Source organism: Triticum aestivum, chromosome 5B (assembly GCF_018294505.1).
Source record: "Triticum aestivum cultivar Chinese Spring chromosome 5B, IWGSC CS RefSeq v2.1, whole genome shotgun sequence".
NCBI lineage: Eukaryota > Viridiplantae > Streptophyta > Magnoliopsida > Poales > Poaceae > Triticum > Triticum aestivum.
In genome coordinates, this window is record NC_057807.1 from 358,711,954 (window position 1) to 358,784,042 (window position 72,089).

At 47.2% G+C, this 72,089-nt stretch overlaps 2 protein-coding genes and 1 pseudogene across 9 annotated transcripts; 1 reads left to right on the plus strand and 2 right to left on the minus strand.

Annotated features, from left to right (window-relative positions):
• Positions 1–883: 883 nt before the first annotated feature.
• Positions 884–13,617, plus strand: LOC123111847 (tyrosine--tRNA ligase 1, cytoplasmic-like). The gene is made up of 9 exons (XM_044532724.1): positions 884–1,227; positions 1,310–1,403; positions 2,148–2,253; positions 2,364–2,446; positions 3,463–3,608; positions 3,851–3,956; positions 4,757–4,816; positions 13,049–13,114; positions 13,254–13,617. Exons 1-9 carry the CDS (start codon positions 908–910, stop codon positions 13,335–13,337), a joined length of 1,065 nt encoding a protein of 354 aa, XP_044388659.1. The 5' UTR covers positions 884–907; the 3' UTR covers positions 13,338–13,617.
• Positions 13,618–21,795: 8,178 nt separating this feature from the next.
• On the minus strand, positions 21,796–43,764 carry LOC123111849 (uncharacterized). Of its 8 annotated transcripts, none has more exons than XM_044532730.1 (16): positions 43,285–43,764; positions 42,615–42,693; positions 42,445–42,499; positions 42,205–42,350; positions 39,838–39,950; positions 39,653–39,748; positions 39,068–39,165; positions 33,368–33,550; positions 33,166–33,295; positions 32,944–33,075; positions 32,830–32,856; positions 32,623–32,779; positions 32,431–32,537; positions 22,989–23,236; positions 22,684–22,872; positions 21,796–22,165 (listed from the first exon to the last, which is right to left on the minus strand). In XM_044532730.1, exons 4-12 carry the CDS (start codon positions 42,283–42,285, stop codon positions 32,665–32,667), a joined length of 975 nt encoding a protein of 324 aa, XP_044388665.1. In that variant the 5' UTR covers positions 42,286–42,350; positions 42,445–42,499; positions 42,615–42,693; positions 43,285–43,764; the 3' UTR covers positions 21,796–22,165; positions 22,684–22,872; positions 22,989–23,236; positions 32,431–32,537; positions 32,623–32,664. The 8 variants fall into 8 exon arrangements, with proteins under 8 accessions (XP_044388665.1, XP_044388664.1, XP_044388662.1 ...); XM_044532729.1 differs by having other exon boundaries at positions 42,445–42,526; XM_044532727.1 differs by having other exon boundaries at positions 42,615–42,858.
• A 15,790-nt stretch (positions 43,765–59,554) lies between these two features.
• LOC123118163 (uncharacterized) lies at positions 59,555–59,693 on the minus strand (annotated as a pseudogene).
• Positions 59,694–72,089: the final 12,396 nt, after the last annotated feature.

Below are 72,089 nucleotides of genomic sequence, written 5' to 3' on the forward strand. Positions count from 1 at the left end.
TGGATTTAGATGAGCGGTATTACATATATACTATCAAGTATCAATGGTGTCTGGGGAAGGAACCCGGTTTTAACGGCGTCGAATTTCGCAAAAATCATGAGAAGAAATACAGGAACATTATGACCATAATGGAGAGATTGCACAAACAATATATATATATATGCCCTGTGTGCTACAAAGCGCTCATAGTGACATAAATTCTGTGATACGGGTACGGGGACATGGGATACTGCAGTTTATAGACATCGATACGATGAATATTTATAAATAATCAATAAAATGCCATGTAATAAAGAAAATAAATAATTGGATGCGCGAAATGAGATCAAAATACTCTGCTCCATTTGTTGCCTCTTTAACTCCTCAATGACTGAATGATCACCAATTTCCTCAATCCTCGTGGTACTTGCAAATTATCATACATGACAATTAGAAAACAATAAAAAAGCTGGCTTGTAGCTTGCTTATGTAATGAATATATGCTTCCTGTGTCCCTGCCGTGTCAATGATGTCCCCACACGCGTATCGGCAATTTTTTTCTTATTTTAATCGCTTCCGTATCGTAGGCTAATTGTATGCGGCCACATTGGACATGCACCTATCGGTGCTTCGCAGCCTGGGTGAGCTGAAATGTTCATTCTTTTTACTAGGGCACGCAAATTCATGTTTTGCGGTTGCTCCATTGGATCTTGTTATATTATTGTAGTGATGTTTGAGTTTTTTTTTTCATAATTTTTGGAAAATTTTAAACCGTTGAGACCTTAACGGGTTATCCAGACACTAGCGATAGCTACAATTTGATGCACCTATCATCTTTTGCATTGCTCAGGATATCATTTTTCTGATGTTTTAGCTTATTACTTATTGCTCAGGTCCAGTTTGTTCTAACTTGTTACATTGTCCACAAATGTATTGGGTGGATGGACGTGTTCTCGTCTTGCAAGGGATTATGAAGACGATCTATGTAAACAAGATAGTCCAAGCTGGTTGCACAGTTAAAATATTGATGGCAGATTGGTTTCTGCAGCGACATTTCAAGATTGGCACTGACCTGAATAAAATACGGAACATTGGCAACTACAATATTGAGATGTGGAAAGCAACTGGTATGAACCTTGACAAAGTAGAGGTTGTATGGTTGTCAGATGAATTGAATTGCCACGCGGTTAATTACTGGCCACTTGCGGTTGATGTCTCCAGAAAATACAGCATGGAAAAAATGGCAAGGTATCTCTTATTTTAACTTGTTCAATTGCAAATCATTTGTTGTTCTTATAACAATCAAGTTAATTTACTGTTTGCCGAGCAGTTATTGTCGGAACAGGACATATGGGCCACAAGGACTACCTGCTGCTGAGATTTTCTACCCTTGCATGCAGGTTGCTGCTATATTATGCCAGAAGGTTGGTTTATCTAATACAGGATTGAAAAGAACATTATAATTTTTGTTTTGTTTGTGCTCTTAGCAATATGAATTCATGGCTTGTACAACCACACCAGATTTTGACCAAATCAGTCAGTGGAGGGTACATCTTAGACATGTGAAAGAGAAGTCTTCATGGATTTCTCTATTACCTCTGTGGCTACTTCAGCAGTAGGGAACCAGAGATGTTGAGTGTAGATCAGTAGGCTTCTCTGTTTCTTTAGATAGTGATTACTGCATAAACACCATCCTTTGAGGGAAAATGCTCTGCCGCTCTTAGGAGCCACACTCGCGTGTATCAGTAGCGCTGGTTGGACTGGGGATCTCCATGGACCAATGGTCGGCTCTGATTCACATAGGTGTAGCTCCTATGAGCCTAAAGTCTGTGTCCATCCTTCCATACCTTATTCAGTTCCCAGTATAATTTATCTTGTACATATATAGAAGCTTGGAAACAAAGGATGTAGATTTTTTTAATAATCGGAACATAGTTGCTAGGAAATCATGCAAGGCTGATGCTTCCTGGGAGACTTGAATGAGCGATAGTGGCTTGCAAGTTCTAGTTAAACCATTTATTTTTCTTTTTGCACCTTTGCGGCCAGTTTTGCGATCATTGTATCCCATATGTTGGAATTGTTTGTACTGGAAACATAATTTCAAAACTTATGTTATTAGCTGTTCACAGCACATGTTAACTCAGTACATTTTGTTTTGGTTGTTTCAGGCTGACATATGGCTCTTCAGCATGGATCAGCGAGACATTGTCATGCTAGCTAAGGATTACTCCGAAGAAATAAATAGGGAAACCAAACCAGCTATCATACTGCATAGTATCCTAATTCAGATCTGTCATGTTTTTGTTCTTTGTGTGTTGTCCAGTTTAGTGTTTGGAGCTTTGATGGTGATATTGGATGCAATGTATCCTTAACTTGAAATACAGATACGTTACCTCTTTTACCAGAAGACCCTGACTTGAACTCGCTGAGATATCCAGCGCGGACTCTGTTCATGGACGATGCACAGGTATCTAATTATAATCATTTTGCGGTGGCAGTTGTAGTGGCAGATGGTTGAACTTTAGTACTATGGTTTTACCATACGGGTGTACCTTCTGCATATCCATGATAAATTTACACAAGTGTTTCAATTCAATTCTAGCACTCCCCTCCTTGCAATTGGTTGGTTATATAGCTGAAATGTAATCATGAACTAAAGTTATACCACTTTTACTTGACTTCCTACCTTCTCAATCAAACTTCTTAGCCATTTTTTCAGAAAAAATTCTGTCAAAACTTAATTGAACAAGTCAACAATTCCATTTGCTCACAAGAAATTTGTCCCCGGCCATATTTCCGCCCCCTCTGTTTGTCCACCACATCGCCTGAAGCTGTTGATGTAAACCATCTAGATCGCTAATGTAAAAATTATGGCATTCAATATATTAAAATCGAAGGGAATATAATCCTAGAAGTACGAAGAGCAATACAATTTAATCCTTGTAACACTGAGCCCTATAGACTTAACATCCCAGTTGTACTGGTACTAGTATAAATCCTGGAAATACAAAGAGCAACACAATTTAATCCTCGTAACGCTGAGCCTTATAGACATAACTTCCCGTTTGTGCTGGCACTGTATAAATCCTGGAAATACAAAGAGCAATACAATTTAATCCTAACAACGCTGAGCCCTGTAGACTTCACTTCCCGGAGAGAAGGTTATTGCCTTTACAGAAAATTTTCTTTTATACAAAGTTCCAGCTGTCGGGAGGTTGAGTCGTGGGATTGCCTGTGCAGTAAAGCAGTTTTATCTCAAAACGCTGTATTGGCTCCATTTGTTGGGTTCTTCTGAATGTTGATCAAGTAGTTAAAAATATAACATTTCTTTCATGGTTTTTTGGTTCATTCTGCCAGTGTGACCATCGATATGCGTATCTAATATATTACAGTTTTTAGCGGACAGTCAGATTTCTAATCTTTAACTCACGTGTTACATAATATTGGAACCGTTTGTATGAAATGCTCGTCTGTTTATTTCAGGAGGCTTCAAATAGGAAAATAGAGTTGGCTTTCTGCCCACCAAAAGTAACAGTGTCTAACCCATTTCTGGAGTACATCAGATATGTTATATTCCCTTGGTTTGGAAAATTGGAGGTAGCTGACAAGAAAGGGAATGGCAGTAGCAAGTAATATTCTTTCCCTTATCTACCAAATGTATTCCTTTCTGTTTCTTGTGAAAGGCTGGTTTTTAATTCAGCAGTAGGATGCACAAAATTATATATATCTCATCCATAACATCGTAATATGCGTGCACTCGTTAATCACATCAGCACCAAAGAAATGTGTGCCCACAAATGTAATATTCTACAAAATGAATAAGTTGATAATATTATGCTCCAGTATTTGTGATAATTGTTGTCTTATGCAGGACATATGCAAGCATGGAAGATTTTGTTGTTGACTATGGAAGTGGCAATCTTGATTCTGCTGATGTTAAGCTGGCTTTTGAAAAAGGAATAAACAGCATATTAAAGGTAACATTTGCATTCTTAATTGTTTGTATCCAAATCGTACCCAAAGTCATGTTGAATTGTTGATTACCTCTGCCAGTACAACTGTTTAGATTCTCTTCAAAAGGGAAGTTAGTATAGTTACTAACAAGGTGAGTCTAAACCACATGTCAACCAGACAACCTGTGGCGAGTACAAATTTCAGGCTACTACCTTTTTTAGATATAGTCAGACAACTTTGACAAAAAAAAGAGACAGTCAGACAACCAAATAGCCATGTGTTTATGGCATGTGAGTGTTCTAGTTTATATCAACATGAGGATTAATGATAAATAAATGGGCAAGGTAACCAGCAAAACTGAGGGCTGATTTGATGGATCTTGCCAATATTAAGACCTGTTTTTTATCAAATATTCACTCGACAATTACATCTTCCATGTTTCAATAATATAGAAGTTCAATATATAATCCTCATTTTCTCGGAAGTAAAATATAGTGACATTGTAGAGCTATAAACTTTGGAGAAGGAGAAATTTTCGCTCTGTAGCGTAGGCCCAATCACTTTAATGCTGATGAATTGTGGCACATTTTCCTTTGCAACTCTTATCTTTTGTGGGGTGACAAGGAGATGTCAAAATAGGACCCCTGTAGCTCTTTCAAAACCGAATTAACTGATGCAACTTTTTCCTAGCCTGTAAAGTTGGGCCGAATTGTTAGTGTTCACTCAAAATTATTTCTGTTTTTCCTGACTTACAGAAGTGTGTGTTCTTACTTCAAAGCAATATTTTACCCTGACAATTTGTATGCACCTTTTGTCCTTCAAGCCTGTTCAGGATCACTTCATTAGCAACATTGAAGCCCAAAATCTATATTTCTCCTGTAAGGTACAATTATTGCTTACTGTTTGTATTTGTTTTGGTACAACACCTGAAAATGACATGTTTGAAGTTGGTAGAACTCCTGAAAATGACTTTAAATGTTTGAAATTGAGTGTGATGTTAATGTACTATCTTAACAGTTAACACCAAACAAAACTATGTGTAACAGCATTACGTATTGGATTAATCTGGTACTCCCTCTGTAAACTAATATAAGACGTTTTAGGTCACTACTTAACGTCTTATATTAGTTTACAGAGGGAGTACCATTTTGACTCGAGGCTTGCAATTCCAACAGCACAATAGTCATGTTAGCCCAAATTGCATGATCATCCGACGATGATATATCGATTGCCTATGTGTAAATGTAATGAGTATCTTAATATGTTCACCTGGTGTCCATGAACCTAGTTTTGTTGGTTCTGAACGGGGCCTGATGGGGCACTTAAGTAGGTGCTGGTAGTTTCGCTTACTAATCTACCAACATCTTCAGTAGGAGTATGTGTTAACTTCTGCAGGACCCATGCTTTCGCATATTGTAGACTAACTGTCAAAAAAAGGTAACATATGTCATCAGAAATAATTTGAACGAATAAAATTTACATGCAGTTATTTTGATCAGAGAACAGATAAATGAGATGTCTTGTTTGGGAAATACTAAACTTACAATGCGCCATCTGATAGAAAATGAAGAATGGGGCATATTGCAAGGGTTGTCTCATTCTTCCAACCATATTAAGCCAGAAAACATGGTGATGAGAAGCTTCTCTATCGCTTTCCCTTGTATTTGCCGGCCTGAAAGCTTGGGCGATGGGCGACTCCGCTGGCGCCTTCGCGGGCCCTTCCGCCGCCTCTGCCTCCGCGCCGCCGGCGCCCCTCCCCGCCCCTCCCCGCCGGCCTCTCCGGCCGCGGCCCCGCCGCCGCCCTCCGCGCCGGTCGCCCCGGCGGCTCCCTTCCGGTGGGCTGACTGCGCGGAGGACGCGCCGTTCCCCCCTCCCCCTCTCCCCCGGCTCCCTCCACCCCCCGCTCCTCCCGCCGGCCCGTCCTGCCCCGCCGGCTGGCTAGCTCAGCCCCCCACGTGAGGGGCTCTGCTCCCGGCAGGCGGGCGCCGCCGCCGGCCCCCTCGGCGCCCCGGAGCCCGGCTCGGGTGCCGCCCCCCCCCAAGGTGTGGCCTTGGCCGGTAGGGCTCTCCGCCGCCGCCGCGTGCTGGCCTGGGGCGTGGCCGGGCGCGCCGATCGGGGCCCCGCCCGCTCCTCCTGGCGCCGGCCGGCGGTGGGGCCCGGCCGCCGGCTCCTCCTCCCCCCCCCGCTGTCCCTCTCCCTCCCTCCCCTCCTCCCGGTCCCGTCGCCACGCCCGGCGCCGTACCGGCCGTTCATAGCGCATTTCGGCTCCTCCGGGCTCCATGTGCAGACGGCCCGGGTCGCCCGGCCCCCTCCCGCTGCCCTCGCCGGTCCGGCGCCGGCGGCGGCGCCGCTGGCCGCTTCCGGTAGGGTTTTCCCCTCCACCCCCGCTCTCCCCCGCGACACAGGCCACCCGGCGGGGCTTGCTGGGCTGCTGGGCCCCGGCCCATCGCGCCCGGTGGCCCCTGCGCGGCCCACCGCGGGTCGCCCCCCCTCCCCTCGCAGGCCGGCCCAATCTGGGTGGACCAACCCCGTGCCCTAGGCCCAGCGGAGGGGGCATCTGCTCGATTTGGCCTCCCCGTGGTCTCCCTCTGCCCCCGTCCCTGTGCGCCGCCGCCTCCTCTCCCCTTCCCCGTCCCGCTCCCCTGCCCACCTCCACCCCTCGCCTCGCTCCTCCGGCGCCCCCTGCCGCTCCCCCTCCATCGTCCGGCCGGCCAGCTCCCCCTCCCCGCCCGCTCCCCTCGCCCCGTCCCTCCCGGCCCCCGCCGCGCCGCGGTCGGCCATGCCGCGGGAGTGGAATGACCCGGCTCCCCGGGCGAAGCGGAAGGCGGGAGACCCCCCCCCCCCCGCGACTCGTCCCGCCCCTCCCCCGACTCCCTCCGGCGGGAGGAGGAGCTCCGGCGCGAGCTCCGGGAGCTTCGGGACGGCCGCCGCTCCCCCTCCCGCCGTGATGACCGGGCGCGGTCCCGGTCGCCGCGGGCGTCGTCGGGGGACTGGCGCGCCCGCCGGCGCTCCCCGTCGCCGTCCCGTCATCGGGAACGCTCTCCGTCCCCCTCCCGTCCGGCCCGGGTCGGCTCGCCTCGCCCGCGGGACGGTATCCTCCCCACCCCGGACACTTGCCGCTACGTCCCTCCGCACGCGGCCTCCACTGGGGCTGCGGCCCCGGCTCCGGCTCATGGTGGTGGCACCTCCCGCGGCCGTCCTGGGCCTGCCAAGAAGAAGAAGCGCCGGGGTGTCCGCCTCACTCCGACCGTGCCACCCCCCCGCGGGTCCGGGAGCCTCCTCCGCTCCGGGCCCCGTCTCCGATCTCCCTCGCCCCCATGCTTCAACTGTGGGGTGAGGGGGCATTCTTAGGTTGCTTGCGTCAACCCCCAGTGCTGCTACCTCTGCAAGGATCCCGGCCACCCCGCCATTCTGTGCCCGGATAGACCGGTGGTTTCGGAGCTCATGATGTATGGGCATGGGATCGAGGGGTTGGGCTTCTTCCACCTCGAGGTCCCGGACGCCCCTCCTCCGTCGCCCTCCCTTCAGGCGATTATCACGGTCGTTGATGGGGTGGCGTCCCCAGAGATGATCGAGGCTGAGCTCAACCACCTCTACCGCCACCAGTGGGACTGGGTGGTCACCCCCACAGCCGGCCACATCTTCTCCGTCGTCTTCCCCGACTCCGTCAGCTTCGGCTACGCGACGCGTAGTGGCCGGATCACTCTCGCGCTCAACCAGCTGGTTGTCGAGATATCCGAGCCAGTACTCGACGCTCAGGCCGTGGCTGTCCTCGACACCGCCTGGATCCTCATCTCCGGTCTCCCCGATATTGCACGGTCCGAGCTCGTCATCCGCCAGATGTCTCGCCTCTTGGGCAAGGTGGTGGTGGTCAACGAGCTCTCATTGCAAAAGGAGGAGGTGCGGGTCAAGGTCAAGTGCCTCGACTCCTCCAAGCTGCGCACTTCGGTCCGGGTCTTCTTCAACGACCAGGGCTTCGACCTCAGGATCGCCCCCGAGCCTCCCAACCACGTTGGGCGTCCCCGCTTCCTCGACGTCGGCCCCCCTGGTGACAACCCGGGGGCCGGCGGAGACTACCACGGCCGCCACCGCTCTCGTTCTCACCGCTCGGATGAGGAGGGGGCGTCCGAGGACTCCCGCTCCCCATCCCCCTCGCCCCCCCTCCGTCTGCGGGGGGCAAGGGCCGCCAGGCCGCCTCTCGCCCCCCGGTGGATGGCCCGCCGATCTCTGACGTGTCGCCATCCGAGGGGAGCGACATCTCCAGTGTGGGCCTGGTGGTCTGCCCGGCCTCCTCCCGCGCTCCCCCACCTCGTCCCCGCCACCTGTGCTGGCCCCGGTCGGCCTGCTCGGCGGCCTGCTCTCCGACTCTTCGGCGGCGCCCGCGGGTGGGGGGACGCCTCCTGTGGTTGTCCCCCCCACTCCGGCTTCGCCTCCCCCCGTCGCCGTCTCCTCCCCGCAGCCTGACGCTCCTCCGGCCCCGTCGTCTCCATGGGCTCCCTCGGAGGCCTGCTCTCCGGCCCCCAGTGCGCCTCCTCCCCCTCTGGCCGCACCATCACCCCCGGCCCAGATCTTCCTCGGCTGTGCTGGGTCGGGACTGCTGCCCTCCCCTCCGTCGTCTCCTGGGGCGGGGGCGGCCCGGATCATCACGCCTCTGGTGGCCCAGCCCCCCCTCCCCGGTCTGCCGCCTACTCCCGTCGCAGTCGGTCGGCCTCCTCCCCGGTGGTGGCCTCCCGCCGGAGTGCTCGGCTAGACGCTGCCCACCCTGAGGGCAGCCCGGCGCTGCCCATCCCCGAGCGGGCGGTGCTCCGCGCTACCGCCCGTAACCTGGAGCCAGGTACGCCCTCCATTCCCCCCTCTGCTTCGTCTTGTTCTTTCTCTGCGCTTGAGTCTGTTCCGCTGGGTCATCTCGCCAAAGTGGCCTCCGACTCCGCGATCATTTTCCGAGGGGAAGTTGGCCCCCCTCTCGCCCAGATCGCGGCCATCAGAGCCCGTGAGGTTCTCGATGGGAAACTTGCGGAGGCCCGGGCGGCCCTCCTCGTTCCCCCAGCCGCCTCTACGTCTGGGGGATCTTCCTCTCCGCCTCGGCCGCAGCCGACGGCCCCTCCTCCCTCGGTGGCCGTGCCGGAGATTCGGGGACGCACCCGCTCCCGCACGGCGGCCCTTCGTGCGCTTAGCGCTTCCTGTGTTCTGGGGTCAAGCAGCCCCCCAATGGCTCCTTAATGCGGGCCCTCTTCTGGAACATCCGCGGCTTCGGCCATGATGGCCGCCGCCGCCAGTTAGTGGAATACATGCGAGATGAGCACATCGACATCGTGGTTGTGCAAGAGACCATGCGTCGCGATTTTGCGCTCCCTGAGCTTGACCGGCTGAGCTCTCACCTCTTTGCGTGGCACTGGCTCCCTTCTAGTGGGAGCGCGGGCCACTCGGGTGGCATCCTTTTAGGTGTGAAGGATGCCACCTTTGAGGTGGGCAGCATGGATAGGGGCGAATTCTTCGTCAGCATGGAGCTTTTCGAGAGGTCGCTCAACTTCAAGTGGGAGATCATCATTGTCTATGGACCGGCCGATCATAGTAGGTCGGCCTCCTTCTTGGAGGAGCTCCACCGGAAAATCTCGGCCGCCTCCCTCCCCGTGGTTGTCGGGGGCGACTTCAACCTGCTGCGCGTTGCGGAGGACAAGAACAATGGCAATGTTTGCTTTGCCCGGATGGACATGTTTAACGACTTCATTGCCGACCTCGCCCTCCAGGAGATTGATCGGGTTGGGGCCCGTTTTACTTGGACCAACCGACAAGCCTCCCCGACCCTGTCCGTCTTGGACAGGGTCCTAGTTTCCCCGGAATGGGACCTCCGATGCCCCCTAGCCTCTCTTCGCGCCATCACCCGGATTGGTTCCGACCACGTCCCCTTGCTCCTCTCCTCCGCGGACGAGCGTCCGCCGATCCCCCCTCGGTTTCGGTTTGAGACCTGCTGGCTTTCCCAGGCCGGGTTTACCGACGCCGTCTGTGCTCGGTGGATCGAGGCTCGGGCCCACCCCCACCCTCGCCCCCCTTCTGCTATTGACGCGTGGCACTTCTGTGTGAAGCGTGGCCGGCAATTTATGAAGGGCTGGGGGGCCAACCTGGGCCGTGACGCCAGGGAGCGTAAGAAGGCGTTGCTCACCGCGATCCAGGCCCTCGACTTTCGGGCTGACGCGGTGGGTCTCTCCCCGGACGAGTGGCTCTCCCGCTATGACCTCGAAGACCAGCTCTCCGTGATTTACACCGATGAGGAAGCCTATTGGCGCCTTCGGGGCGCTCAGCGTTGGGTCCTGAAGGGTGACGCGAATACGGCTTACTTCCAGGCGATTGCCAACGGGCGCCGTAGACGCAACACCATTCCCTGCCTTTGGGATGGGGTAACCCTCCTCCAGGACCCCCGGGACATCCGCTCCCATGTCGACGGCTTCTATCGTTCCCTCTTCTCTCCCGCTCCTCGGAGCGGCATCTCCCTCGCCCCTGATTGTTGGGCCGGCGCCCAACTTGTCTCTGACGCAGAGAACGCGTCCCTGACGGCCCCCTTCTCTGAGCAGGAGGTCTGGGAGGCCATCAAGGGTATGAACTCCTCCTCTGCTCCGGGCCCGGACGGTCTTCCGGTCATTTTCTTCCAGACCTTCTGGAACGTGATTAAACCAGAGGTCATGGCCATCTTTGATGAATTCTTCGTGGGATCTATTGACCTAGGCCGCCTCAACTTCGGGACCATCTCCCTCATCCCCAAGGTCCCTGGGGCGACTGACATCCGCCAGTTCCGCCCGATTACGGTCATTAACGTGATCTTCCGGATCCTGGCCAAGGGGTACGCCAATAGGGTGACCCTGCTTGCAGATCGGATTACCCACCCTAACCAATCAGCCTTCACTAAGGGTCGGTACATCCTGGATGGTGTCCTGGTGCTTCATGAGGTTCTTCATGAGGTCCGGGTCAAGCGCCTGAAGGCGGTCTTTCTGAAGATCGATTTTCACAAAGCCTATGATACGGTTAGCTGGTCCTTCCTTAGGGAAGTCCTTCTTCGGAAGGGCTTTGACGACCGGTGGATCACGAGAGTCATGCAAATGGTCTCTTGCGGTCGCACGGCGGTCAGCATCAACGGCGAGATCGGTCCCTTCTTCCCTACCCTATGTGGGGTGCGCCAAGGCGACCCCTTCTCCCCGTTCCTCTTCAATATGGTCGTGGACGCTTTGGCCTCCATTCTCGATAAGGCTAAAGCCGCGGGCCACATCCGAGGTATTACCCCCCACCTCTCTGGGGGCTCGGGAATCTCCATCCTCCAGTATCCTGACGACACGATCATCATGGTCGAAGGCTCGGAGATGGACATCACCAACCTCAAGTTCCTCCTTCTTTGCTTCCAACAGATGTTGGGCCTCAAGATCAACTTCGATGAGAGCGATGTTATGGTGATGGGATATTCCCCCGCTGAGTCTGTGGCCATTGCCAACAGACTTAATTGCCGCCTGGGCTCTTTCCCCACTACCTACCTTGGGACGCCCATTAGTGACTCGCGCCTCTCTGTCGCAGACCTACGCCCCTCCGTGACCAAGCTCCAGACCAGATGCGAGCCCTGGCAGGGGAGGTGGCTTTCCAAGGCGGCCCGGACTATCCTTATCAACTCCTCCCTCTCCAGCCTCCTCTTGTTTCTTATGAGTTTCTACAGCCTCCATGAATCTCTCCATAAGGAGATCGCCAAAATCCAGTCCCGATTCTTCTGGGCTGGCGAGCATGGCAAGCAGAAGTATCACATGGTCAGCTGGCCTGACATCTGCAAGCCCAGGGAGCAGGGTGGATTGGGCATCATGTGCTCTAAACGGATGAATATTGCCCTTCTATCCCGGTGGCTGTGGCGTATCACGCAGGGTCATGGTGGCCTCTGGCTGGACATTATCCAGAACAAGTACCTGCGTGGTCAACCCCTTGCCTTCTGCCAGAAATCGGGAGGTTCTCAGTTCTGGCAGTCCCTCGTCCAGCTTCTTCCGGTGCTCCACATTGGTACCTCTATCTCGGTGGGGTCCGGCCTCTCGACGCTCTTCTGGTTTGATCGCTGGGCCGGCGACTCTCCCTTTGCGGCCCGCTTCCCCACCCTCTTCTCTATCGCTGTCGTCCCCATGATCTCTGTTGATAGGGCCCTTCTTGACTTAGGGCGCCTCGCTTTCCGTCGGCCATTTGGGCCGGCGGAATCCGCCGCCTGGCGTGAGTTGCTTGACTGCGTTGCTCTGCATGAGCCGGTGGTGGATGGGGATCAGGATCTTGTGCGCTGGCACCTGGAGCCGCCGGGCCAGTTCTCTACCAAATTGCTATACTTGGCCATTTCCCCCTCCTCCGCTCCCCTCCCCCTATAGATGGTGTGGTCCGTCCGCGTCCCCCTGAAGATTCGCATCTTCATGTGGCAGTGGATCCGTGGACGGATCCCGTCCGGTGTGGAGGTCCGCAAGCGTAATGGCCCGGGCACTGGTATCTGCCCCCTCTGTGCTGTTCCCGAGGACTCCAACCACATCTTCTTCGCCTGCGTCTCCGCCCGGTTCCTCTGGAGCTGCTTTCGCGAGATTGTCGGTGGGAGTTGGTGCCACACCAATTTCCCGGACTTATTTGCTGAACTCCAATTGTCCCCTTCGTCCTCTCGCCACATTAGGTGGTTCGAGGTTGGGGTCCTTGCCTGGACGCTTTGGACCATTCGCAATAAGCTAGTGATCCAGCGTACTCCTCTTCGTCGCGCTACTGATGCTCTCTACAAATTCTCGGGTTTCTTGCAGCTTTGGCGGCCGCTTAGCCGCCCCCTGGATTGGGACGCCATCTCTGCCTTCATCGCCGATCTCCGCTCGATGGCCGTCCGCCTGTCGCCTCCGCCGGAGCCTGACTAGATCGCCTGCACTGGGCAGGCTTTGTTTTTTCTCTTTCTTCTGGGCTTGTTGAGATGTGCCCTCAGCAGAACCTTAATACTTTGTTGTGGTACTTGGGTGGTGTGTGTGTGTGGACCTGTTGTGGTTGTATGTCTTGTGGCGGTTTGCTTTATTTATAAAGCGGGGCGAAAGCCTTTTTCGGTAAACATGGTGATGTTTAATTTTGCCTTCTTCTACTTCAGTTGCAGGATCAAATTACTGCAGATACACGGAAGATTATACTACAGAATGAGGATATTGTCTGGGGTGTAAGTTTTCTCATTCCGAACTGATAGATCTGCTCGGGGTCTTGTTAGCGTTAATCTTGAAATATATTATTCTAAGACAGCATTGAACTGTTGATGGCATCGTATGTTTTAGCTTTCTACCTTTTTATTCCTGTGGTAGAGGTCGAAGAGCAGCAGGGGTGGAGCTGCCACTATGATGTTGGGGTCAGCTGACCCCAACGAACTTAGGCAAAACGTGGAGTGAATTGCTGCCAAAGTGCAATGAGTCTTCTTCGCAAAGAAAGTGCAGTTAGTCTTGATGGAATAGATGAGCCCATTGAAATCTTTGGCTGACTGAAGATGATATGTTAGATTGCCGGAGGGAGAAATAAAGGCCTCATAGTAACTTATTGTTCCGAAATATGCAAGGAATTGTTGGATAGGCTGCTTAACTTATTGTCCCGGTGGGTGGCTTTACTTTCCGTGTGTGTATATATCACAACATTGTTTTTATATACTCCCTCTGTCTCAAAATAAATGTACTCTTGTACTATCTCCGTCCGGGTTTATTGGACCTCTTCGTGCTTTGGTCCAGATTTTGAGCATGTATAGACTAATAAAATATAAAGTATATGCTATAAAAAATTATACTGTTAGATTTGTATTTGAAAGAGCTTTCCGATAATATAACTTTTGTAACATATAGTTTACATTTTGTTAGTTAAATTTTTAAGTCAAACTTTAGCCCAAAATAAGAGGGGGCCTAATAAACCCGGACGGAGGTAGTACAACATTGGTACTACTCATTTTAGGTTGTGCATCGTGACCAAGGTGAAGGAAAAACATGTTCAAAAAAAAAGGTGAAGGAAAAACGAGATGACTTAACGAAAGTACCATTCTACACCCACGAGCAAATGCTCCTGGTGTGAACAGTAAAATCAAAAAAATAGAAAAAAAATTCAAAAAATTCTGAATTTTTTTATGACATACTTTCGCAAGTGTTTCTTGTGCATGGAAAAATTCATCACGAAATCACATTCGTGGAAGTCGTGCCGAAAAAAACAAAATCAAAGCTCCAAAATGCTTTTGTAGTAACACTTTCAGAGCATCGATTTTGTTTTTTTTACCACACCTTTCACCAATGTGATTTCACGATGAAATTTTACGTGCACAATAAACATTTGTATAAGTATGCCACAAAAAAATCAGATTTTTTTTACTTCTTTTTGACTTTTTTTTATTTCACTGTTCACACCAGGAGCATTTGCTCCTGGGTATAGAAACTCCACTTCCATGACTTAATTGCTAATTAATAGCATTGCATGCATAGTGTGTTTGGTAGCCTCAAGTCACTAAAAGCATATACACCCACATCTTTTATTGGTTGATTTCTTTATTTATGTCAACGAGGTGAAAGTTAATGCACCGCGTCTAAGTGTTTTGGAATTGTTTGGTTTTCATAAGATGACTTGTACACTTAGACGGAGGGAGTATAAAGTTGTATAGTACCACTCCCTCCAATCCCTAAAGGCTGGTCATAGTGGGGAGTAACTTAGACTAGTTACTATCTCTATAGTGCATAATATTATAGATTAGTATCATAGATGGTCTCATTTATTGCCATGCATGACACATAGTAGCATCACATTTATTATGTTATAGTATTTACCTATGTTACTATAACCATCTTTCTCTTCTTTAATTGCCTGCCACATAAGCATGTTTGCGAGTCCCAAGTGCATGATACTACTTATGTTACCCCACTATGGCCAGCCTTATACAAGGTCACTTTGTTTCTCGTGTCGAATTTTGATTTAATTTTGGTCAATACAATATGGGTTACATGTCATAAAAAATATATGAGATGGATGTATGGCCACAAGGAATGATCGAGTCCGGAATGATGATATACGAGATAGAGTTGGGGTAGCACCAATTGAAGAGAAGCTTGTCTAACATAGCGGACGGTTAAAGTGTGCGGAGAATGTCAAGAGAGGACGGGGTAGACCAAATTTGACATGAGAGAAGTCCGTTAAGAGATACCCGAATGATTGGAGTATCACCAAAGAGCTAGCTATGGACATGGGTGCGTGAAAGCTTGCTATCCATGTGCCAGAGCCATAAGTTGGTTGTGAGACCTTATGGGTTTCACCTCTAGCCTACCTCAACTTATTTGGGACTAAAGGTTTTGTTGTTGCTGTTGTAGAAAGTTTTTTGATAACATATTTTTTATAGCATATAACTCACCTTTTATTGTTAAAATTAATGGTCGAAGTCAGATATAAACATATGAAGTGGCTTGCACAGTACTCCCTCCGTTCGGATTTAGCAACGTTTTTTTTGCGAAAACCCCCTCCATCTATTTCCGACCGAACCCACGGTCCTCGACCTCACTCTCTTCTCCGGCTGGCCGCCGCGGTCCGTACGGTGCTCTTCTCCGGCTCGCCGCCGCGCTGCCGCCGCGCTCTCCCCCCTCCCCTCCCCTCCCCACCTTCTATCGCGTCGCCGCGCTCTCCTCCCCCACCTTCGGTGGCCTAGCCACGCTCCTCTCCTCCTTCCCGCGGCGACGGATTGGGTTCAAGCTTCGACCTTTGAGTTCAAGTCGGCGACGGATTCCGTCGATGCGAGGCCTTCACCGCCGCCAAGCTCCTGGCGCCGGTGGCCGCGAGCTTCAGGGGAGACCCCATCCTCTCTCCCTCCCAGATCCACCACGCAAAGCTCGCCTCGCTCGCGCCTGCTCCGCTCCGTGCCCCCGAGGCTCCGTGCCCTCGCGCCTGCGCCTGCTCCGCTCCGTGCCCCCGACACCCCTGCTCTGCTCCGCCATGGAGGATGCGCTCCGCCATGGAGGATGCTGCTCCACCCCGCCATGAAGGATGCTGCTCCACCCCTGCGCCGCTCCGTGCCCCCGACGCTATGGAGGACGCCGCTCCACCCCTGCTCCAGCCTCAAGGTACTCCACCCCTGCTCAAGCCTGAAGGAACAACCATGGAGCTGCTTGTGAATGTTGCGCTGCTGTTCATCTCTGAATGTTGGGCTCCATATCTGAATATTGAGTGCTCCTGCATATTCTGAATTACTAGTGCATCCAGGAATCATTTAAGTTATGAACCATTGCATATTCTGAATTTTGTTCTACTCGTTATGGTAGTGTTGCTGCTAGATGATGATGCCATGCTCTATGTTGTACTCGATGTTTCAAACTGCATAAAAGTTCTGCATTGCCACTGAACTGGAGCATTTTCTGGTCGCCGCCTTGCTTGCGGGTTTCGCCGGCATAGGGAGGCCACGAGGACCATGTTGGCGACGTCGATCGGTTGGTCGCCCTGCATCTCAAGTAAGCAAGGAGGGAGCTTGCTGCCATCAAGATCACCTGGTACTCCTCCCAATCCTGAATCCAATCTTATTACCTTACCTACAGTAGCAATCTCAAAACTACGTAGTCCTGAATTTTGGCAACTCATCATCTGAAACAATACATACATTCTGTTTTCTTTCTTGACATTACATAACATCCCTTCCTTTAATACCAAGGCCATCAAATACCAACTGAACAGTCACTGCCCAGTTTTTGATGATCAAAAACCAGTCCTCGACCTGCAAGTTTGTTTCATAAACTGGGCAGTGGCTGATGCATTTGGAAGTTTTGACCTATAAATAGACCCCATTTTCATTTGGAACCAGCATTCTTCATAGACATAGGATTCTTGTTACATGAAGACCATCAAATGCCAAATGAACTGTCAATTTTATATCATCGATGATTAATTAAAAACTAGTCCTGAACCTGCAAGTTTGTTTTTTAATTCCCTAAATAATCTCTTCCAACTTGCAAGTTTTGACACATACAGTACTCCAAATTTAGGAGTACATCTCAAGTAAGCAAGGAGGGAGCATCTCAAGATTCAGTGTAACAAAGATTAGATTCTACAGTACATCAATGTAACAAAGATTAGATTAACTATAATTAGTCAGATATAATTAGTCAAGCTCTCTGTTTGGAGTAGATATAATTAGTCAGATGTGATCCAGTAAGTTGAGATACTTGACTATATCCGGTAAGTTGAGAAACTTGAGTAGATTTTAAAAACACTTTGCTGAATCTACTCCAGGAGTATATGCACCATGTAATCCAGTAATCATCTGACTACCCTTGCTTAATTCCCCAATCGAGTCCTGAGCATCTCAAATGGGGATAATGCTGGTGATTTGAGTGACAACATGGGGAGTACCTTCAGAATACACAATATAACCAACAGTAGAGAATAGATGAATCGATTGTCAGTTGATTGTAGCACTAGCTGACCCCAAGTAAAGAAGAGTTGCTCTTTTCCTGCTGCTTGGAGGCTGCTGGTGCTCTTTTATTGCTACTTGAAGGCTCCTGGTTCTCTTTTCCTGCTGCTTGGAGGCTACTGGTACTCGAAGGGTGTTTCTGCCGCTTGAAGGAGGTGGCTGCTCTTTTCCTGCTGCTCGGAGGCTGCTCGTGCTCTTTTCCTGCTGCTTGAAGGTTGTTGCTGCTCTTTTCCTGCTTCTTGGAGACTGTTGGTACTCGAAGGGTGTTTCTGCTGCTTGAAGGCTCCAGGTTCTCTTTTCCTGCTGCTTGGAGGCTGCTGGTACTCGAAGGGTGTTTCTGCTTCTTCAAGGCTGCTGCGGCTCTTTTCTTGCTGCTCTTTTCCTGCTGCTTCTGCTCTTTTTCTGCTGCTAAGATTGCTTCTGCCTCTTTTATAAAGGCTATGGTCTGTTCAACTAGCTCACGGTCGATAGATAGAGCTATAGGAAGTCGTCCTTCTGCCTGCCGGCGTTCCTTGTTCATGTGAGGGATCGAGTAGTTTATCGCTCCCTTATTTCTCATTACTTCTCGGATGCATGACTGCAGCGTCACGAAGCTTCTAGCTAGCTTATCAACCGGGTAGTTTCGATATTCCTCCTCCACACCTTCTATCAGTTCCCTGATGCTTTGAGGTGCTCTGCTATCAGTGTGGGACTGAAGAGACCTGAATATGCAGAGATCAAGAATGTTCATGTCGGGACTGTTTGGAGGCTGTTGAAGCAACTTAATATCCAAATCAGTCTGTTCTATGACTTGTCGGAAAACCGGGTCATCGGGAAGAATATGTGGCGTGGCATTATCTTGTTGGATATAGATTGTCCGTCCTTCATCTTCGTCCGGCCAGCGCTCTTGGATCGCAGGAATAAGTTTCTCACACATGTAATACCTCATTACATCTCGTGTGACTTTCAATGATTTGAGCTCGAGCGTCCCTTTATCTCTGTTTTCACTGGTTCTTTGAGCAGGAGACTCTGTGACAAAAGCCCAAATGCCGAGCTTTCCATCAAAAGTGACCTCACCACCTTTGCCGTATCTTGGTTTAGCCACGGCTGCGAGAAACATCACCTTGGCGATGCTATCCTTATGATGCAAGGTGCGCAAGGGGTTGGGTTCTTCGGGAAGCAAATAGTAGTTGTTCACCTCCCCAGTCATGTTGAACCACTTTTCATCCATGTAGGCTATGTTGTCTAATTCCCGTGTCGCAGACCAATAATCTTCACACATAGCCAAGCACCATTGCAATCTCTTTACAATGTTGGACAGGTTTAAGTGGGGCCTCAACTTATTACTGTGACGCTTCAAATGACCCCACTCGAACCTTGAGTGTAAGGTCGTGCAGCTTACACCCAATGCCTTTGACAGACCTCGCAATGTTCTCCTTCTGTTCAATGGGATTGTCACCACCCTCGACAGATCCAAATCTTTCCGCTTGCGGCCAACTCTACCTGGCTTTTGATTTGAGACATCAACTTTCTCCCCTTTTTCAATCTGTTTAAGAGCTCTTTGCCATATTCTCTCAACAGTTCTTATGGTTGTATCGAGTAGGCTAGCAATGACCTGCTTGTCTTTTTTCACAACTTGTCCATTTTGGGTGTTGATCACCATGAGTGCAAAAAAAATACCATATCTCTCCTCATTTGTGAGTTCCTCATGAATTGGTTTCTGTACAGCACTTCCTCATGAATTGCTTCCTCTACACCACTTGCTTCTTCATGAATTGGTTCCTCTACACCACTTGCTTCTTCCCCTGTCAAATAAGGAGCAAAAGATAAGTCATGTAGCTATTGCAAATAATAGGAGTAGATCATGAAAATGAAATGCAAATGCAAAAGTTTTGGAGGTAGTACTGTACATGTTGCTTCATTATTGACTGGTTCCTCATTGTTGTATTGTTGTTGACTGTTCTGTTCTTCCTGTTGATCTGCAGGTTCTGAGGCATCATCTTGTGGAGGACTCATGTTAAGATCAATCCCAAACATCATTGCGGCAGTGGAGCACTTGCTCAGGTAACTGTTCATGTTCCAATAAGAAAGAACATTCTGGTCAAGTTAAATCAGCTAAATCAAAGAGGCACCTGAAAATAGTTCTCTCCACAAGAATTGTTTGCTAGACTGATGGTTATTGCTTCATTGGTTATTTGCTTCATTGGTTATTGCAGAACAAGTAGGTAGTGATGGGCTGCTTGCTTGAGCCTACACCATGCTGTCTTTTGTTCAGACTTCAGAGTAAACAAAGAGCAGCTGTTAAAAGCTTTGTTTCTTTTACAATTCCTAGATAAGTGGAACAGTGGAATGACATTTGGCATTCAGGACATGTACCACTTATTTTGCATTCAGGACATGTTTGCAAAATGCATAATGCAAATGTTCAAGCTCTATTCAAGTTCTGTTTAATCCAGCTTCATTTGGTATTCAAGTTCTGTTTAATACCAGCAGCAATTAAGTTCTCTTTAATTCAGTATTCAGTACAGAACATCAAGTATTCAGTATTCATAAACATCAAGGTGGACCCGGCCGAGCTCTGCCGGTGGCTCAAGAGGAAGATGAGGAAGGATGTCAAGATCGTCTGCCCTCATCCGCCGGCTGCGAATCCTAAGCATGTGTGTATCTATCTTGTTTCTCTCTAGTGCTACCTTCAGATTGAAGGATCATGTGTACCATCAGTATTCCGTGTAATATTAATACCCAAAGGAATGCACTTCTGAATTTGTATCGTACTTTGGTTGGTATCCTCTGCAAATAGCAAAAAGGAACATACGTACTGTGTGCTTGCCAGAATGATGATACAGAGACCAAATTGCAACAAAAAGTAGAAACAAGGGAACCTATTGGTCTAAGGCCGTTGTAAAAGAAGAGATCAATCTGCAGCTCCAAACAGTGAATTTGATTGACAGATTTTACAACTTCAGAGAGTGATATTTTTTTCCCTGTTTCCACAATTACCTCCACAACTCAGACTAAACCCCGCTTCTTGTTTGCAGAAAATGATACTGGTTCTGGGAAGCAGCTCAAGAACCGGGAACCGGGGACAATCAAGGGAGGTGATCAGCAACAGTAAGAAGGCTCTGCTAGACAATGCCCTGAGCTAGCCCGACGCGTTCAAGAAACTAGAATCACTCACTCAGTGCCCTGATCTTTCAAGTATTAAGCAATCCAGCAATTAAGAACTCATGATCTGAGTAATTCAGTATTCAGCTTTACAATCAAGTTCTTTTTAATTCAGCAGCAACAGCAACAGAGGCGGGGGCGGGGAATACCAGCAGCAACAGAGGCGAGGGCGGGCACGACCTTCGGAGGAGGGCCAGCACGGAGAGGAAGACCCTGGGCTTAGAGGAGAGGTTGAGCAGGGCCAACGCGGCGATGAAGACCCTGGGCCAGAGCGGCGACGAAGACCCAGCGCCGCGACGGCGTCCAAAATTGTCCGCGGCGACGGCGGCCAAGGCGGACCAAATCGAGGACCTAGTCGTCGATTTACTGCTTCTTGGCACGATTCAGAGGGAGGTGACAAAGAGGAAGAACTTTAGGAGCAATCCCGCTGCTCAGGTAGGCCAGCTGGGCGGCGGCGCAAGGCGCCTCCGTGGAGGTCCTGCACGTCTCCTCCGCGACGATGCAGGTCGTCTCCTGCACAGGCGGCTTGGGTCCTGCGACGCGCGGAGACTCTCTCTGGGTGCTGAGGAGAACGGGGGAGGAAGACGGGGGATGGTGGTCGGAGCCGGCGACGCGCGAGCGACGGTGGAGAAGTGAGGAAGGAGACGGGGGCGTTTTTCAAATGATTCAAAAGTATAAGGACATGTTTGCAAAATGCATAATGTACAGCAGCCGCAACATCTAAATCTGAACGGAGGGAGTACAAGAGAATGGAAAGAACTAAAGTGGAGTCACTTATTTTAGGATGTAACGAGTATTTATTAAGGCAGTGGGGCCAGGCTTCATCTTTTATACGTTCCCTTGAGTTGTCTTTTTTAATCCATTTTAATGCTGTCAGACATCTCGGCTGGTGTAACTGTACCCGGCGTTGGAACGAGTTGACATTGTTCAGAGCTGGAAGCAAATTCTGAATGCCTTGCAAAGGGGGGTGAACACCCGAGGCACCACTTAACAAAGCAGATCCAACCGACGTTGGCACCACTCAACAAATACCCGACGCAGCCCATATCCCTATGGGAACGAGCGCCTGGTGATTCCAAGACCATGCGAGCTCGTCCGCTCCTATCAATTTTTGAATATATATTCACTTTCTTCATGCCAACTATGTAAACAAACCCTGCTGTTCACCCGTATGCTTGTACAGTACTCCCTCCGTAAACTAATATAAGAGCATTTAGAATACTAAAGCAGTGATCTAAACACTCTTATATTAGTTTACAGAGGGAGTATATAACAAGAAAAAAGGCAGAAAACCACAAGTTGCAGAATGGAAAGCATCTGCAAAGTTCCCACTTGTGCGGATAGTAGAAAACTTGTGAAGTACTCCCTCTGTTCCTAAATGTAAGTCTTTTTAGACATTTCAAATGGACTACAACATATAGATGTATGTAGACATATTTTAGAATGTAGATTCATTCATTTTACTCTGTATATAGTCATTTGTTGGAATCTCTAAAAAGACTTATATTTGGGAACGGAGGGAGTGGATGCTTCGTTTCATCGGACACTAACTGACATTTCCTTGCAGGTTTGTCTGCACCAAATTTGTTCTAAAACTCTTGCCATGTCTGTAGTTGTCATCCCGTGCATTGTGAAACTCCTGCTGCTATCTAGACTGCCCTGGAAGTAAGGAGGAAGAATAATTAGCATGTGCTCGACATATTCAGAAGATGCAAGGAATATTTTGTATGCATGAACGATTAATCAGGAAAGAGACCAACACATGATTTGATTGAACTAACTTATAACGGGGTGGATGGAATTTACAGCGAATGGTAAGATCCAACGACGATTAAATTTTACACTATGTTATGGTACTATAGCAGAGTTACTACATGGAACATTATGTTCATCTTAGCAGAGTGCATCTGCCTTTTCCATTTCAAATCCAAGTAATCATGCTAACGGCTATTCCTATCATAATCACAAGAAAAATCAAAATAGCAAAGCAACAGTAACACACTTTGATCTAGCCATTACATGGTCCAACAACAATTGACCCATATTCCTTGTAGGCTACTGCCAACGCACACTAAAGGCAAATGAATTGTGGGATATCAACTACAAAGGCAGGAGTGGTCCCAAACATGTGGGGAAACTGAATTGTGGACAACTAAAAATGCTGGACAGAAAATTACCTAAAAACAGAGACGAATCAATTCCTTTCCAAAGACTCTGCTGTATTAGTACTCCCTCCGTCCGGAAATACTTGTCATCAAGATGAACAAAAGGTGATGTATCTAGACGCATTTTAGTTCTAGATACAACCCTTTTATCCATTTTGATGACAACTATTTTCGGACGGAGGGAGTACCTGACAATACATCCTGCAAAAAGTGAACAAACAGTTACAAAACAAAATGCTACAATATCGCACGAGTAAATAATACAAGGACTCATTCGAAAAAAATAACTTTAATAGATTTAGCTCAAGATAACGCACCAATATCTGTGTAGCAGAAGGTCTCTTTGCATCATCAGGGTGGAGCATCATCTTCAAGAGAACAAAATCCCCAATAAATCCATCTAGAAGTTCAGTTTTTCAAGGGCAGCATCAAGATCAAACTTAAGCCACGGCGCCCATGACGCTATCACTCTTCTGACACACCTACTGAACTCCTCCGCTTTTCTTTTCCGTGGATACAAGGTGCACATCTCAAAATATATGATCCCACAAGAAAAAATATCGGCCTATTCAAAGAAGACAATATGTAAAGAGAATACAATGGTCAGATTTTGGTGAAGAAGCTGTTAGGATTGAGCAACTAAGCTTTACTGAGGGCCAAAGGCCAGTACATATACAGATGTGGTAAAGTGCAGAAAAGCCCCTTATACAATGGGGATGTACACAATAAACTATACACATCTAACACCCCCCCTCAAACTCATGGTGGATCAACAACACTGAGTTTGGAGAGGAAAAAGCCATGCTGCGCTCGAGTCTGTGCCTTCATGGAGAAGTCAGCCAACTGTAACTCAGAGGGCACATAGTGAAGAGCGAGAGTCTGATCCTGCACAGCAGCACGCACAAAGTGGGCATCCACACCGATGTGCTTGGTGAGCTCATGCTTCACTGGGTCACGCGCAATACTGATAGCACCGGTACTGTTGGACAGGAGGGGAGTTGAGGTAGTAGCAGACACACCAAAATCCTCAAGTAACCACCGTAACCAGATCACCTCAGCCGTCAACATAGTCATGGCTCACAACTCAGCCTCTGTACTCGAGCGAGAAACTGCAGTCTGTTTCTTTGTCTTCCAGGCAATAAGAGAGCCTCCAAGAAAAACACAGTAAGCAGACAGCGAGCGTCGATCAGAGGGATCACTAGCCCAGGTAGCATTAGAGTAGGCCTGGAGCTCAAGAGCGCTGGAGCGGGGAAAGAAAAGGCGCTGAGAGATCGTGCCACGAAGATATCGTAGAACACGAAGGAGGTGACTATAGTGGACAAAGGTGGGGGCTCAAACGAACTGACTCAGGATGTGGACAGGATAGGAGATGTCAGGACGCGTGACAGCAAGATAGACAAGGCTGCCAACAAGGTGACGATAGCGAGTGGGATTAGGAAGAGGGTCACCATCAAAGGCACGAAGCTGAACGTTGAGCTCCATAGGAGTCACAACGGTGCGCTCATCACCAAGAGCAGCGCGAGCAAGATCCTGAATATATTTTTCTTGGGAGATGTAGAAGCCATCAGAGGTCGAGGAGATCTCAATCCCAAGAAAATATGGAAGAGGACCAAGGTCAATCATGAGGAATTGGTCTCGAAGGCGAGCCTTAACAAAGGCAATGTACTCAGAGTCGTCACCAGTGATGATCATGTCATCAACATAGAGAAGGAGAAGAGTCCGACCACAAGGAGACGTGTGGACAAACAACGCGGGATCATGATCACTGGACAAGAAACCAGCGGCAGTCACCACAGAGGCAAAGCGCTCAAACCAGGCACGAGGGGCCTGTTTGAGACCATAGAGAGAGCGACAAAGTCTACAGACCATGCCATCAGGAGCATAGTACCCCGGTGGTGGCTGCATATAAACCTCCTCACGTAACTCGCCATTGAGAAAAGCGTTCTGAACATCAAGTTGAGAGATAGACCAATGACGAACAGAAGCTACAGCAAGGAGAGTGCGGACAGTGGTCATGTGGGCCACAGGAGTGAATGTCTCATCATAATCATGTCCCTGCTCCTGCAGGAAACCACGAGCCACAAGACGCACTTTGTAACGCTCAAGTGAACCATCGAAGCGAGTCTTGACCTTGTAGACCCACTTGCAGGTGATGGGACGAACGCCAGAAGGGAGGGAAACCAGATCCCAAGTGCCAGAGCGCTCAAGAGCCACAAGCTCTTCGGCCATCGCAAGTTGCCATTCAGCCTGAGTCATGTCAGTCCGATAGGAGGTGGGCTCAGCAAGAACGGAGAGACCGTACCGATCAGGAGAGTAGCGATCAGGCGGAGGGCGAGGCCAAGCACGGAGGTTGTGAACCGGGGTAGGCGTGAACAGAGGTGCACCAGAGGTGGAAGGTGTTGGATAAGTGAGCAACTACTTTCACAAGAGGGCCAAAGGCCAATACATATACATGTGTAGGGTAAAGTGCAAGAGACCCCTTATACAATGGGGATAAACCGAAAAGGGCTATACACATCTAACACCCCCTCTCAAACTCATGGTGGATCAACAACACTGAGTTTGGAGAGAAGAAAACTATGCTGCACGCGAGTCTGAGCCTTCGTGAAGAAGTCCGCCAACTGTAACTCAGAGGGCACATAGTGAAGAGCAAGAGTCTGATCTTGCACAGCAGCACGCACAAAGTGGGCATCCACACCAATGTGCTTGGTGAGCTCATGCTTCACCGGGTCACGCGCAATACTGATAGCGCCAGTACTGTCTGACAATAAGGGAGTCGAGGTAGTAGCAGACACATCAAAATCCTCAAGTAGCCACCGTAACCAGATCACCTCAGCCGTCAGCATAGCCATGGCTCGCAACTCAGCCTCTGTACTCGAGCGAGAAACTGCAGTCTGTTTCTTGGTCTTCCAGGCAATAAGAGAGCCACCAAGAAAGACACAATAAGCAGACAGCGAGCGTCGATTAGAGGGATCACTAGCCCAGGTAGCATCAGAGTAGGCCTGGAGCTCAAGAGAGCTGGAGCGGGGAAAGAAAAGGCGCTGAGAGATCGTGCCACGAAGATATCGTAGAACACGGAGGAGATGACTATAGTGGACAGAGGTGGGGGTTGAAACGAACTGACTCAGAATGTGGACGGGATAGGAGATGTCAGGACGCGTAACAGCAAGATAGACAAGACTGCCAACAAGGTGACGATAGCAAGTAGGATTAGGGAGAGGGTCACCATCAGAGGCACGAAGCTGAACGTTGAGCTCCATAGGAGTCACAACGGTGCGCTCATCACCGAGAGCAGCGCGAGCAAGGAGATCCTGAATATATTTTTCTTGGGATGTAGAAGCCATCAGAGGTCGAGGAGATCTCAATCCCAAGAAAATAGCGAAGTGGACCAAGATCAGTCATGAGAAACTGGTCGCGAAGGCGAGCCTTAACAAAGGCAATATAATCAGAGTCATCACCAGTGATGATCATGTCATCAACGTAGAGAAGAAGAAGAGTCCGACCACGAGGAGACGTGTTAACAAACAACGCGGGATCATGATCACCGGGCAAGAAACCAGCGGCGATCACCACAGAGGCGAAGCGCTCAAACCAGGCGCGAGGGGCCTGTTTGAGACCATATAGGGAGCGGCGAAGTCTACAGACCATACCATCAGGAGCATGGTACCCCGGTGGTGGCTGCATATAAACCTCCTCACGCAACTCACCATTGAGAAAAGCGTTCTGAACATCAAGTTGAGAGATAGACCACTGACGGACAGAAGCCACAGCAAGAAGAGTGCGGACAATGGTCATGTGGGCCACAGGAGCAAATGTCTCATCATAATCGCGCCCCTGCTCCTGCTGAAAACCACGGGCCACAAGACGAGCTTTGTAGCGCTCAAGAGAACCATCGAAGCGAGTCTTAAGCTTGTAGACCCACTTGCAGGTGATGGGACGGACACCGGAAGGGAGGGGAACCAGATCCCATGTGCCAGAGCGCTCAAGGGCAGCAAGCTCTTCGGCCATCGCAAGTTGCCATTCAGGCTGAGTCATGGCAGTGCGATAGGAAGTGGGCTCAGTCATAACAGAGAGACCGTACCGATCAGGGGAGTAGCAATCAGGCGGGGGGCGAGGCCGAGCACGAAGGTTGTGAACCGGGGGAGGCGTGAGAGGAGGTGCACCAGAGGTGGAAGGCTCATCAGAGGAGACATCCTCAGTACGAGATCGACGAGTATAGTGGAGAGGAAACAGGGAGAGAGGCCGACGGACTGGAGAGGATGGGGGAGAGGTGGAGGAGGATGGAGAAGACGGGGTCGGTGGTGAATGAGAAGGAATGAGAGGTGCCGGAGGAAGGTGACACATGAGGCACATAACAGGGTGTATCGGGAAGGAGAAGGAAAGAAAGGTCGTCCACAGAGAAACTCAAGGAAGAAGAACGGGGATAGTAAGAACGAGACTCATCAAAAGTCACATCACGCGAGATGCGCAAGCGACGACCCACTGGATCCCAACATCGATAGCCATTGTGCTCATCACGGTAGCCAAGGAAAACACACTCAACCGACTGAGCAGTCAGTTTGGTGCGTTTCCGGGGGGCAAGAAGAACATAGCAGACGCATCCAAACATACGAAGAGCTGAGTAGTCAGGAGAGCGACCAGTGAAACTCCATAGGAATGCCACCCTGCAGAGCAGTCGATGGCTGAATGTTGATGAGATAGGTGGATGCGGAAACAGTCTCAGCCCAAAAATGGGGTGGAAGGGAAGCAGCAATCATCAGCGCACGAGCCGTCTCAAGCAAATGACGATGCTTTCGCTCGGCAACGCCATTCTGAGCATGAGCACCAGGACAAGAGAACTGGGCAAGAGTACCCTGTTCCGCGAGGAAACCACGCAACAGCTGAGAGATATACTCTCCAGCGGAGTCAGCACGAAAAGTATGAATGGGCGTGGCAAACTGGGTGTGAACCATGGCAGCAAAACGTTTGTATATAGGGAGAACCTCGCTACGAGATTTCATGAGGTAGAGCCAAGTGTAGCGAGAGAAATCATCAATAAACAAAAAATAGTAGCGATGTCCACCTTTCGAATCAAAGGGAGCAGGATCCCAGACATCAGAATGAACTAAGTCAAAAGGACGCTGAGATACAGACTCACTAGTAGGATAAGGTAACTGAGTCTGTTTGCCAAGTCTGCAACCATTACAATGTAAGGAGACATCTCCAGATACAGACCCTAAGAGACCCTGACGAACTAAGGAAGACAAGCGAGAGCCAAAGATGTGACCAAGTCGATGATGCCACTTCTGGAAGGACGCAGACGAAGAGGCAGCAAGAGCATGAGAGCTGGCAGAAGTGGTGGCAGCGGAAGGAACACAAAGCCAGTCAACCTCCCAAAGGCCCTCTGACTCACGGCGCCGGGGGCCAGCACCAACCAAAGCCTTGGTGCGACGATCCTGAATGGAGCAAGAGTCGGTATCAAGAATGACACGACAACCAGAATCAGTAAGTTGGGCAGCGGAAAAAAGATTCATGGTAAGGCGAGGAACATGTGAAACACTCGGAACAGAAAAAGAAGGAGTGGAAAGAATACCACGACTAGCAACAGGAAGAGATGTGCCATCGGCAGTAAGAACATTAACAGGCGAATCAAGAGGCCGAAGAGAAGACAAGACGGAAGAATCAGAAGACATATGAAAGGAGGCTCCAGAATCCAGAACCCACGAAGATGTACCTGACTGTGTAGATGCCTGTGATGGTGAGGAGGAAGGGGCAGTCACAGCAGCAGCAGAGCCAGTCGACGAGGAGCCTGAGGAAGCCAGAAGACGCTTGAGGTGAACAATGTCCTGGTCAGTGAGTGACGGAGTCGAGGAAGACACAGGAGGCCCACTAGAGGTGGAGCGCCTCTGGTCTCGCTTCTTCTGGCGACAGTCAGACTCTGGGTGACCTGGCCGGGAGCAATAACCACAGACGGTGTCACGGCGCGACGTGCCCTTCTCAGCATAAGGAGGACGGCTCACCCCTCTTGGAGGAGTAGGCAGAAGCGGCGGAGCAGTGAGGCGAGCAGGTGGCGTAGGAGCTCGGGCGGCCAACACTGATGGAACCCCAAGGAAACCAGCAGAGCGAAGGCGGGTCTCTTTAGCACGAAGCTCAGCAAGCACCTCCGAGATAGGAACACGACCACGAGCAAGCAGGTGAGCACGACGAGGCTCGAACTCAGAGCGGAGACGAGATAAGAACTCGTGAACCCGCTGAAACTCCAAGTCGGACCGTGTAGTCTGACAGCAACGGCAAGTTCCACAAACGACTGACAGGTGCCGGATCCGGCCAGCCAGCAACGGAATGGGCTGGAACGGCAGGATTCGAGGGAAGCTAGGAGGGGAGCGCACGGAGTTGCGTCGTGCAAGAGAGCGGGCTAACCTAGCATCTGATACCATGTTGGATAAGTGAGCAACTACTTTCACAAGAGGGCCAAAGGCCAATGCATATACATGTGTAGGGTAAAGTGCAAGAGACCCCTTATACAATGGCGATAAACCGAAAAGGGCTATACACATCTAACAGAAGGCGCGTCAGACACGTCAGGGGAAGCATCCTCAGGACGAGGACGACGAGTCTAGTGGAGAGGAAACGGTGATAGAGGGCGACGAACTGGAGATGATGGTGGAGAGGTGGAGGAGGAGGAGGGGGAAGATGGGGTCGGTGGTGAAGGAGAAGGAAGGAGAGGTGCAGGAGGAGGGGGTGAAACATGGGGCACATAGCAGGGTGTATCGAGAAGAAGGAGAAAAAAAGATCGTCCACACAGAAGCTCGAGGAAGAAGGACATGGGTAGTAAGAGCGAGACTCGTCAAAGGTCACATCACGCGAGATGCGCAAGCGGCGACCAACAGGGTCCCAACAGCGATAGCCCTTGTGCTCATCACTGTAGCCAAGGAAAACGCACTCAACCGACTGAGCAGTCAGTTTGGTGCGTTCTCGCGGGGCAAGGAGATATCACACACATCCAAACATACGAAGAGCTGAGTAGTCAGGAGATCGACCAGTGAGACACTTCATAGGAATACCACCCTACAGAGTAGTCGATGGCTGAATGTTGATGAGATAGGTGGATGCAGAAACAGCCTCAGCCCAAAAGTGGGGTTGAAGAGAAGCGGCAATCATCAGTGCACGAGCCGTCTCAAGCAGATGACGATGCTTACGTTCGGCAACGCCATTCTGAGCATGAGCACCAGGGCATGAGAACTGGGCAAGAGTACCCTGTTCTGCGAGAAAACCACGCAACAGCTGGGAGATAAACTCACCAGCGGAGTCAGCACGAAAAGTACGAATGGGCGTGGAAAACTGGATGTGAACCATGGCAGCAAAACGTTTGTATATAGAGAGAACCTCGCTACGAGATTTCATGAAGTAGAGCCAAGTGTAGCGAGAGAAATCATCAATAAACAAGATATAGTAGCAGTGAGCACCTTTCGAATCAAAGGGGGCAGGACCCCATACATCAGAATGAACTAAGTCAAAAGGACGCTGAGATACCGACTCACTGGTAGGATAAGGTAACTGGGTCTGTTTGCCAAGTCTGCAGCCATTACAATGTAAAGAAACATCTCCAGATACAGACCCTAAGAGGCCCTGACGAACTAAAGAAGACAAGCGAGAGCCACATAAGTGACCAAGGCGATGATGCCACTGCTGGAAGGACGCAAACGAAGAGGCAGCAAGAGCATGGGAGCTGGCAGAAGTGGTGGCAGCGGAAGGAACACAAAGCCAGTCCACCTCCCAAAGGCCCTCGGACTCACGGCGCCGGGGGCCAGCACCAACCAAAGCCTTGGTGCGATGATCCTGAATGGAGCAAGAGTCGGTATCAAGAATGACACGACAACCAGAATCAGTAAGTTGGGCAGCGGAAAAAAGATTCATGGTGAGGCGAGGAACATGTGAAACACTAGGAACAGAAAAAGATGGAGTGGAAAGAAGACCACGACTAGCAACAGGAAGAGGTGTGCCATCAGAAGAACATTAACAGGCGAATCAAGAGGTCGGAGAGAAGACAACACGGAAGAATCAAAAGACATATGAAAGGAGGCTCCAGAATCCAGAACCCACGAAGATGTACCTGACTGTGTAGATGCCTGCGGTGGTGAAGAAGTGGCTGCAGTCACAGCAGCAGCGGAACCGGTCGACGAAGAGCCTGAGGAAACCAAGAGACGCTTGAGCCTCATAATGTCCTGGTTAGTGAGTGACGGGGTCGAGGAGGATCCAGGTGTCCCACTGGAAGAGGAGCGCCTCTGGTCTCGCTTCTTCTCACGGCAATCAGACTCAGGATGACCTGGCCGAGAGCAGTAGCCACAGAAGGTGTCACGGCGCGACCGGCCCCTCTCAGCAGAAAAAGGGCGACCCACCCCCCTAAAGGAGTAGGCAGGAGCGGTGGAGCGGTGAGGCGAGCAGGTGGCATAGGAGCTCGGGCGGCCAACACTGATGGAACCACAAGTAACCCAGCAGAGCGAAGGCGGGTCTCTTTAGCACGAAGCTCAGCAAGTACCTCCGAGATAGGAACACAACCACGAGCAAGCAGGTGAGCACGGCGAGGCTCGAACTCGTGAACCCGCTGAAACTCCAAATCGGACCGTGTAGTCTGACAGCAACGGCAAGTTCCACAAACGACGGTCCGAAGAGAGTCAAGCTGACGCTAGGTGGCAGAGCACTGTGAATAGAACTCATCAACAGAGGAATCACCTTGCTGGAGTGCATGCTTCTGACGCACCACAGATAGGTAGAGAGCATCACCAAAGGGCTGATAGCGCTGACAGAGATAAGACCACATCGCTGCAACTGTGCCAAGTCCCATGAACTCCGAGGCGAACTGAGGGAGGACACTCGCAGTAAGAACAGCAGCAGCACGAGCATCATCATTGCACCATTGAGTGTAAGCAGACTGATCATCACGATAGGCAGAAAGGGCATCCGAATAAGCTGACATCTACTGATCATAAGCATCAACTGCAGCATCATCGAGAGCCTTGGCGGCATCTCGATCGGCCTGAGAAGCGTCAGCAGCAAGAATCGGCGGTGCTGGCGGGGTAGGAGCCACAGGAGCAACAGGACAAGGCGGACAGGGGACCTCGCCAGAGAGAACACCCCACAGAAGGAGACCACGCATATGGATACGCATAAACCCCGCAAACTCGACATAGTTGGTGCCATCTAAGATCACCGAGCACCGAGGAACGGCGACATAGCCCGAAGAAGACATGAGGAGCTCTCTGAATTTTTTGTTTTTTTTTCACTACTACAGTAGACCCCGATCCAGATCAGGATCGGGCTCGGACTGGCTCGATCCAGCCCCGATGGAGGAAGCGGGGGGGGGGAGCAACGACAGGGGGGGCCGCGACCGAGCTCGGGACGGGGCTGCACGGCCGAGCGCAGGCCGAGGCGACGCGGCGTGGCGGCGGGGAAGGAGAGGGCCGGGGGCGAGGGAGGAGGTGGCCGGCGCCGGCGACGAGGGAGAGGAAGGCCGGCGACGGGGGAGCGAGGCACGGAGCTGCGAGCGTGCGGGAGCGGGAGAGGAACATAAGCATCTGATACCATGTTAGGATTGAGCACCTAAGCTTTACTGAGGGCCAAAGGCCAGTACATATACAGATGTGGTAAAGTGCAGAAAAGCCCCTTATACAATGGGGATATACACAATAAACTATACACATCTAACAGAAGCATGTCTAACCACTGATTCAGGGTACAGCTTAGTGAGTTGAACTAGTGTCTGAAGTATGCAATATTCACCTTCTCATCATGCAATTCGTGGGCATCATTCAGCTCTGGCGCAGCGTACGGAAAACTCCCAATATTATCAGGATCAAGTTTGGAGTTTGGCAAATCTTTAATAGCAGCTAGAGAACAATAAGACCATCAGTGATTTTACAGCATGATTGGAACGCTGTGAACCAAAATTAAAATCACAGCTCATATTCTCACCTATTCCATAGTCAGCAATCTTCAAAGACAAATCGTCATCTTTCAAGATATTTCCAGGTTCAAATCATGATGAACCACATTCTGCTTGTGGATGTGCTCCAGGCCCATCATGATTTGCAGAAATAAATTGTTGACTGTGTCCAACTCAATTATTGATCTTTGATTTGCAGAAATAAATTGTTGACTGTGTCCAACTCAATTATTGATCTTTGATCAAGATAGTACGACAGTGTCCTACGACAGAACAGATGTACTTTAACTACAGTCAACATATTTTAACTATAGCTTCAGAAAAATACAATACTAAGTCAATGGCAGTACCTCGCAGACAACATCATGCATATGAATGTTGCATCTGATGGAAGGCCCATGAAGTTACTCCCAGTTTCGTTCCAAGACAGGAACATCTTCACAATATTACCGTGGTTCAGTTTTACCATCAGTGTAACCTCGCTGCATGTGATGCATATAGTAAAATGTGAGCAATCACTCGACCTCAACAACAAACTGAATATGCAAAACAGAGCTAGAAAATAAGAAGACCTGGGCTCAGAATGCTTTTTAGTTGTACTTGCATCAATCAGAAAATTTGAGGGCACAACTTCTTTTACCGCACATTTGAAGTCACTAAAGTTCGATGAGCATTTGGAGACTTCCCCCTCAGACCCTTGACCTAAAACATATGTTACTGACATTCATTAACTGTTGATTTATCAATTCAAGGCTGATAGGGCGTGAAACTCACCTAATTGCTTCAGAATCTTGAAGTCGTGGGCGAATTTCAGTTTGAACGGAGGAAATAGTAGCTCTTCACACTGTCTAACATGGAAGCACAGAATTTCTTTCCCAAATAATTGCTCCGTAGTGAGCAACTGCAATTCCTTGCACATTGCAAGTAAGCATGTGGTTCTCCATTTCTTTTGCGAACCTAATTAAATTTAGGACAGGAATATTATGATATGGTTGTTCAAATAGTGTGAGCTCATATCAGAGTAAGTAAACATGAAAACTTATGATTCTGGAACTATATCATAATATTCCTGAGCCGTGGTGTTAATTAACAGAGATAGAACAGGTAAATTAGCAGTGCGACCATATCATATCATATCAGACTAAGCAAACCTGAACAACCATATCATATCAGAGTAAGCAAACCTGAACAAGCATATCATATCAGAGTAAGCAAACCTGAACAACCATATCTAATTTACCTACAGGATACTATTTGCGTTTGTGCATTCAACTGCTAATTTTAAGCTTCCTAATTGAATTTCTATTTTGGAAGTAAGTGATCATTCACCAACTGAACAGAGCACAACAGTTCATAACAACATAATAAATTGATACACTACATAAGCAATACTGCTGCCGAGTAAATTCTGTTAAATGGACCAGGGGCATATCCAGTCACCGACTAGTACACAGTTTGTACACCACAAACAGTTAATACTCCAACCCTCTTCCTGAAACTAAATGGCAGCAATTCAACCTATAAAAATTTCCCAGCATCAAGGTAGTATTTCATAGGCAGACCACTTCAAAAAAAAAAACATGCCGACATCACCGAGATCACGAAATAGTAGCTAAACGGGAAAAATGGACAGGGACAGAAATATTCATCAATCCGGAGCAGATCATATACCTCTAAGGTCAAACACTCGAATGGCTACTCGATCCTCGCATGGATAGATCTGCGCCGTGATGCAGCAGGTACCCTCGGCCAACAAGCCCTCGTCCACGCTCTCTCCTTCAGGAACCAGGGAAATGGACGAAGCTTTACCAGCATAGGTGACGGTGAGTAGCAGGCTGGCGACAGTCGAAGCTGCTGGAGTCGGGACGGCGGGCGCCGCAAACGAAGCCGAAGCCGTGGCCTCCGTGGACGGCACCGCGGCGCGCCCACCGTCGGAGCAGCACTCCCATGCGGGAAGTACGCCGTGGACTTGCTGCCGCCCCGCGGATGGAACTCCAAGGCGTGTTTAGTTTCAAATAGTAGTCGCATTGCCTACACTTCTCAACCCAGCCTGGATGAGCAAAAACAGTCCCAAATGTGCCATCTGCAAGTTGTTTGGTTGCCTGCATCGAGGATCGCTGCATTAGGTAATACCCAAGTGCACTTTGTTTGGTTGCCTGCATTAGGCCAAGTAGCACATAAACACGGCGTTTGATTGCCCGCATGGGATGTGATTAAGAGCTAGCACTTGCACTGAGCACAGAGTTAAGAGCTAGCGGAGGAAGGGGGAGAAGAAATACAGTGTGCGCCGGACCATGACGACTGCTGTGGATAGTGGATGTGGCGTCGTGTCCGACATGGCGAGCATGGAGTCGTCGACGAGCGACCCCGTTGGTGGCACGGCGAGCGACACCGTCGACTAGCAATAGCAAGCATCACCGACTTGGCTGCGAGCTAAGCAAGCAAACCAGGGCCGACCTCTCTCAATTGGTCGCTGCTCCCTCCAGCTTGCTCTCGCAGCTGCGCCAGAGCAAGCTGCGCCCTGGGCCGCGGCCGTCTTGATTCGCGCTGGTGACTGAGGCGGTCAAGAAGGGAGGTCGAGGGAGGGGTCGTCGGCAGCCTGCCATCCCGGACCGGAGCACAACGCCGGCGAGAGAGACAAATGGGGGCGGGGACCAGGCCGTCCGCGCCAGCGGCGGCTCTGCTCGCCGTCGCCGCCTGCTGCGCGGCGCTCCTCGTCACGGCCGCGCCGCTGCAGCACCACCAGCCGCAGCAACAGCACAAGCACGTCAGGATTGCCAGTGCAGTAGACTGCTGTCCAAAAAGAGATGAAGCTACAATCGTCGAAACCAAAAACTTACAACACGAATGTTGTGAGGAACTGCGAGATTAGGCTGCTGGTCAAAGAAAATTTCAAACAATCCATCATGCGCGACGAATCTGACAAAATTCGTCCAAAACAGCTCCAAACGGGAACACGAGATTAAGAACTTACGGCCAACGAAACTACGAACTGATCGCCTGAATGGAACCATAGCATCGAGGTGCATCTTTTTCGTGTAGAGCTTACCTCGAATCGAAGCACCGTTGTGTAGATCAGAGAGGGGATTAGGTAGAAGCTTACTTGAGGTTGAAGAAGACCTCAAGTAATCACCTTGCATCTCTCCCGTCTCCACTCGTGCAAGGGCCCGCTTGCTAGCGCTCACCTCGGCCTGACTCACGAGAAACTGCTGATTCGTGAGCTTCCAGTGAGCCGGGCTCTGGGCCGCTTTAAGAAGCGTGCGGTGCAGGCCCAACAATGAAAACGGGCAACCAAACAGGCTTCTCTCTTCCCGCGCGGGCCTAGTTGGGCCCTATACGGGCAACCAAACACGCCCCAAGAAAACCTCCGCCGATCGGCCGCCTTGGATCCCCGCCATTGCCCAAAACCCTAGCGGCTTTGGGATTTTGCGAGACTATGAGGGGATTTGGCCGCCTCCAATTGAGCTAAGGGAACACTCCGGGTATAGTACAGGTTTCTTTTTAAAACTAAAACACGGTTGTATGATGCTGCTTGTGTTTGGTTGCTTGGGGTTTTTTGGGGGTGTGGGTGTGGGTGGCTCCTTCTCGCCCCCTCACTGTGTTTTTTCGCCCGGTGTGTTGAACTCGCTTATACTCTATTTCCCATCCCTTTTATGAGTCTCTAGAACGAATGTATTTTTGTTTGTTTTTATGCAATGGAAAGAGGGTATGCCTGGTTAAATAAAGACAATGTTATATCTTAAGCCTTCGATTAGGTGTGTTGTAAAAAAAAGGCTTAAGCATGCTATGTATATCTGTATTCCTCACTTTCGTTCTTAATTCATGATTAGAGTGTCAACCCGCTTAATCACGGAGTGCCATCTGTTATAGTTGGAGTTGAGAAAATTACATTGATCGTCCCTAAACTCGCTGGCCCATAATCAAAATGTTGTTGAACTTAAGAAACACTATAATACGATACTTATACATGCGAATATGTGACATCTACGGTCCTATGTACAGTCTTGGCTATGGTAGAGCATTGTCATGCCGCCTCGTGGCATTGTCTTTTTGCAGAAGGACCCCTCGCTTTTTCAGAAATTGACCCGTGCCCTACTCCTTGTTGTTGTCAACACTGAAGGGGGGAATCCCATAATCCGTAACCTTAGCGTGTAGCGACGATGTAGATTACCCAGTCGTTGGCGAAGATTCTAGTTCAGGTGGGAGAGGGCGATGCGAAGAAGCTCATCAAGCTTGTGAGATTTGTAGTTGGTTTCCGAACATGGCGATCCTCTACTAGCAATCAGCGGAGATTGCATTGGCTGCCATGAAGGAGGAGAAGGCATGGATGATCGAAGATGGAGCCATTCCGATCGTGATAATCCATTGGGCGATGATGGAGACAGAGGGGGAGGATCCGGGGCATAGAGGGTGTTGGAAGGCTTACAGGTCTCCCGTTCTTCATCTCCCGGGTGCGTGCTCATGGCGATATCGGCGCTGGTACCAGGAAATTAGGCGACGCTGGACGACGGCTAGGAACGTGCAACTGCCTCATCGCTCTCCCTGCTTCCTCGCTCCTCTCAAGGCTTGGAGCCCTTGGTCGCTCAGCCGACGAGCAGTAGGGGCCACCGCCACTCCGACCGGCAGCCGATGCCTAGCTCAACTATTATGATCCCTCCTTCTTCTTGTTTTCATCGATTTCAATAAATGTATTGATCGATTCCTCATTCTTTTGTAGATTCATCGATGATTTGGTGGAGGCTGCTACTTGTTAGATTGGTGAAGACAAAGAGCTTTTGCTTCAAATTTATGTAGTTTGTCTGAACATATGATGCCATCCCTATGAAGAATTTATGTATAATTAGTTATGATGCTAGCCCTCTCAAGAAGTTTATCTAGTTAGATGAACGTATGATGCCATCTTTGTTAGATTCATGGCTATGTTTAATTAGTTGTTGAATAAGTTTTGTTTAATTAGTCATGACCAAGTTGCCATATGGCTTGTCTGCTGAGTTTTGTATTCCTGAAGAAGATGCAAAAATGCTTAATTTATTTGGTATACGATTCAAGGCTGGAGCGTGATCATTTGATCTTGTTCTTGTATGAATATAGGCTTAAAGTGTTCATATGTTGTCGCTGAATTTTCAATGACAACATTGTATCGGCGCTGACAGAAAAGATGGCTAAATTTTTGAATGACAACATTGTGTTCATATGTTGTTGCCAAATTTTACAATTTGTATCAAGTCTGTATCAGGGTTTTTATTGCTAAATGGATCAACAATGTGTTCATATGTCAGTTTGGCTCTGGACTAGTGCGTCGTAATTTTGGTAAGGACCGGAATTCCACTGGTTTGGTTATGTGATGGTTATACCAGATTTCAGGTAAGTGCTGGACATCCGGTAGGCAATGTGAGACCGGACATCCGGTAAGCTTAAGACCAAATGGGTTTCCTAAGACATAAAGAATATGTCTTTTTTGGGTCAATACTCAAGAGTGTTTTGTTGGTGTATGTGTGGCATGGATGTATGATGTGAGTGTAAGGCATTGAAAGAAACCGTACGTTTTAAGCAAATCTTTCATGAGTCCCGATGATCCCCTCTTAATAGAGTGGGACCCCTATACTCAAGAACAAACCGAAAAGCCTAAGCTATTTGTCTTTATTTCTTTGTTCTTTAGCAATACACTTATGTAGTTCATGATCCACACGCATGATTCCGCGGAGTCTAAAACCTGTGACATGCTTGACAAACATGATTAGTCCTATATATGTATATTGTCATCAACATCAAAATATGATTAAGGCCATGATTGCACTTTAAGCGGGGCCCTGCGCGTGAGCCGGCACCGCACGCATCGACTGACGTGACCGATCTGGCTTGGACGGGGCCGGCGAACGCGACCAAGTGAGCCCGGCCTCCCCTCACGTGCGACCAACCCTAACGGAGTGAGCCCACACCCATGCGAGCCGAATCACGCAGGAGCACGCATGTGGACGACTGACGCAATAGAACGGCCTAACCAAACGTGCTAGCAGGCCCGTGTATTGCGACCGGACCAGCCTGACGCAGGGCGAGGACATCAACAGGCGGGTCCGGCTCGCCCGTCGCGCATGAAAGAGCGCGTGAAAAGGCCGTCTCGTCACACCCGGTGCCACCGAATGATTGTGTCCTCGGGCTCGGCCCCGCGGTCCACCCGTCATGATCGTCGAGCTGGGTCGCCTGGGCACGCGCTGCCAGGGCAGATCAAATGGTGCATAGAGCTCACGAGAGGCCGCATCTTGAGTATGTCAAGTCTTCGGAGGATTTCATCTTAAGTACGCCAAGGGTCATGATAAACACTAGTGGTTGAGGCCCGCCATTGCGGGCCTCCTGAGATAAAGCTGGGCGGTGCTAGGTAGGCAGTCGCCCCTTCTGGTTCCTTAATTATCTTCATTCTCAACTGATGTATATACATGCATGCTTGATTCTCCTATCAACAAATGGCATACGTACTTGGTGCTTGAAGAGTTGTGCAGATTGTTTCAACAGCTTGCCTGGCTGCATAATAAATCTCTAGTTTCTGACCTTGCAAAGACGTACAAATTCCAGTGCTGGCAAAAAGAAATGAAAAAGAGGTAAATTTGGTCTATATGATACATGGTGTATGTTTATCATACACCACCAGTTCACCATATATACAAAACAAAATTGCACTTAATTTATTCAAACATATGTATGTTTGCAATTTGCACTTCATACATCTAATTTTTCATGAATTTTACCCGTAGTATGGTGCACAGGCAAACAATAGTAGTTTTGTAAGGGGTGTTGTATGATAGCAATCTACCATTGGCAAAACCAGAAACATGACTCCTTAGCAATGTCTAAAACACACTACTTTGGCCCAAGAAATGCAAGAATCAGCAAGTTCAGGGGGGAATCATAGCAGCAGCTGAGAGCTAACAATATGTCACTTTTGCCATGCAAATTGTAGCTGGCTCAACTTGTTTTCTTTCACCCACCTGTTGCAACAATGTATTTTTAAAATCTAAAAAAAGGAAGTTTCCATGACCAGACAACAGGATATAGCCAGATTACCTATCAAGATGCAGAAGTTCATCCTGGTGGATAGATTTAGAGAATGTGAAATCTTCAACAGCCAAAGAAAAAAGTTCTTGGTTGAGACCATATGGCCTGATTCGACAAAATATTTAAAATCTTAGTATGGTATCTAATTAAAATGATTTGTAGTAGTACTCTTTTTACAGAAATGAGAATCTTACAAGTATTGTGTCTTCAGGATGTGGGAACCACTAGCATCAGAAGGTTTGATGTTCCTCTTGTGGTCTAGACATTCGAGCATGGTATAGAAGGGAAACTTAAGGGCATAGTCCATCTGAAATTACAAAAGCACAAAATTGGGCATAACTTGGAACTACTAAGTAACATACACCTCTCCAAAGAGTAGCGGTTGGGGCACCGCCCTATGGTGCCGCCTGAGAGTACTGGTATTTAATGTCACCTAACTTGAAGTATCCTATACAAGATTACATAAAAATGACAGAAGTATGGTACTATTTTACAGGATGTGTGTGCGTCAAACATCAGAACTCATGTATGCAGGAGCATGCGTCTGACAGGAGAAGGTTGGGCCAGCCATCTAAATCCTGATGTACTGAAACCTAACTTTTCATGGTAATGAACTCGCAACTGAGAAATTTGGGGCTGTCTATATACAAAACAAAGCAAAATATATCACAAACGTATGCCAGTAATGTCCTGAATGTATCTAACATGTAAAATAGTATATATTCTGAAGCATGACCATGTCAAACATAAATATGATCGATTATCTTATTGTTATGTGCACTAAACACAGAATATATGTTGAAACTACTAAAACTATGCACCGTTGTCCTTCTGAACCTGTACTCGAAGAATTCAGGATACCTTTCTAAATTGGCAAAAACACCAAACTAACTGAACATTTTATAATTTCTCTGACAAAGAAGTACTCACCTTTAAGCCAGTGCTGCAAAATCCTATAGCTCGCAAAGGAAAGAGTTCATAGTCTAAACATGTCTATGGTATAGCTAAGAACCAGCTAGAATTAGCTAGCTCGGATATGTTTCTTTTCCAATATTTTTTAAATAGATAAAGAAAGTTGTAACAACACGAGAACTACCATAGCAAGTTAAGAACTAATAACGCAATAATCTGTAGTCCTACATGCCTCTACTATGGGGATCAACCAAGCATTTGATATCAGCCAAAAGTAGTTGTAATACAGTTATAATTGGATCAACCCCTATGGTTTGCAAGAACAAAAACAGTCACTCTAAATCCATAACTAAAAACAATATGGAAATAAGGTATGCTATTGATAATTTATTTCATACAAAATAAGGTCATGGATATAGCATTAGTAAATAATAACAAAGAAATTGTACTTGTGTATAAATCTACATATGGCACTCCTATTGTACTTGTGTGTAAATCTACATATGGCACTCCTATTGGAAAATAGAGAAAAATAGAACAAGTAGCAAAGTGAATAAAGAGGTTCCTTTGGCACAGCAGCGGTGTCTTGTGGTTAGTAAGAAGGCTCAAAAACATTGTAAAAAAATGTAAACCAGCGACAAAAATGGAGGTACAGGACAATGGGAAATCGAAATATGAAAATAGCATTAAATACTAACAATTTTTTGAAAAACATGAAAGACAACTCTTGCAGACTACAGTACTAATCTTATCGCAATTAAAGTAGAAGATTGCTACACTGGATGGTCAGCAAGACTAAAAGACCGCCATACTTCCCTACCTTTTCTAAAAAGATACTTCCCTACCACTATAATCTATATATGAACCTATTACCAAAGTACCGGCCCTTATTGACACAAGTGGAATATGTACGAATAGCGTAACAAAATGATTTGTCAGGAACTTTCTGAAAATAGAGGAAAATCAGAACCTGTACTAACTGAGAAACTTCATTAGAAAGTGTATTGAACTGAAACTCACAAAAGCAAAGGAAATCAGTCCTACTTTGACCACAAGCAGGAAGATATGTCAATCAAAAAAAGAAACATAAACTAAGAGAACTTAATTAGTGCATCTTGGACCATGCTGAATATTGTCAGGTTTAACCATAAGCCGCTTACGTGATTCAGCTAGTACAGGTTGCTTCAGTGGTTCAGCTAAGAACAGTCATAGTTATTCAGAATAGTTATTGTTTGCTTCTGTCGTTCAGCTGCATCACACAACTGGAAAAATGTGAGAGGTTATTGATTGCAATGGACAGGAGACACTATCCCACGCGTCTAAATTAAACCAGCAAGTTGGCATGTAATTTATTTAGAAAGAAACACCACAGCAGGCTAATCAACAATTTTCCTTCTTCACTAATTTCCTTCTTCTCTGTAGCTCTTAACATGGCGCAATGATTTATCCCCTATTTTAATCTTACACCAAAATCTAAATTCAGCGTGTGGCACATATGTTTGTAAAACCAGCCTAAAATCTGAGAAGAGCAAAAAAACTGAGAAAGTAAACTTGGTTATTCTAAGCTTGCAGCCAAATGGAACATACATGACAAAATATGCATTGCTGGTTATCCAATATTTGTCCACATGACCTGCTTACTCACAAACCTGGAGATAGTATGGAAAGATAAAAGCATCAAAAAGTGATCCAGCACAACCAACTACCATGATCCATGTCGCCATGCCCATCTTATCCTCTCACACAAAGTACATACCAGCATGGTCATCGTTGTTGATTACTCGCCATTGTAATCCTAGAATGCAAAATACCGATTAGTACTATCTTGCAAGGACTTATTCGTCTATAAGCAACCAAGCATGCTCTCTGTGCACATGCCAAAAAAAAACCTTTAATCCATCGAATAGGCAAAATCATCTGTAGGAGAATGCAGTTTTACACCACCTGCAAGAAATCAACCTCCTCAGCAACCTAACAAATGTAGGACAATTAAGGTAAGCAACAATATTTCAAGGGTGAAAAACATGCATATAGATACTGAAGAAAACACACTATATACCTTCAGATTCAACAACTCAATTATTCCAGAAAGATCTTAGGATTGAAGAGCCCTTCAAACCAAACCAATACCAGTAAGCCTGCAAATCAACGAACACAAGAGGCAGTTTGTTACGATGGCAGTACGGGAGAAAGACAGAGAGGAGGGACTGGTGGTGCCACTGCAGGCTTAGACTCCAGGGCTGCGGTGCAGTGGCCGGAGGAACAATCTGGGCTTTCGCGTCCTTGGATAGCACGTTCCCAACCTGTAATCAAGCAAACTATTAGCCAAATTCCACAAATGAATATGACATCAAAGAGATTTCTTGAAGAACTGGTGCATTTCAGAGAATTATCACACCTGGAGTCGGCGGTCTCTTGCCTCTCGATGTTGAAGAAGGATTAGTATGTTGATTAATTACGTGGTTCTTCACATAAAAAGGTACTTTTCTTATCTGTTAAGTACATACATCTCACAGGACCTTGCTACTCATAATTCACCAATCAAATTATATATCCTTAATTTGGTGCATTGCCCAATCACAAACTGATAATAAAATAGAAAAAACTCTACAGCGACAGACAAGGCATGGTGATATGCGACAAAGTTCCAACTTATCTTGCAACCAATCAAACAATCACAAAAAAAAAGGAAAGAAAAGGAGCCTGTGGGAGAATTTCCAACACCTCACCTCATGGTCGCAACCAATGGCTGCTCAGAGACCAGCTCCATCTTGCCCATCAGCAGGTCCGTGAAAACCCACAAAATCAACAAGTTCATGGACGGGGCACCGCACATAGTCGACTCCCCGAGCTAGGGTCGCCGTCAGAACCTCGATGCCATCCCCTTCCGCCCCTCCTCTGCAACCATCATGGCGGCATGGTGGAACGTGAAGACCAGAAGGTTTGGGGGGAGAGGCGGATCTGAGGAGGACGCCTTGTCCAATGGCGGGCGGCGCTGGAGGAGCTGGGATGGGCTGATGCGGAGGCGGCAGCTGCGACGGCGACGGCGGCGGCAACCCTAGCTACACGCGATGGGGTTTGCTTAGTGGGGAAGGGGTCGCGAGCAAAACCTGTTCAGGTAACACCTCCCTCAGCGATCGCTCTTCTCTATTTTTTTTCTCTCTCCCGTCGACACAGACACACAGTGCGCGGGTCCAGCGTCGACGTGGCTAGCGCGGGCGTTCGCCCTTTGCGCAGCTGAATGTGTTTAATGGCCATTCTTCGGTTGTCGATGGGTCCTCTGCCCGGCGCATGACTAGTAGGCCGACGTGGTGAGTACCCGTCAACCCAGGTAAACATCAGGCATGTGGTGTGGGACTTCATGCCGTGCCGAAGCATGCGGTCGGCCATCCAGATGCGAGACGTGGCATAGCAAACCAGATGTGGAGATTGCACTTGGCCCGCGCCCAAGTCTTCCAGACAAGCTTGCTGCATTGGAAGAACTCCAGCACAGCAAAGAAAACGGCATATGCAGAGCTGGCAGTGTACGCGCCTGCCGCAATCCATTTCTAGACGGCCCGATCGGCGACGTTGTAGTTGAGCTCAATATCCTGAAGACGATCCAGAAGGTACAGGAATTGCATGATCGCACGCACAGAGAGTGTGCCAGGGGGGTTCGGCTCCTCTACAGTTATGTTATTACTGTACCCGTGCATTTACCTGTACAATCTGCCGTTCATTTCAATCGAAGGGCTCTCCTTTCTCCCGGTATCTCTGTCACAGCGACGCCTTCCTCCTTCAGCCGCCTCCGACCTCCACTTTCTCAACCCTCTCACCGGCGCGCGAGGTGCCCTCCTGTCGGCCGCCACGCCGGCCTTCGTCCACCCTAGCCACGCCGCAAATGAACACCAAACATCCAAATTATGATGCTGCTTATGACTCCTTATGAAGAAGATGGCGTGGCCGCGATGATCCCACCGGCCAGGCTCCGGTACGAGCTCCACGAGAAGGTCATACTCATGTCCGCGCTGCCCAGGCGCCGAAGAAGCAGACCGTGGCGCCGGAGTCAGGCCCTTAGGGCGGCTACGCTGGCATGCTCACCTGCCAGCCACTGTCCCTCATCGTCATTGACCGAAGCCGCCGACACGAGGTGGACGTTGCTTCAGTTGTGCTGCCGTTTGGTCCTCCTTTATCATGGTCGGCGCTGCTTTGGTCGCGTCACCCTGCTACCGTGGCTCGCGGCGTGCGTGCTCCATATCGATGGCGTACAGCAGATACCTCATGAACCTCTCGTCGCTCGGTGCAACGGCTAGCTGCGCAAATTATCAAATCCCGAACGGCCAAGCGCAATGCATATACTAGCATCGTAGAGATCCGCATGCACAATTGTATCTGTACGTGCAGGCGCACATTTTATCGCAAGAATTAGACGAGGACGTACATAACTAGCTATTGATACAAATAGAAGCCCCAGCTGGAGCACGCCAAGGCCGAGTTCTTCGAGTTCATCAGTGGACGGTGAACGCCGGCGGACAGCAAGAACGCTCGCTTCCTCATGAAGAAGACGTCACTGTGACGAGAAGGATGGAGAGAAAGGAGAGCCCTTCGATTGAAATGAACGGTAGATTGTAGAAGTAACTGCACGGGTACAGTAATAACATAACTGTAGAGGAGCCGAACCCCCATCGATGGGGGTTCGGCTCCTCTACAGTTATGTTATTACTGTACCCGTGCAGTTACCTGTACAATCTGCCGTTCATTTCAATCGAAGGGCTCTCCTTTCTCCAGGTATCTCTGTCACAGCGACGCCTTCCTCCTTCAGCCGCCTCCGACCTCCACTTTCTCAACCCTCTCACCGGCGCGCGAGGTGCCCTCCTGTCGGCCGCCACGCCGGCCTTCGTCCACCCCAGCCACGCCACAAATGAACACCAAACATCCAAATTATGATGCTGCTTATGACTCCTTATGAAGAAGATGGCGTGGCCGCGATGATCCCACCGGCCAGGCTCCGGTACGAGCTCCACGAGAAGGTCATACTCATGTCCGCGCTGCCCAGGCGCCGAAGAAGCAGACCGTGGCGCCGGAGTCAGGCCCGTAGGGCGGCTACGCTGGCATGCTCATCTGCCAGCCACTGTCCCTCATCGTCATTGACCGAAGCCGCCGACACGAGGTGGACGTTGCTTCAGCTGTGCTGCCGTTTGGTCCTCCTCTATCATGGTCGGCGCTGCTTTGGTCGCGTCACCCTGCTACCGTGGCTCGCGGCGTGCGTGCTCCATATCGATGGCGTACAGCAGATACCTCATGAACCTCTCGTCGCTCGGTGCAACGGCTAGCTGCGCAAATTATCAAATCCCGAACGGCCAAGCGCAATGCATATACTAGCATCGTAGAGATCCGCATGCATAATTGTATCTGTACGTGCAGGCGCACATTTTATCGCAAGAATTAGACGAGGACGTACATAACTAGCTATTGATACAAATAGAAGCCCCAGCTGGAGCACACCAAGGCCGAGTTCTTCGAGTTCATCAGTGGACGATGAACGCCGGCGGACAGCAAGAACGCTCGCTTCCTCATGAAGAAGACGTCGCTGTGACGAGAAGGATGGAGAGAAAGGAGAGCCCTTCGATTGAAATGAACGGTAGATTGTAGAAGTAACTGCACGGGTACAGTAATAACATAACTGTAGAGGAGCTGAACCCGTGCCAGGGATGTCTCTAGTCCACGCATGGTTCAATAGTGCATCAACAACAGTACGAGAGGAACGCGCACGGGCGTCCACTGCACTGGCAAGGTCCGGCGCGATCAAGTGGATGGCGAGGCCACCGATCCAGGGGTCCGACCAATAAAGGGTTGAGCGGCCGTTGCCAACAGCGACTCGAATGGATGAATCGAAGAGCACCTATACCTCGGGCTCAGCGACCTCCTGCAAGCCAGCCCAGCATGGGTCGCCGATCCGTAGTTGCCACATCCATAGAGTATGAACGATAATTCTACACTTACAGTCAACATGGCACGGAAACCACCTACAGACTACTCTCCACCAATATCTTTCTCCCCTTGATTTCTAGTGCGGTTCCCCCCCCCTTCTGATTTCCATTCAATGTTTCACAGCCCAGTCCGTAACTTCAACCAGCAAGAATCTGTCCGTAAGTGTAGCATTTCTTGAGTACGAAAGCAAACCCCAAGAGCTTGAGATTGAGGCCGCCGTATTCCACCGGGCGGCCGAGTTGCTCCCATGCAACAAGGTAGTTCCCCCCTTTTGATCGCGTCGGTGCCCTTCCAGAAGAAGGCGCGAATGCGCTTCTCAAGCGCGAGCAGCAGCCATGCTGGAAGTTGCATCGCTATGGCATGATAATATTGGAATCGAGGTGAGCACTGATTTGACGTGGACGAGCATACCAACGGTGGAGATCATGCCGGCGATCCATGGCGGCAGCTTGCAGAAGACCTTGTCTAGCAACAGTTGCAAACATGCATGCGGCACACGCTTATAGTGTAAAGATGCGTTAAGTGTATACATCTGCAGGGACGCGTTGCGCGTTACTTATAGGCACAAGAGATTACAGGGTTTAGGTAGTTAGGTTGTTGTAGGATTGATCTTCAAGTCATAATCTATACAAGGGATAGAGATCAACCTAAACGTATCCTAACTACATGAGTACAACGCACGCCCCCACGCATGTATACGGTTTATATCTACACCGTATACATCCTATGGTACATACTTTAACACGCCCCCTCAATCACAACTTTATCAAGTTGAGATTGTTCTTGAATTCTTCCAGCTTGCGTCATGACAAGGCTTTAGTGAAACCATCTGCAACTTGATCATTAGTGGGAATAAAACGAATGTCCAATAGCTTCTTGGCTACTCTCTCACGAACAAAATGATAGTCCACTTCAATGTGTTTTGTTCTTGCATGGAACAATGGATTTGCTAACAGATAAGTGGCACCAATGTTGTCACACCACAATCGTGCAACTAAAGAATGATTTATACCTAGTTCAGTAAGCAAGGTTTGAACCCATATCAACTCAGTCGTGGCATTTGCTAGAGCTTTGTATTCAGCCTCGGTGCTGGATCTAGACATAGTTGCTTGTTTTCGTGCACTCCAAGATATAAGGTTTGGTCCAAAGAAAACAGCAAAACCACTAGTTGACCTTCTATCATGAGGACAACCTGCCCAGTCTGCATCTGAAAAGGCACTTACCACGGTTGATGTTGATCTTGTGAACTTTAATCTTGTACTCATAGTACCTCTAAGATATCTCAAAATCCTCTTCACTGCAGTCCAATGCTGAAGAGTAGGAGCATGCAAGAATTGGCACGCCTTGTTGACAGGAAAACATATGTCAGGCCTTGTAAGCGTCAAGTACTGTAAAGCCCCTACCACACTTATGTAGTTTGTAGATGCCTCAGCTCCCAAGGACTCCCCTTCTTCCTTGGAAAGATTTTCAGTAGTTGAAAGTGGCATGTTTGAAACTTTACAATTCATCATACCTGACCTTTTTAATATATCTGACACATATTTTTCTTGACTTTGGACTATTCCATCAGTTACTTTTTTCACTTCTATTCCCAAGAAGTAGTGCAAGTCACCAAGGTCCTTAAGAGCAAAGTCTCTCTTGAGATTGATACATCTCCAACGCATCTATAATTTTTGATTGTTCCATGTATTATCTGTTTTGGATGTTTAATGGGCTTTACTATACACTTCTATATTATTTTTGGGACTAACCTATTAACCGGAGGCCCAGTGCAAATTACTGTTTTTTTGCCTATTTTAGTGTTTCGCAGAGAAGGATTATCAAACGGAGTCCAAATGGAATGAAACCTTCGGGGGAATCGTTTTTGGAACAAACGCAATCCAGGAGACTTGGAGTGTACGTTATGGAAGCAACGAGGCGGCCACGAGGCAGGGAGGCGCGCCCCCACCCTCGTGGGCCCCTCGTGGCTCCCCTGACCGACTTCTTTCGCCTATATATACTCATATACCCTGAAAACATCCGGAAGCACCACGAAACCCTATTTCTAGCGCAGCAACCTTCTGTACCCGTGAGATCCCATCTTGGGGCCTTTTTCGGCGCTCCTTCGGAGGGGGAATCGATCATAGAGGGCTTCTACATCAACACCATAGCCTCTCCAATGAAGTGTGAGTAGTTTACCTCAGACCTTCGGGTCCATAGTTACTAGCTAGATGGCTTCTTCTCTCTCTTTGGATCTCAATAGAAAGTTCTTCTCGATCTTCTTGGAGATCTATTCGATGTAATACTTTTTGCGGTGTGTTTGTCGAGATCTGATGAATTGTGAGTTTATGATCAAGATTATCTATGAACAATATATGAATCTCCTCTGAATTCTTTTATGTATGATTTGTTATCTTTGCAAGTCTCTTCGAATTATCAGTTTGGTTTGGCCTACTAGATTGATCTTTCTTGCAATGGGAGAAGTGCTTAGCTTTGGGTTCAATCTTGCGGTGTCCTTTCCCAGTGACAGCAGGGGCAGCAAGGCACGTATTGTATTGTTGCCATCGAGGATAAAAGGATGGGGTTTATATCATATTGCTTGAGTTTATCCCTCTACATCATGTCATCTTGCCTAATGTGTTACTCTGTTCTTATGAACTTAGTACTCTAGATGCATGCTGGATAGCGGTCGATGTGTGGAGTAATAGTAGTAGATGCAGAATCGTTTCGATCTACTTGTCGCGGACGTGATGCCTATATACATGATCATGCCTAGATATTCTCACAACTATGCACTTTTCTATCAATTGCTTAACAGTAATTTGTCCACCCACCGTAGTAATTATGCTATCTTGAGAGAAGCCACTAGTGAAACCTATGCCCCGCGGGTCTATTTTCCATCATATAAGTTTCCGATCTATTTTATTTTGCAATCTTTACTTTCCAATCTATATCATAAAAATATCAAAAATATTTATCTTATTATCTCTATCAGATCTCAATTTTGCAAGTGGCCATGAAGGGATTGACAACCCCATTATCGCGTTGGTTGCAAGGTTCTTATTTGTTTGTGCAGCTACGAGGGATTTGAGTGTAGCCTCCTATTGGATTGATACCTTGGTTCTCAAAACTGAGGGAAATACTTACGCTACTTTGCTGCATCACCCTTTTCTCTTCAAGGGAAAACCAACACATGCTCAAGAGGTAGCAAGAAGGATTGCTGGCGCCGTTGCCGGAGAGTCTGTGCACGAGTCAAGACATACCAAGTACCCATTAAAAAACTCTTATCCCTCGCATTACATTATTTACCATTTGCCTCTCGTTTTCCTCTCCCCCACTTCACCTTTGCCTTTTCTTTGCCTCTTTACCGTTTTCCTTTCCTTCGCCATGGCCGAATCGAAAAGGGTTAAGGGTTCTCTCCTGGGTTTTAGTACTTTGGATAGTCCCTCTGTCCTCTCTAAGCTCATAAATAATGATGCTATGGAAAGACCTACCGGGGTTATCAATGAGAGTTTGAATAATTTCGATGAAGATGATCCTGGAATTTTTCGTTATTTACTTGATGAGTCTGTAAAAGATGCTTGGGATAGGCTATTAAGGATCCGAACTAGCTATGTGCCACAATATCAAATTGAGATATACCTAAAAAGCTTTTATGTTGGCTTACCCTCTTCGTTCAAGAAAGTTTTAGATTCTATTTTTGAATAAGGTTTTCTTGAGGGGGATGCTATAGATACCTATGAAAAGATCAAAACTATATTTGGGCACCCCATGAGTGAGAAGGTTGAATCCACCTCTCTTTTATGCTTTTATCAAAACTAAATTATCAAAGAGATGAAGGCTAGCTTAGATGCAAATTTCCATAGCGTGCTTAATCTTTCTTCCACCATTAATGGCAATGGGCTTTCCCAAAATAGAAAGATAAATGCTATAGATAAGAAATTTTATCTTTTCTTTCCAATACCAAAGATGGCAATACCTAGATCTATTCTTGTTTTTATGCCTAGCTAGGGGCGTTAAACGATAGCGCTTGTTGGGAGGCAACCCAATTTTATTTTTGTTCTTTGCTTTTTGTTCTTGTTTAGTAATAAATAATTCATCTAGACTCTGGTTAGATGTGGTTTTATGTTTTAATTAGTTTTTGTACCAAGTAAAACCTTTAGGATGACCTACGGTGATAGTTAATTTGATCTTGCTGAAAAACAGAAACTTTTGCGTGCACGAGAATAATTTTCATAAATCACAGAAACGTGATTTTCAGTTGATTCTTTTGCATAAGATTAATAGACAAATTACCTAGAACTTCCTAATTTTGTAGAATTTTTGGGGTTCCATAAGTATTCGAGAGTTACAGATTGTTTTGTTTTTGACAGATTCTGTTTTTCGTGTGTTGTTTGCTTATTTTGATGAATCTATGGCTAGTATCGGAGGGTATGAACCATAGAGAAGTTGGAATATAGTAGGTTTAACACCAATATAAATAAAGAATGAGTTCATTACAGTCCCTTAAAGTGGTGGTTTGTTTTCTTGCACTAACGGAGCTCACGAGATTTTCTATTGAGTTTTGTGTTGTGAAGTTTTCAAGTTTTGGGTAAAGATTTGATGGATTATGGAATAAGAAGTGGCAAGAGCCTAAGCTTGGGGATGCCCAAGGCACCCCAAGGTAAAATTCAAGGACAACCAAAATCCTAAGCTTGGGGATGCCCCGGAAGGCATCCCCTCTTTCGTCTTCGTCCATCGGTAACTTTACTTGGTGCTATATTTTTATTCACCACATGATACGTGTTTTGCTTGGAGCGTCTTGTATGATTCGAGTCTTTTCTTTTTAGTTTACCATAATCATCCTTGTTGTACACACCTTTTGGGAGAGACACACATGAATCGGAATTTATTAGAATACTCTATGTGCTTCATTTATATCTTTTGAGCTAGATAATTTTGCTCTAGTAATATCTTTTTAGAGCACGACAGTGGTTTTATTTTGTAGAAATTATTGATCTCTCATGCTTCACTTATATTATTTTGAGAGTCTTTTAGAACAGCATGGTAATTTGCTTTGGTTATAAAATTAGTCCTAATATGATGAGCATCCAAGATAGGTATAATAAAAACTTTCATATAGAGTGCATTAAATACTATGATAAATTTGATACTTGATAATTGTTTTGAGATATAAAGGTGGTCATGTTAGAATCATGCTAGTTGGGTAATTATGAAATTGAGAAATACTTGTGTTAAAGTTGGCAAGTCCCGTAGCATGCACGTATGGTGAATGTTGTGTGACAAATTTGAAGCATGGGGTGTTCTTTGATTTCCTTCCTTATGAGTGGAGGTCAGGATCGCGCGATGGTTAACTCCTACCAACCCTTCCCCTAGGAGCATGCGTAGTAGTACTTTGCTTCGAGGGCTAATAAAGTTTTGCAATAAGTATATGAGTTCTTTATGACTAATGCGAGTCCATGGATTATACACACTCTTACCTTTCCGCAATTTGCTAGCCTCTATGGTACCGTGCATTGCTCTTTCTCACCTTGAGAGTTGGTGCAAACTTCGCCGGTGCATCCAAACCCCGTGATACGATACGCTCCATCACACATAAACCTCATTATATCTTCCTCAATACAGCCACCATACCTACCTATTATGGCATTTCCATAGCCATTCCGAGATATATTGCCATGCAACTTTCCACTGTTCCGTTTATTATGACACGCTCCATCATTGTCATATTGCTTTGCATGATCATGTAGTTGACGCCGTATTTGTGGCAAAGCCACCTATATATTCTTTCATACATGTCGCTCTTGATTCATTGCATATCCCGGTACACCGCCGGAGGCATTCACATAGAGTCATATTTTGTCTTAAGTATTGAGTTGTAATTCTTGAGTTGTAAATAAATAGAAGTGTGATGATCTTCATTATTAGAGCATTGTCCCATGTGAGGAAAGGATGATGGAAGCAATGATTCCCTCACAAGTTGGGATGAGTCTCCGGACTTTATGAAAAATAAAAGAGGCCAAAGAAGCCCAAAAAAAGAGGCTAAAGAAGCCCACCAAAAAAATGAGAGAAAAAGAGAGAAGGGACAATGTTACTCTCCTTTTTCCACACTTGTGCTTCAAAATAGCACCATGATCTTCATGATAGAGAGTTTCTTATTTTGTCACCTTCATATACTAGTGGGAATATTTCATTATAGAACTTGGCTTGTATATTTCAATGATGGGCTTCCTCAAATTGTCCTAGGTCTTCATGAGCAAGCAAGTTGGATGCACACCCACTTAATTTCTTTTGATGAGCTTTCATACATTTATAGCTCTAATGCACCCGTTGCATGGAAATCCCTACTCCTCATATTGACATCAATTGATGGGCATATCCATAGCCCATTGATTAGCACGTCAATGTGAGACTTTCTCCTTTTTTGTTTTCTCACATAAGCCCTATCATCATACTCTACTCCACCAGTAGTGCTATGTCCATGGCTTACGCTCATGTATTGCGTGAGGGTTGAAAAGGCTGAAGCGCGTTAAAAAGTATGAACCAATTGCTTGGCTGAAACAGGGGTTGTGCATGATGGGAGCATTTTGTGTGACGAAAATGAAGCATGGCCAAACTATATGATTTTGTAGGGATAAGCTTTCTTTGGCTATGTTATTTTGATAAGACATAAACTGCTTAGTTAGCATGCTTGAAGTATTACTATTTTTATGTCAATATTAAACTTTTATCTTGAATCTTTTGGATCTGAACATTCATGCCACAATAAAGAAAATTACATTGAGAATTATGCTAGGTATCATTCCACATCAAAAGTTCTGTTTTTACCATTTACCTACTCGAGGATGGGCAGGAATTAAGCTTGGGGATGCTTGATACGTCTCCAACGTATCTATAATTTTTTATTGTTCCATGCTATTATATTATCTATTTTGGATGTTTAATGGGCTTTACTATACACTTTTATATTATTTTTGGGACTAACCTATTAACCGGAGGCCCAGTGCAAATTGTTGTTTTTTGCCTATTTCAGTGTTTCGCAGAAAAGGGTTATCAAACGGAGTCCAAACAGAATGAAACCTTTGGGAGAATTGTTTTTGGAACAAACGCAATCCAGGAGACTTGGTGTGGACGTCAAGGAAGCAACGAGGCGGCCACGAGGCAGGGAGGCGCGCCTAGGGCGGTAGGTGTGCCCCACCCTCGTGGGCCCCTCGTGGCTCCCCTGACCGACTTCTTTCGCCGCCGCAAACTTCCTTACCCGTGAGATCCCATCTTGGGGCCTTTTTCGGTGCTCCGCCAGAGGGGGAATCGATCATGGAGGGCTTCTACATCAACACCATAGCCTCTTTGATGAAGTGTGAGTATTTTGCTGATACGTCTCCAACGTATCTATAATTTTTTATTGTTCCATGCTATTATATTACCCGTTTTGGATGTTTATGGGCTTTACTTTACACTTTCATATCATTTTTGGGACTAACCTACTAACCGGAGGCCCAGCCTGAATTGCTGTTTTTTTGCCTATTTCAGTGTTTCAAAGAAAAGGAATATCAAACGGAGTCCAAATGCGATGAAACCTTCGGGAGCGATCTTTTTTGAACAAATGCAAACCTGGAGAGTTGGAGTGGACGTCAAGCAACAACCGACGCGGCCATGAGGGTGCCCGGTGCGCCCCCTATAGGTGGGCGCGCCCCCACCCTCATGGGCCCATCGGGCGTCCACCGACCTACTTCTTCCTCCTATATATACCCACATACCCCGAGAACATCAGAACAGACCACGAAAACCTAATTCCACCACCGCAACCTTCTGTATCCGCGAGATCCTATCTTGGAGCCTTCACCGGCGCTCCGCCGGAGGGGGAATCGACCACGGAGGACCTCTACATCATCTCCAAGGCCTCTTCGATGAGTTGTGAGTAGTTTACCACAGACCTTTGGGTCCATAGTTATTAGCTAGATGGCTTCTTCTCTCTCTTTGAATCTCAATACCAAGTTCTCCTCGATCTTCTTGGAGATCTATTCGATGTAACTCTTTTTGCGGTGTGTTTGTCGAGATCCGATGAGTTGTGGGTTTATGATCAAGTTTATCTATGAGAAATGTTTGAATCTCATCTGAATTGTTTGATGTGTGATTAAGTTATCTTTGCAAGTCTCTTCGAATTATCAATTTGGTTTGGCCTACTAGATTGATCTTTCTTGCAATGGGAGAAGTGCTTAGCTTTGGGTTCAATCTTGCGGTGTCCTTTCCCAGTGACAGCAGGGGCAGCAAGGCACGTATTGTATTGTTGCCATCGAGGATAAAAAGATGGGGTTTATATCATATTGCATGAGTTTATCCCTCTACATCATGTCATCTTTCTTAATGCATTACTCTGTTCTTATGAACTTAATACTCTAGATGCATGCTGGATAGCGGTCGATGTGTGGAGTAATAGTAGTAGATGCAGGCAGGAGTCGATCTACTTGTCATGGACGTGATGCCTATATACATGATCATGCCTAGATAATCTCATAACTATGCACTTTTCTATCAATTGCTCGACAGTAATTTGTTCACCCACCGTAATACTTATGCTATCTTGAGAGAAGCCACTAGTGAAATCTATGGCCCCCGGATCTATCTTTTATCATATAAGTTTCCCATCTATCTTTATTTTGCAATCTTTACTTTTCAATCTATATCATAAAAATACCAAAAATATATTTATCTTATCATACCATCTCTATCAGATCTCACTTTTGCAAGTGGCCGTGAAGGGATTGACAACTCCTTTATTGCGTTGGTTCCAAGGTTCTTGTTTGTTTGTGTAGGTGCGTGGGACTTTTGAGGAGCCTCCTACTGGATTGATACCTTGGTTCTCAAAAACTGAGGGAAATACTTACGCTGCTTTGCTGCATCACCCTTTCCTCTTCAAGGAAAACCAACGCAAGCTCAAGACGTAGCATTTACCTCAGACCTTTGGGTCCATAGTTACTAGCTAGATGGTTCTTCTCTCTCTTTGGATCTCAATACAAAGTTTTCCTCGATCTCTTGGAGATCTATTCGATGTAATACTTTTTGCGGTGTGTTTGTCGAGATTCGATGAATTGTGGGTTTATGATCAAGATTATCTATGAACAATATTTGAATCTCCTCTGAATTCTTTTACGTATGATTTGTTAACTTTGCAAGTCTCTTCGAATTATCAGTTTGGTTTGGCCTACTAGATTGATCTTTCTTGCAATGGGAGAAGTGCTTAGCTTTGGGTTCAATCTTGCGGTGTCCTTTCCCAGTGACAGCAGGGGCATCAAGGCACGTATTGTATTGTTGCCATCGAGGATAAAAAGATGGGGTTTATATCATATTGCTTGAGTTTATCCCTCTACATCATGTCATCTTGCCTAATGCATTACTCTGTTCTTATGAACTTAATACTCTAGATGCATGTTGGATAGCAGTCGATGTGTGGAGTAATAGTAGTAGATGCAGAATCATTTCGATCTACTTGTCGCGGACGTGATGTCTACATACATGATCATGCCTAGATATTCTCATAACTATGCACTTTTCTATCAATTGCTCGACAGTAATTTGTTCACCTACCGTAATACTTATGCTATCTTGAGAGAAGCCACTAGTGAAACCTATGGCCCCCGGGTCTATTTTCCATAATATAAGTTTCCGTTCTATTTTATTTTGCAATCTTTACTTTCCAATCTATATCATAAAAATACCAAAAATATTTATCTTATTATCTCTATCATATCTCACTTTTGTAAGTGGCCATGAAGGGATTGACAACCCCTTTATCGCGTTGGTTGCAAGGTTCTTATCGCATTGGTTGCAAGGTTCTTATTTGTTTGTGCAGGTACGAGGGATTTGAGTGTAGCCTCCTACTGGATTGATACCTTGGTTCTCAACTGAGGGAAATACTTACGCTACTTTGCTGCATCACCCTTTCCTCTTCGAGGGAAAACCAAAGCATGCTCAAGAGGTAGCAAGATCTTCTAACAGTGCATTGACTGCTTCTTGTGATGAGCTAGCCACAATAATAGCATCAACATATACCAACATAAAGATGATTATTTTTCCCTTCTTATAGAAGAAAAGTGATGTGTCAGCCTTTGAAGGTCGAAAACCAAGTCTTTGAAGTTTATCACTTAACCTAGAATACCATGCTCTAGGTGCTTGTTTTAGACCATATAATGCCTTCTCAAGTTTGCACACGTAATGACACTTGTCTTTTACCTCATACTCCCTCCGTTCGGAAATACTTGTCATTGAAATGGATGTATCTAGATGTATTTTAGTTCTACATACATTCATTTTGATGACAAGTAATTCTGAACGGAGGGAGTACCCAGGTGGTTGTTTCATGTAGACTTCCTCCTCTAGAACGCCATGAAGGAACGCATTCTGCATATCCAATTGACGAAGACTCCAACCATTTGATACTCCAACAAAGAGAACAAGTCTGATAGTAGCTGCTTTAACAACCGGACTAAATGTGTCCTCATAGTCAATGTCGTATCATTGTTTAAAACCCTTTGCTACTAATCTATCCTTGTATATCTGTCTATTTCTCCACTAGCCTTTCTTTTGACTCTGTAAACCCATTTACAATCAATTATATTTTTGCCTCTTACTGGAGGAACTAAGTGCCATGTTTTGTTTCTAATGAGAGCATTATATTCTTGATCCATAGCATTTTTTAATTTCTATCTTCAAAAGCCTCAGTCAAATTTCCTGACTCACGTGTAACAACTAGGCCGCCAAAATGCATTTTATCGTACCTGACCGTGCCATCTGTACGAACCTTTGGCTTCAAGACCCCATGTTGTGATCCAGTTCTTATTGGCACATTAACTGCAGTAGAGGGCCACTGCGCAGAAGATCCAGAGGAATCCGACGCGACAGATGACCCAGCGGTGCCCGATCCCAGGTTGATCTCCTCGGAGCCGGGGCCAGTTGCTCGTTGGGCCACTTGTCGAGGCCCAGCCGGGGAACCGCCAGACGCGGGTTGGCACCTGGCCTGGCGCGCGAGTGCAGCTGGCCCACCTGCTCCGATGGCCCCGCCATGGGTTGTCGTTGCCTCGCTCGCAGGGCCGCGAGGGATGCGTGGTCGTCCGTTGCTGGCCCGCCTGACCCCGAGGCGGGTGCGCTGCCATCGCCTGGTGCAGAAGGCGAGGGCGAATCTCCATTGAGATCGCCGCCATCAGCTTCTGGTGCAGCACCTGGATCAGCTTTGTGCTCCGCACTTGTCCTTTGCTGCTGCATAAAATCACAGTGCACAACCAGATTTCCTCCAAAATTTATAGCAGAATTTTCATGAGAATTACCCAAGTGATCATTAGCTATATGTTCGTCCCCATGATCAAGAGGTAAGGAGGAGGAATTTTCAGAGAGAAGAAGAACTTCAGATCTGATGAGTGCACTAGCATTGGGGTTTAATTTGGCAAAGGGAAACACCGTTTCATCGAACACGACGTCACGAGAAATATAAACACGTCCAACAGTTATGTCTAGACACTTGAAACCTTTATGAAGATTGCTGTAGCCAAGGAATACACATTGTTTGGAGCAGAATTCGAGCTTGCGAGCATTGAAAGGATGGAGGTTGGGCCAACATGCGCACCCAAAGGTACGAAGGGCATGATAGTTAGGTGTCTCATGAAATAATTTTTCTAGTGGAGTCTCAAGATTGATCACCTTACTTGGCGTACGATTTATCAAATACGTGGCAGCTATGAATGCCTCATCCCAAAATTTGAGGGGCATAGACGCATGAGCTAACAAGGAAAGGCCAACCTCAACAATGTGACAGTGCTTTCTTTCGGCGGAGCCGTTCTGCTGATGGGCATGCAGGCAGGAAACATGGTGTGTGATGACAATTTGGCGGAAAAAGGAATTTAACCTTTCATACTCATCACCCCAGTCGGTTTGCATGGTGATGATTTTGTGATGAAAGTCTTTCTACAAGTGCTTGTAATTCATGAAACACTTTAAGGACTTCTGACCTATGTTTAAGAATAAATATCCAAGTAAATTTACTGAAATCATCAATAAAGCTCACATAACAATTCTCTTTATTGATTGGATCACGGGCAGGCCCCCATACATCAGAATAGATAAGCTCTAAAGGAGCATTCGAAGAACTACTAGAATGTGGATAGGGAAGTTGGTGACTTTTGCCTTGTTGGCATGCATCACACACCCCCTCTTTATTCAACTCTTGAACTGAAAAAGGAATCTTGCTCTTGCTAAGAACATGCTGAACAATTTTCAAAGACGGATGACCTAATCGATCGTGCCACCTTGACGGAGAAATCTTGGTGGCACCAAAAGCATGCCTGCCCGGGCCTAAAGAAGCCGATGATAGGGGGTAGAGGCCGGCTCTACACCTGTCATGGAGGAGGGTGATCCTTGTTGCCTTGTGCTTAATGAAGAAGAAACGAGGGTGAGTTTCAAGGAACACATGATTATCTTGTGATAGACGATGAGAAGAAACAAGATTTTTTGTGGCTTTAGGTGAGTAAAGGACATCTTTTAGATGAATATTACAAGTGGGAGTACGAACATATGCTTGACCAATATGAGTAATTCTCATACCTGCTGCATTGGTCATGTTCACTTGATCATGTCCGTTGTACCTCTCCCTCATGGAGAGCTTGTCCAGCTCTCTGGTGATGTGATCGGTGGCGCCTGTGTTGATGTACCAGTTGGTGTCGACGCTGTAGGAGGAGTTAGACATGGTGCTCGCACTCTTCTCCTTGGTGAATGCGATGCCGAAGCGCCTGTAGCACTCGATGGCAGTGTGGTTGGGCTTTTTGCAGATCTGACAGAACATCTCAGGGAGCTAGTCTCGTCCCCCACTTCCTTGGCCACGTCCACCGTGGCCGTTTCCGCGGTCGCCGTTTCCTTCATTGCCACGGCCACCACCGTGGCCACGGCCGCCTCCGTTCCTGCCGCGGCCTCCGCCGCGAGAGAAACCGCCGCGACCACCACTGGAAGTTGCATTGGCGGAAGAGTGTGACGACGAGTTGCCACCCTTGAACATGGCGAGGCGGCTCTCGAAGCTGATGAGTTGGGCGTAGAGCTCGTTGGGCTTGATGGGGACGGTCCTGGCGCAGATAGAGGAGACAAAAGACATGTAGTCGAAATCCAAGCCAGCAAGGATATACAACACCATATCGTCATCCGTGAGCGGCTTGCCGATGGCAGCCATCTCATCGCCGATGGCCTTCATGCGGCCAAGGTACTCGGCAATGGTGGAGTTCCCCTTCTTGGTGGTGGAGAGGGCGATCATCGTATTGACAATGGCCGCCTGCGTCTGGGAGATGAAATCTCCGTGATTGCAGTCCATGCTGCTAACGCTGTGATGCATGTTGCAATCTGGACCATCACAGGGGTGAGATGGAATTGAAAAGAAAGCTCAAAACCTGAGAGTCTCGGGCCCTGTCGATCTCATATGCCGGGTTCGGCAAGTCGGTGACCTTGCCGTATTTGTCAGACAGCTTGGGCGCCAGCACCTTCCTCTCTGGATCGAGATAGGTGACCAGCTGGACGCCACAAATGGTGGCCATAGCCTGCACACGCCAGACGTTGAAGTTGGAGCGATGGAGTTTCCCGATGATGGGGATGATCACGGAGGGGCGGCTGCGCTGGAGCTTGAGGACGACATGGCGACACAAGGGGGGTGGCGGCGCAGGAGATGTGCTTAGAGGAGAATGGCTCTGATACCATGTAGAAGTGCATGCTCTAGCCAATGCAATCAAAAGACTGATCTGATGGAAGAGACTAGGCAACACATTATACGTCAACACTCCCCCTCACGTGTGGCTCTCTTAGGCCTAAACGTGGACCGAAAATGGGCTGCAATTTAATTGCGCCAGCCGGGTCTTGAACTCGAGACCTTTTGACTCGGATACCATGTAAAGATGCGTTAAGCGTATACATCTATAGGGACGCGTTGCATGTTACTTATAGGCACAAGAGATTACAGGGTTTAGGTAGTTAGGTTGTTGTAGGATTGATCTCCAAGTCATAATCTATACAAGGGATAGAGATCGACCTAAATGTATCCTAACTACCTGAGTACAATGCACACCCCCACGCATGTATACGGTTTATATCTACACCGTATACATCCTACGGGACATACTTTAACGACAGCGGCATGTCGAGATATGTGCAAAGAAACTGTTGCACGGCGCACACACTTGTAGGACAGTGGCAGGCCAAGATATGTGCAAGGAAAGTGTTGCACGGCACAGGGAAAGTGCAGCGCAGCAACAACCATGTCATCCAGTGAGCAGCAAATGGGGGAGATCGAGCACTTGTCAAAATTTGTGCGCAGGCCTGATGCACCTCCAAAACAATCCAGGGCGGCATGGGTGTGTTGGGGAACGTAGCAGAAATTCAAAATTTTCCTACGAATCACCAAGATCTATCTATGGAGAGACCAGCAACGAGTAGAAAGGGAGTGCATCTACATACCCTTGTAGATCGCTAAGCGGAAGCGTTCAAGTGAACGGGGTTGATGGAGTCGTACTCGTCGTGATTCAGATCACCGATGATCAAGTGCCGAACGGACGGCACCTCCGCGTTCAACACACGTACAGCCCGGTGACGTCTCCCACGCCTTGATCCAGCAAGGGGAGAGGGAGAGGTTGAGGAAGACTCCATCCAACAGTAGCACAACGGCGTGGTGGTGGTGGAGGAGCATGGCAATCCCGCAGGGCTTCGCCGAGCACCTACGGGAGAAGAGGAGGAGAACTTGGGAGAGAGGGAGGGAGAGGGAGGCAACCAAAGGCCTTAGGTATGTTTGGGAGGCCCTCCTACCCCACTATATATAGGGATCCCAAGGGGGGGTGCGCCAGCCCCTAAGAGATCCAATCTCCAAGGGGCGGCGGCCAGGGGAGGAGTCCTCCCCCCCCAAGGCACCTAGGAGGTGCCTTCCCCTGCTGGGACTCTTCCTTTAGGGTTTACCCAGGCGCATGGGCCTCTTGGGGCTGGTGCCCTTGGCCCATGCAGGCCAAGGTGCACCCCCTACAGCCCATGTGGCCCCCCCGGGGCAGGTGGCCCCACCCGGTGGGCCCCCGGGACCCTTCCGGTGGTCCCGGTACAATACCGATGACCCCGAAACTTGTCCCGATGGCCGAAACAGGACTTCCTATATATAAATCTTTACCTCCGGACCATTCCGGAACTCCTCGTGACGTCCGGGATCTCATCCGGGACTCCGAACAACATTCGGTAACCACATACAAGCTTCCTTTATAACCCTAGCGTCATCGAACCTTAAGTGTGTAGACCCTACGGGTTCGGGAGACATGCAGACATGACCGAGACGTTCTCCGGTCAATAACCAACAGCGGGATCTGGATACCCATGTTGGCTCCCACATGTTCCACGAAGATCTCATCGGATGAAACACGATGTCAAGGACTTAATCAATCCCGTATTCAATTCCCTTTGTCTAGCGGTATTTTACTTGCCCGAGATTCGATCGTCGGTATCAAATACCTTGTTCAATCTCGTTATCGGCAAGTCACTTTACTCGTTCCGTAACACATCATCCCGTGATCAAATCCTTGGTCACATTGCGCATATGATGATGTCCTACCGAGTGGGCCCAGAGATACCTCTCCGTTTACACGGAGTGACAAATCCCAGTCTCGATCCGCATAAAACAATAGATACTTTCGGAGATACCTGTAGTGCACCTTTATAGTCACCCAGTTACGTTGTGACGTTTGATACACCCAAAGCACTCCTACGGTATCTAGGAGTTACACGATCTCATGGTCAAAGGAAGAGATACTTGACATTGGCAAAGCTCTAGCAAATGAACTACACGATCTTTGTGCTATGCTTAGGATTGGGTCTTGTCCATCACATCATTCTCCTAATGATGTGATCCCGTTATCAACGACATCCAATGTCCATAGCCAGGAAACCATGACTATCTATTGATCACAACGAGCTAGTCAACTAGAGGCTCACTAGGGACATATTGTGGTCTATGTATTCACACGTGTATTACGATTTCCGGATAATACAGTTATAGCATGAATAAAAGACAATTATCATGAACAAGGAAATATAATAATAATACTTTTATTATTGCCTCTAGGGCATATTTCCAACAGTCTCCCACTTGCACTAGAGTCAATAATCCAGTTCACATCGCCATGTGATTAACACTCACAGGTCACATCGCCATGTGACTAATACCCAAGAGTTTACTAGATTCAATAATCTAGTTCACATTTACCATGTGATTAACACTCGATGAGTTCTGGGTTTGATCATGTTATGCTTGTGAGAGAGGTTATAGTCAACGGGTCTGAACCTTTCAGATCCGTGTGTGCTTTACAAATCTCTATGTCATCTCCTAGATGCAGCTACCACGCTCTATTTGGAGCTATTCCAAACAACTGTTCTACTTGGAGCTATTCTAAATTATTGCTCCATTATATGTATCCGGTCTCTCTACTCAGAGCTATCCGGATAGGTGTCAAGCTTGCATCGTCGTAACCTTTACGACGAACTCTTTTACCACCTCCATAATCGAGAAAAATTCCTTAGTCCACTAGTTACTAAGGATAACTTTGACCGCTGTCCTATGAGCCATTCTTGGATCACTCTTGTACCCCTTGACTGACTCATGGCAAGGCACACTTCAGGTGCGGTACACAACATAGCATACTGAAGAGCCTACGTCTTAAGCATAGGGGACGACCTTCGTCCTTTCTCTCTTTTCTGCCGTGGTCGAGCTTTAAGTCTTAACTTCGTACCTTACAACTCAGGCAAGAACTCCTTCTTTGACTGGTTCATCTTGAACACCTTCAAGATCATGTCAAGGCATGTGCTCATTTGAAAATACCATTAAGCGTTTTGATCTATCCTTATAGATCTTGATGCTCAATGTTCAAGTAGCTTAATCCAGGTTTTCTATTGAAAAACACATTTCAAATAACCCTATATGCTTTCCAGAAATTCTACATCATCTCTGATCATCAATATGTCAACAACATATACTCATCAGAAATTCTATAGTGCTCCCACTCACTTCTTTGGAAATACAAGTTTCTTGTAAACTTTGTATAAATCCAAAATCTTTGATCATCTCATCAAAGCGTACATTCCAACTCCGAGATGCTTACTCCAGTCCTTAGAAGGATCGCTGGAGCTAGCATACCTTTTAGCATCCTTAGGATCGACAAAAACTTTCTGATTGTATTACATACAACCTTTCCTTACGAAAAACTGGTAAGGAAACTCGTTTTGACATCCGTCAGCCAGATTTCATAAATGCAGCTAATGCTAACATGATTCCGACGGACTTTAAGCATCGCTACGGATGAGAAAATCTCATCGTAGTCAACTCCTTGAACTTGTGAAAAACTTTTCACCACAAGTCGAGCTTCATGGACGGTGACATTACCATCCACGTCCGTCTTCTTCTTAAAGATCCATTTATCTTAATGGCTTGCCGATCATCGGGCAAGTCCACCAAAGTCCATGGATCCGTTCTCGGATTTTATGGCCTCGAGCCATTTATCGGAATCCGGGCCCACCATCGCTTCTCCATAGCTCGTAGGTTCATTGTTGTCTAGCAACATGACTTCCAAGACAGGATCACCGTACCACTCCAAAGTAGTACGTGTCCTTGTCGTCCTACGAGGTTTGGGAGTGACTTGGTCTGAAGTTTCATGATCACTATCATAAGCTTCTACTTCAATTGGTGTAGGTGCCACAGGAACAACTTCCTGTGCCCTGCTACACACTGGTTGAAGTGACGGTTCAATAACCTCATCAAGTCTCCACCATCCTCCCACTCAATTCTTTCGAGAGAAACCTTTCCTCGAGAAAGGACCCGATTCTAGAAACAATCCCTTATTGCTTTCGAATCTGAGACAGGAGGTATACCCAACTGTTATGGGTGTCCTATGAAGATGCATTTATCCGCTTTGGGTTCGAGCTTAATCCTGAAACTTTTTCACATAAGCGTCGCAGCCCCAAACCTTTAAGAAACGACAACTTAGGTTTCTCTAAACCATAATTCATACGGTGTCATCTCATCGGAATTACGTGGTGCCCTATTTAAAGTGAATGTGGTTGTCTCTAATGCCTAACCCATGAACGATAGTGGTATTTCGATAAGAGACATCATGGTACGCACCATATCCAATAGGGTGCAATTATGATGTTTGGACACACCATCACATTATGATGTTCCAGGCGGTATTAATTGTGAAACAATTTCCACAATGTCTTAATTGTGTGCCAAAACTCGTAACTCAGATATTCATCTCTATGATCATATCATAGACATTTTATCCTCTTGTCACAATGATCTGCTACTTCACTCTGAAATTACTTGAACCATTCAATAATTCAGACTTGTGTTTCATCAAGTAAATATCCTCAACATCTACTCGAATCATCTGTGAAGTAAGAACATAACGATATTCACTGCATGCCTCAGCACTCATTGGACTGCACACATCAAAATGTGTTACTTCCTACAAGTTGCTATCTTGTTCCATCTTACTGAAAACGAGGTTTTTCAGTCATCTTGCCTATGTGGTATGATTTGCATATCTCAAGTGATTCAAAATCAAGTGAGTCCGAACGATCCATTTGCATGGAGTTTCTTCATGCATATACACCAATAGACATGGTTCGCATGTCTCAAACTTTTCAAAAATGAGTGAGTCCAAAGATCCATCAACATGGAGCTTCTTCATGCATTTTATACCGATATGACTTACGTGGCAGTGCCACACATAGGTGGTACTATCATTACTATCTTTTGGCATGAATATGTGTATCACTACGATCGAGTTTCAATAAACCATTCATTTTAGGTGTAAGACCATTGAAGGTATTATTCAAATAAACAGAGTAACCATTATTCTCCTTAAATGAATAACCATATTGCGATAGACATAATCCAATCATGTCTATGCTCAACGCAAACACCAAATGATAATTATTCTGGTTTAATACTAATCTTGATGGTAGAGGGAGCGTGCGATGTTTGATCACATCAAACTTGGAAACACTTCCAACACATATCGTCAGCTCACCTTTAGCTAGTCTCCGTTTTATTCCGTAGCTTTTATTTCGAGTTACTAACACTTAGCAACCGAACCGGTATCTAATACCCTGGTGCTACTAGGAGTACTAGTAAAGTACACATTAACACAATGTATATCCAATATACTTCTATCGACCTTGCCAGCCTTCTCATCTACCAAGTATCTAGGGTAATCCTGCTCCAGTGGTTGTTCCCCTTATTACAGAATCACTTAGTCTCGGGTTTGGGTTCAATCTCGGGTTTCTTCACTAGAGCAGCAGCTGAATTGCCGTTTCATGAAGTATCCCTTCTTGCCCTTGCCCTTCTTGAAACTAGCGGTTTCACAAACCATCAACAATTGATACTCCTTCTTGATTTCTACTTTCGCGATGTCAAACAACGCGAATACCTCAAGGATCATCTTATCTATCCCTGATATGTTATAGTTCATCACGAAGCTCTAGCAGCTTGGTGGTAATGACTTCGGAGAAACTATCACTATTTCATCTGGAAGATCAACTCCCACTTGATTCAAGTGATTGTTGTACTCAGACAATCTGAGCACAAGCTCAACAATTTAGCTTCTCTCCTTAGTTTGCAGGCTAAGAAAATCGTCGAAGGTCTTATACCTCTTGACGTGGGCACGAGCCTGAAATCCCAATTTCAGCCCTCGAAACATCTCATATGTTCCGCGACATTTCGAAAACGTCTTTGGTGCCTATACTCTAAACCATTTAACTGAACTATCACGTAGTTATCAAAACGTGTATGTTCGATGTTCGAAACATCCACAAACGACGTTTGGGGTTCAGCACATTGAGCAGTGCATTAAGGACATAAGCTTTCTACTGTCCGCATAATCGCTACTTTCAACTTTCAACTATATTTTCTCTAGGAACATAACTAAAACAGTAGAACTACAGCGTGAACTACGACATAATTTGCAAAAGGTCTTTTGACTATGTTCAGGATAATTAAGTTCATCTTATGAACTCCCACTCAGATAGACATCCCTCTAGTCATCTAAGTGATTACATGATCCGAGTCAAACTAGGCCGTGTCCGATCATCACGTGAGACGGACTAGTCATCATCGGTGAACATCTTCATGTTGATCGTATCTTCTATACGACTCATGCTCGACCTTTCGGTCTCCGTGTTCCGAGGCCATGTCTGTACATGCTAGGCTCGTCAAGTTAACCCTAAGTGTTTTCGCTGTGTAAAACTGTCTTACACCCGTTGTATGTGAACGTAAGAATCTATCACACCCGATCATCACGTGGTGCTTCGAAACGACGAACTGTAGCAACGGTGCACAGTTAGGGGAGAACACTTCTTGAAATTTTGTAAGGGATCATCTTATTTACTACCGTCGTCCTAAGTAAACAAGATGCATAAAACATGATAAACATCACATGCAATCAAATAGTGACATGATATGGCCAATATCATTTTGCTCCTTTTGATCTTCATCTTCGGGGCTCCATGATCATCATCGTCACCGGCATGACACCATGATCTCCATCATCATGATCTCCATCATCGTGTCTTCATGAAGTTGTCACGCCAACGACTACTTCTACTTCTATGGCTAACGCGTTTAGCAATAAAGTAAAGTAAGTTACATGGCGTTCTTCAATGACACGCAGGTCATACAAAAAATAAAGACAACTCCTATGGCTCCTGCCGGTTGTCATACTCATCGACATGCAAGTCGTGATTCCTATTACAAGAACATGATCAATCTCATACATCACATATATCATTCATCACATCCTTTTTGGCCATATCACATCACATAGCATACCCTGCAAAAACAAGTTAGACGTCCTCTAATTGTTGTTTGCATGTTTTACGTGGCTGCTATGGGTTTCTAGCAAGAACGTTTCTTACCTACGCAAAGACCACAACGTGATATGCCAATTGCTATTTACCCTTCATAAGGACCCTTTTCATCGAATCCGATCCGACTAAAGTAGGAGAGACAGACACCCGCTAGCCACCTTATGCATCTAGTGCATGTCAGTCGGTGGAACCAGTCTCACGTAAGAGTACGTGTAAGGTCGGTCCGGGCCGCTTCATCCCACGATGCCGCCGAATCAAGATAAGACTAGTAACGGCAAGCATATTGAACAAAATCAACGCCCACAACTACTTTGTGTTCTACTCGTGCATAGAATCTACGCAATAGACCTGGCTCATGATGCCACTGTTGGGGAACGTAGCAGAAATTCAAAAATTTTCCTACGAATCACCAAGATCTATCTATGGAGAGACCAGCAACGAGTAGAAAGGGAGTGCATCTACATACCCTTGTAGATCGCTAAGCGGAAGCGTTCAAGTGAACGGGGTTGATGGAGTCGTACTCGTCGTGATTCAGATCACCGATGATCAAGTGCCGAACGGACGGCACCTCCGCGTTCAACACACGTACAGCCCGGTGACGTCTCCCACGCCTTGATCCAGCAAGGGGAGAGGGAGAGGTTGAGGAAGACTCCATCCAACAGCAGCACAACGGCGTGGTGGTGGTGGAGGAGCATGGCAATCCCGCAGGGCTTCGCCGAGCACCTACGGGAGAAGAGGAGGAGAACTTGGGAGAGAGGGAGGGAGAGGGAGGCAACCAAAGGCCTTAGGTATGTTTGGGAGGCCCTCCTACCCCACTATATATAGGGATCCCAAGGGGGGGGGTGCGCCAGCCCCTAAGAGATCCAATCTCCAAGGGGCGGCGGCCAGGGGAGGAGTCCTCCCCCCCAAGGCACCTAGGAGGTGCCTTCCCCTGCTGGGACTCTTCCTTTAGGGTTTACCCAGGCGCATGGGCCTCTTGGGGCTGGTGCCCTTGGCCCATGCAGGCCAAGGCGCACCCCCTACAGCCCATGTGGCCCCCCCGGGGCAGGTGGCCCCACCCGGTGGGCCCCCGGGACCCTTCCGGTGGTCCCGGTACAATACCGATGACCCCGAAACTTGTCCCGATGGCCGAAACAGGACTTCCTATATATAAATCTTTACCTCCGGACCATTCTGGAACTCCTCGTGACGTCCGGGATCTCATCCGGGACTCCGAACAACATTCGGTAACCACATACACGCTTCCTTTATAACCCTAGCGTCATCGAACCTTAAGTGTGTAGACCCTACGGGTTCGGGAGACATGCAGACATGACCGAGACGTTCTCCGGTCAATAACCAACAGCGGGATCTGGATACCCATGTTGGCTCCCACATGTTCCACGAAGATCTCATCGGATGAAACACGATGTCAAGGACTTAATCAATCCCGTATTCAATTCCCTTTGTCTAGCGGTATTTTACTTGCCCAAGATTCGATCGTCGGTATCAAATACCTTGTTCAATCTCGTTATCGGCAAGTCACTTTACTCGTTCCGTAACACATCATCCCGTGATCAAATCCTTGGTCACATTGCGCATATGATGATGTCCTACCGAGTGGGCCCAGAGATACCTCTCCGTTTACACGGAGTGACAAATCCCAGTCTCGATCCGCATAAAACAATAGATACTTTCGGAGATACCTGTAGTGCACCTTTATAGTCACCCAGTTACGTTGTGACGTTTGATACACCCAAAGCACTCCTACGGTATCCAGGAGTTACACGATCTCATGGTCAAAGGAAGAGATACTTGACATTGGCAAAGCTCTAGCAAATGAACTACACGATCTTTGTGCTATGCTTAGGATTGGGTCTTGTCCATCACATCATTCTCCTAATGATGTGATCCCGTTATCAACGACATCCAATGTCCATAGCCAGGAAACCATGACTATCTATTGATCACAACGAGCTAGTCAACTAGAGGCTCACTAGGGACATATTGTGGTCTATGTATTCACACGTGTATTACGATTTCCGGATAATACAGTTATAGCATGAATAAAAGACAATTATCATGAACAAGGAAATATAATAATAATACTTTTATTATTGCCTCTAGGGCATATTTCCGGATAATACAGGGTGTAGTTGAGATCTTGCAGGAGAGGATAGACGAAGATGACCACGTCGCGGGCCGCGACAAGGATTGGCGCGAGGATGCCTAGGGTGTCCGCCTGACGTAGGAGAACATTAAGGACCTCCATAACGAGGAGGAAAAGCACCAACGATAACGGATCGACCTGCCATAGTCCACGCCGATGGAGAAGAGGTCGGCGCATCACACCGTTGAGAGGATTCGGGAGCTAGCCATGGACAAGATGATGCATATCCGAGCAATGAACCCGTGCGCAAATCCTAGGTGATGAAGCACCCGCCACAAGAAAGGCCATGAGACGGTGACCCTTTATAAGGCTAGCCCTTGTAAGGTGTTTTGGTTCGCGTTTTCTATCTTATAAGGGACGCTGCGGCAGAACAGAAACCACATATGAAACTTCAAACTTTGAAAAAAAAGGTTTCACACGAGATATGAACAAGAAACAAGTAGATAGAAGTTGATCATCGATACATATACGAGTTCATCGATTTACATATGGTAGATTCATCGAAGCGTCGGCCTAACCCTAACCTTAACTGCTGCATGAAATATGCCCTAGAGGCAATAATAAAGTTATAATTTATTTCCTTATTTCATGATGAATGTTTATTATTCATGCTAGAATTGTATTAACCGGAAACATAATACATGTGTGAATACATAGACAAACATAGTGTCACTAGTATGCCTCTACTTGACCAGCTCGTTAATTAAACATGGTTAAAGTTTCCTAACCATAGACATGAGTTGTCATTTGATAAACGGGATCACATCATTGGGAGAATGATGTGATTGACTTGACCCATTCCATTAGCTTAGCACTTGATCGTTTCAGTTTACTGCTATTGCTTTCTTCATGACTTATACATGTTCCTATGACTATGAGATTATGCAACTCCCAATTACCGGAGGAACACTTTGTGTGCTACCAAATGTCACAACGTAACTGGGTGATTATAAAGGTTCTCTACAGGTGTCTCCGATGGTACTTGTTGAGTTGGCATAGATCAAGATTAGGATTTGTCACTCCGATTGTCGGAGATGTATCTGTGGGCCCTCTCGGTAATGCACATCACTATAAGCCTTGCAAGCAATGTGATTAATGAGTTAGTTGCGGGGTGGTACATTACGGAACGAGTAAAGAGACTTGCCGGTAACGGGATTGAGCTAGGTATTGAGATACCGACGATCGAATCTCGGGCAAGTAACATACCGATGACAAAGGGAACAATGTATGCTGTTATGCGGTTTGACCGATAAAGATCTTCGTAGAATATGTAGGAGCCAATATGAGCATCCAGGTTCCGCTATTGGTTATTGACCAAAGACGTGTTTCGGTCATGTCTACATAGTTCTCGAACCCGTAGGGTCCGCACGCTTAATGTTCGGTGACGATCGGTATTATGAGTTTATGTGTTTTGATGTACGGAAGGTAGTTCGTAGTCCCGGATATGATCACGGACATGACGAGGAGTCTCGAAATGGTGCGTAGATGTTATATGCACGAGTACAACACAAGTGAGTTGTGGGCGATATTGGCCATACTGCTTACCAGCATGTCATACTTTGATTCGGTGGTATTGTTGGATGAAGCGGCCCGGACCGACATTACGAGTACGCTTACGCGAGACTGGTTCTACCGACGTGCTTCGCACACATGTGGCTGGCAGGTGTCAGTTTCTCCAACTTTAGTTGAATCGAATGTGGCTACGCCCGGTCCTTGTTGAAGGTTAAAACAACACTAACTTGACGAAATATCGTTGTGGTTTTGATGCGTAGGTAAGAACGGTTCTTGCTCAGCCCATAGCAGCCACGTAAAACTTGCAACAACAAAGTAGAGGACGTCTAACTTGTTTTTGCAGGGCATGTTGTGATGTGATATGGTCAAGACATGATGCTAAATTTTATTGTATGAGATGGTCATGTTTTGTAACAGAGTTATCGACAACTGGCAAGAGCCATATGGTTGTCGCTTTATTGTATGCAATGCAATCGCCCTGTAATTGCTTTACTTTATCACTAAGCGGTAGAGATAGTCATAGTAGCAATAGTTGGCGAGACGACAACGATGCTTCGATGGAGATCAAGGTGTCAAGCCGGTGGCGATGGTGATCATGACGATGCTTTGGAGATGGAGATCAAAGGCACAAGATGATGATGGCCATATCATATCACTTATATTGATTGCATGTGATGTTTATCTTTTATGCATCTTATTTTGCTTTGATTGACGGTACCATTATAAGATGATCTCTCACTATATTTCAAGGTATAAGTGTTCTCCCTGAGTATGCACCGTTGCCAAAGTTTGTCGTGCCGAGACACCACGTGATGATCGGGTGTGATAAGCTCTATGTTCACATACAACGGGTGCAAGCCAGTTTTGCACACGCAAAAATACTCAGGTTAAACATGACGAGCCTAGCATATGCAGATATGGCCTCGGAACACTGAGACCGAAAGGTCGAGCGTGAATCATATAGTAGATATGATCAACATAGTGATGTTCTCCATTGAAAACTACTCCATT

Coding starts and splice junctions, on each gene's coding strand:
- LOC123111849 (XM_044532730.1), bottom strand. CDS start 42,285: ATGGGCATGGCGACATGGATCATGGTAGTTGGTTGTGCTGGATCACTT. Junction 39,749..39,837: donor ATCCTGAAGACACAATACTT/GTAAGATTCTCA, acceptor TTGTCGAATCAG/GCCATATGGTCTCAACCAAG. Junction 39,166..39,652: donor GAACTTCTGCATCTTGATAG/GTAATCTGGCTA, acceptor TCTTTTTGCCAG/CACTGGAATTTGTACGTCTT.
- LOC123111847 (XM_044532724.1), top strand. CDS start 908: ATGTATTGGGTGGATGGACGTGTTCTCGTCTTGCAAGGGATTATGAAG. Junction 3,609..3,850: donor AAAGGGAATGGCAGTAGCAA/GTAATATTCTTT, acceptor TGTCTTATGCAG/GACATATGCAAGCATGGAAG. Junction 4,817..13,048: donor ATCTATATTTCTCCTGTAAG/GTACAATTATTG, acceptor CTTCTACTTCAG/TTGCAGGATCAAATTACTGC.